Source organism: Trachemys scripta, chromosome 8, assembly GCF_013100865.1.
Source record: "Trachemys scripta elegans isolate TJP31775 chromosome 8, CAS_Tse_1.0, whole genome shotgun sequence".
Lineage (NCBI taxonomy): Eukaryota > Metazoa > Chordata > Testudines > Emydidae > Trachemys > Trachemys scripta.
In genome coordinates this window covers 86,047,698-86,119,766 of record NC_048305.1, presented here as the reverse complement: position 1 = coordinate 86,119,766, position 72,069 = coordinate 86,047,698, and the positions used below count along the sequence as shown (strand labels likewise).

General features: G+C 40.2%; 2 protein-coding genes across 4 annotated transcripts; one reads left to right on the top strand and one right to left on the bottom strand.

The window, feature by feature from the left end:
• Window positions 1-13,716: 13,716 nt before the first annotated feature.
• CRYZ (crystallin zeta) lies at window positions 13,717-31,731 on the bottom strand. 3 transcript variants are annotated; one of them, XM_034778785.1, is made up of 10 exons: window positions 31,659-31,679; window positions 29,197-29,434; window positions 24,264-24,380; window positions 23,777-23,929; window positions 21,870-22,033; window positions 20,709-20,760; window positions 18,307-18,456; window positions 15,678-15,779; window positions 15,475-15,570; window positions 13,717-15,167 (listed from the first exon to the last, which is right to left on the bottom strand). In XM_034778785.1, exons 3-10 carry the CDS (start codon window positions 24,372-24,374, stop codon window positions 15,006-15,008), a joined length of 990 nt encoding a protein of 329 aa, XP_034634676.1. In that variant the 5' UTR covers window positions 24,375-24,380; window positions 29,197-29,434; window positions 31,659-31,679; the 3' UTR covers window positions 13,717-15,005. The 3 variants fall into 3 exon arrangements, with proteins under 3 accessions (XP_034634676.1, XP_034634675.1, XP_034634677.1); XM_034778784.1 differs by lacking the exon at window positions 29,197-29,434 and having other exon boundaries at window positions 31,659-31,731; XM_034778786.1 differs by lacking the exons at window positions 29,197-29,434; window positions 31,659-31,679 and adding an exon at window positions 25,159-25,286.
• Window positions 31,732-31,817: 86 nt separating this feature from the next.
• Window positions 31,818-42,779, top strand: TYW3 (tRNA-yW synthesizing protein 3 homolog). The gene is made up of 6 exons (XM_034779998.1): window positions 31,818-32,126; window positions 34,004-34,084; window positions 39,645-39,743; window positions 40,607-40,678; window positions 40,927-41,060; window positions 42,180-42,779. The coding sequence occupies exons 1-6, from the start codon at window positions 31,953-31,955 to the stop codon at window positions 42,385-42,387; spliced, it is 768 nt and encodes a 255-aa protein (XP_034635889.1). The 5' UTR covers window positions 31,818-31,952; the 3' UTR covers window positions 42,388-42,779.
• Window positions 42,780-72,069: the final 29,290 nt, after the last annotated feature.

Below are 72,069 nucleotides of genomic sequence, written 5' to 3'. Positions count from 1 at the left end.
ACTGCACTCTCAGCAAGTTTGCAGATGACACTAAACTAGGAGGCGTGGTAGATACACTAGAGGATAGGGATCGGATACAGAGGGACCTAGACAAATTAGAGGATTGGGCAGAAAAAAACCTGATGAGGTTCAACAAGGACAAGTGCAGAGTCCTGCACTTAGGACGGAAGAATCCCATGCACTGCTACAGACTAGGGACCGAATGGCTAGGTAGCAGTTCTGCTGAAAAGGACCTAGGGGTCACAGTGGATGAGAAGCTGGATATGAGTCAACAGTGTGCTCTTGTTGCCAAGAAGGCTAACGGCATTTTGGGCTGTATAAGTAGGGGCATTGCCAGCAGATCGAGGAACGTGATCGTTCCCCTTTATTCGACATTGGTGAGGCCTCATCTGGAATACTGTGTCCAGTTTTGGGCCCCACACTACAAGAAGGATGTGGAAAAATTGGAAAGAGTCCAGCGGAGGGCAACAAAAATGATTAGGGGTCTGGAGCACATGACTTATGAGGAGAGGCTGAGAGAACTGGGATTGTTTAGTCTCCAGAAGAGAAGAATGAGGGGGGATTTGATAGCAGCCTTCAACTACCTGAAGGGGGGTTCCAAAGAGGATGGAGCTCGGCTGTTCTCAGTGGTGGCAGATGACAGAACAAGGAGCAATGGTCTCAAGTTGCAGTGGGGGAGGTCCAGGTTGGATATCAGGAAAAACTATTTCACTAGGAGGGTGGTGAAACACTGGAATGCGTTACCTAGGGAGGTGGTGGAGTCTCCTTCCTTGGAGGTTTTTAAGGCCCGGCTTGACAAAGCCCTGGCTGGGATGATTTAGCTGGGAATTGGTCCTGCTTTGAGCAGGGGGTTGGACTAGATGACCTCTTGAGGTCCCTTCCAACTCTGATATTCTATGATTCTATGAAAAATAAAGTGAAAGGCTAACTTTTCTCAGGGGAGTCTTGTACACTGCAACCAAGCGCATGAGAAGCATACACTATGCAGCCACGGCCAGATCCCGCGGCATGCTGAATGGGAGTTGAAGGCCCATAGGGTACAGCTAACACAGCATTTTGGAGTGAACAGACTGGGGCTAACAGGGCTCACACTAGCACTCTAACAATAGCTGTATAGACAGCACTTCGAAGTTGCACTCAGGCTCTGAAGCCTACAGCGTGGGGGAGGTGGACTTCAGAGCTGGCACTCCAGCCCGAGCCACAACTTCAGAGCACTGTCTATATAGCTATTTTTAGAGCACTGTTGCAAACCCCACTAGCCCACCTCTGTCAGCCTGGGTTGGAGGCTTGCTGTGCAGACATACCCTCAGTTACTTGCAGGATTAGGCCCCATACGAGCAGGTTTTTAAAACCCCAGTGGTTTCCCCATCGTGTCCACAGCTTGTGTCTGTTCAGTAATCTGTAGGAAAAACTTTACATGCTCAAACCACACCTTGGAGTAAAAGTGAAAATGTCCAGTAACGGAACCAACTTTGTAGGAGGAAAATTCTTTTGGGTTTGTTCTTCCCATCTGGCATGTATTAAAACTCTGTAGTCTTGGGAAGAAACCAAAGTCAGGAGCATATGGTTTGTTTCTTCCATCTCACTAAACCTACCATGCATCTCTCCCCCCTCCCCCTGCCCCCCAATGTAAACTGCCTGCTGGCACCCTTTCTACTGGCAGTTCCGCACTCTAGAAATACAAGATCTTATTGACTCAGACCCCTTGATTTCGGCTCTAGTAAAACACAGTAACGGAGACCACACCCTAGAGAAATAAGCCAAGATTTGGAAAGTACAGCTAACAGCTGTTACTACACAGAAAGGCTATTTTACCATCAGAAGAAAGAAATCAAGAAGAATATAGTCTTGCACAAATTGCTACAGAGGGAAGAGTTTTAATAGCCAGGAAGTGACGTGCAAAGTCAGCATTGCTTCCTGGCATAGTAAAAGCAACGAGTATTACCTTCCAGCACAGCTCCCTCTTTTCGCTTCAGTAACACGTGGCCTCACCTGAGCAAACTACCCCAACCACAAACTGTGCTGAAAGGACTATTCTGCCTCATTCAGAGGGCTCTTTAATAAGGTGCTGTGAGCTGGATCCTCAGATCTCATTCTATCCTCTTTGCTCTGCTCTACAAAAAGGACAGAAAGCTGCGCTAAAGGAACAGCTGGGGACTCCCCAACATAAAGGACTCTCTGGGTGGTGCCGCCAGCATAACCCAGATACATCTGAGAATCTGACTCAAGGAGTCTCATTTTCTGCTTCAGAATAAACCAAGAAAACTTTAAGGCTTGAGGATGATATAACAGTGTCCAAAAGCAGTTGTACTTGCAGTTATCAGTCCTTAAAGCATTGATCATAATTGTTCTGGAACAGCACATATACAATGTCTTTATGGTATAATGCTCAATTTCTTTTTATGTATAGGATTTGATAGTCACCATAATATCCAAGTCCCACATAGACATTAATAGATTTATCTTCGCAATAACCTGGTGACCTAGGGAATTAGATTTATTCTCCTCAGTTTACAGCTGAAGTAGTGAAGCAGCTTGCCCAAGGACAAGCAGGAGTGTGTGACAGAGCCAGGATTAGAACCCAGATCTCCTGAGCCTCAGTCCCCATCCTATGAGAACATTCTTCCTTTCTGTTGCAGGCTGGCTCCCACTCCCTCTCTCTCTCCCCCCCTCTCTCTCCCTCCTTTATTTTCAGTTCTATGTTGAGCTCTTTTTTGTTCATCATACTCAATTTGCTTTTAACATTAAAACTTTCCCTCTTATTTGTGTGGTTCATTAAGCAATGGGCAAAATAATTAAAGGTTATGTTTCTTCAAACTCTGTCTAATTTATTGTTATTATTCCCTTTCAAACAAAGGCAAGTGTGAAGCATGAACTATATCAAGAGTGGTAGAACTAGTATGACACCTGCTGGCGAGAAACCCTGAAATAAACTGTTAACAGCAGCCACAACTGATGGACAGGAACGTTACCTCAGTACATTGATCTTATAAGACTCAAAGTTAGCTCAATACAGTGGAGTCACGAAGCAAATGAGATAGCAAGAGCAATTAATGCACCTTTTGTCCATGTAATCCATCTTGTCTGATTAGGATGGCATTGGTGAGGGTAGAATGGGGGAAAAACTAGTATAGGGAATATTTAAAAATAGGAAACAAAACTATAGTAAGGGGTCAGAAAAGATCAAAGCTAATACAACACTTTCAGAATCAAGGCAAAATCAAAAAGTCTTATGATAGCCAGAAGGGCCTGATTACACTGCTGTACAGCCAAAATGCTTCTGAAATAAATGTAGTCAAACTTTACTAATTCTGGGTCACTGAGAACGAAAATGATGCTTAAGATTGTTGATTGGCTCTAGTTTTCAAGATATGCTATTGGGTCAGTATATATGACCCTTGACTTGGGAATGGCAGAGGATAAGTGAGTTATAAAGGGAAGGGATCTCAATTTAAACCAGAAATTACTAAAATACATCTTTGACTGGATCTATGAATAAATCTATGACTGGGTTTGAACAGTACTTGCTTTTTAGGTAAAACAATTAATGATGCAAACTGAAGCTGGTATTGCGTCATACATGATATGAATTGCATCATGTTATTCCTAGAAGTCATGGATGATGCAATCAGAACGAAGCTTACATCAGTCTGCTGAACAAATTGCCCTATATCAGCTCTAGAAATCATACAGTGTCGTGCTCTCTTATTTGTCAGTGTTTGATTTTGCAAAGGGACACATTTCTGTTTAGCCAAAGTGAGCAGAGATGCCTCGTACTTGTGTGAACAGTGCAGATAACTTCTGCTATGTTTGTGGTGAAGTGACTTTTGCATCACAAAAGCGCAGTATAACCACTATGGTTAAGAAAGCCTATCACCTTTATTTTGGCTGCAAAATTGGAGAGCAGGACAAGAGGTGGGCCCCACACATATGCTGCAACACTTGTGCAACAAATCTTCACCAGTGGTTGAACAGGAAAAGGAAATCTATGCCTTTTGCAGCACCAATGATTTGGAGAGAGCCAACAGATCATACCAGCAATTGTTATTTCTGTATGGTGCCTCCAGTTGGGAAAGGTGTGTCAAAGAAGAAAAAGTGGACTGTGCATTATCCAAACATTCCATCAGCTATACGCCCAGTACCCCACGGAGAAGGACTGCCGGTTCCTGATGCACCAGAATCATTCTCACTTGAGTCAGACGAGGAAGAGGAAGAGGCTGAAACTTCTGGTCCTGAACCATCAATGTCACAGGACCCACATTTTCTCCCATCCTCCTCCTCTGAACCACACCTCATAACACAAGGTGAACTGAATGACCTTGTCAGGGATTTGGAACTACCCAAGAGTAAGGCAGAGCTGTTGGGCTCCAGACTACAGCAGTGGAATCACCTGGCAGGTTATGTTAGGATTTTCATGTTCCGTGACCGTCAAAAGGATCTTGTCCCATTCTTCTTCATGGAAGGTGATCTTGTAGCCTGCAACAACATCAATGGTGTGATGGCAGCCCTCAACATCGTTCACTATCCAGATGAGTGGAGACTGTTCATTGATTCATCGAAGATGAGTCTTAAAGCTGTTTTACTGCATAATGGCAATGTTTTGCCAGCAATTCCAGTTGGTCATGCAGTCCATATGAAGAAAACCTATGACAACATGAAACAACTTTTGAGGTGCATAAACTATGACCAACATCAGAGGCAGCTTTGTGGCGATTTGAAGGTTGTTGCTCTCTTGCTTGGTCTGCAGACTGGATACACAAAATACTGCTGTTTTCTCTGCGAATGGGATAGTCATGCAAGAGAGTCCCACTACATCAAGAAAGATTGGCCACTCCGACAGTCATTGGAGCCTAGGAGGAAAAGTGTTCAGCATCCACCACTTGTTGAATCAAGGAAGATTTTGTTACCACCCTTACACATCAAGCTGGGTCTGATGAAGAACTTTGTCAAGGCCATTGACAAAACACAAGCAGCTTTCAAGTACCTCTGTGGAAAATTTCCAAGGTTAAGTGAAGCTAAGATAAAGGAAGGTGTCTTTGTTGGTCCTCAGATTCGTGAACTTCTTCGAGATGATGCATTTGACCATGTTTCATAATAAATTTTATTTATATAACCCTTTTGCTGATTTTTAAAGTGTTACATAAACAGGACAGGTGAAGTATTATCATGTAAAGCAACCATAAACACATGAAAAGACCTAGGTTTACAATTTATGACTAAAACTCTACTATCTACACAATATACATAGACATAAAATGTAAAAACTTAAATATCTTAGAAACAGTAGCCAGTTGTTTTAATTGTCATATTTGAATTCAGCACATCAAAATACATAATAAATAGCACATTTTATCTCTGAAGCAGACGACTTCTCAAAAATTGTAGACCAGTGTTATAACAGACAAACTGGGTCTAATGGGAACCAGGAACTCCTGTGCTCTAATCTCTTACTGGATTCCCTCATCCAAACAAGGACTAAATGTTACCAACTGAAGTGCATTTACGCAATGGCACCATTTCCTAAGCGCCATTTTCAGTGCTCTGTCCAATCTAAAGTAAACAGTTTCCCTACCAAAGCTGCAGAAAGAGCTCTTATAATTAGGATCCCAATAAGCAGATCTTCCATACTAAACTCCTTTGTTCTCACAGCTTATAATCGCTGTGCACCTCACTTATTACAGCTGGGTATTTTCATTCATCTCACTGTGCTACTGCTTCCTTGTCCTCTTGCCAGAGGCAAGTTTGCAAATTAACAGAAGCTGTCAAAAATAAGTGTCACTGATATATGGGGAACCTATAGGTTGAAAGACTCATTTGTGCTCTTGCTATCTATGTACACCGCTGCTACCATTTTTCTCACTTATGCTTGATGTTTCATTTATTACATACTCCATCCTGCCAATGATAATAGACAATGCCTCTTTCAAGAGTAAAATGTGAATTGAATACGTTCAAAGTTGTACAGTGTAATAAAAATCCAATATGACTGAATGTAACAAACTGATGCAGTCAAGAACATCAGAGAACAAATAGGCAATTGGAACAGTTACAATGAACTCTTTTAAAGGAGTAGCGGTAGCAGGTGGGAAGAGTCATATACATCCTGAACATAAATCTGATCCTAAAATGTAAGAGAACCTCAGTTTGATTTGGAATCTCATTAATGTTTGAGAGTCATTTGACTGGTATAGATTTTCACCAAAGAATAACCACCATACTAAGCAGCTGTCAACTGCAATGAGAAGATAACATTTAATAGTCTGTAATACCCCTTTCACAAATGACTCCAGTCATGTTACTGACTCCAAGAATGCGCAAACATGTAGACACACCCACTTACAATATATCAGCAAGGGTCCTCAAAACCACATCCATTTATATTTTAAAATGTTTTATAATTTATATTTTCTAGTTTTTCATAAAAGCCAGAAAACCCCATTTCTAATCCCAATTCTAACGACGTCTGTTTACTCATATTTACCTGCTTCATAGTGATAGTGAGAGGGTTAACTCCTTTTTGTACCATACTTCAATATTTATTCTTGAGAGAAACACTTGCTGACATATTTGTGAGTGCTTATTTACAAATAAATTTGTGAGAATTCTTGAAGTGACTAACACATTACAAGTCTCCTAAAATTATTTGGGGAAGGACCATCAGAAACAAGATTGATTGCCTTCCCCCTTCCTGCTGTACTTGAAAGCTGTTTAGTTGAATGGTAATTCTTTGGTGCAAAAGCAAGCTGGAGTGTTGATATATGAATTTTATAAGATCCACGTCTAGCTACCACATAATATACCCAGAGGACCATATTTTGAAAAGACACTTGTAAATTTGCATTCAGAATGGCTTGCATAGACAACCCACATTTAGCTATTCTGTTTGCACACATAAATCCAGGTTGCACATGCAAACAACTCTGCATGTGAATCTTGCTGGCACAGATTTAAAGGCTGGGGTGAATCCTCTTTGAAAATTTGGCCCCAAATGCTAACTTGTTAATAGGCCTCAACTCAGCCTCTATTTTGCACCCACAATTATTTGCAAGTGAAAATGAGAGCATTCTTAATCTTATCTGATCTGTAGGTCTAATCAGATAGATATTAAAATACCATCACATGTTGTCTTTTGTGATCCTGAAGTATGAACAGAAAAACAGAGGCCATTTTAAAAAAGTAGCCCCAAATGTTCAAAGGCCTTAACACTGTGTAAGGAAATTGAATTTCCTGCTATAAGGCCAAAGACTCAAAATTGTGTGCAACCAGTGTCACCTGCAGCAATGGCCTTCACCGCTGTCACATGTATCAACTGCTGCTCTTATTTGCATCATGTTAATCAGACCAGAAGTATTTCCTTACCCAGGGGTTTTTAAGATGTGGAATTACAGACTCCAACTGCAAAACTACATTCGGACTAAATGAATGGGAACAATAATCAGCAACTTTTAGCACTAGCCAATTACTCATCCACATCACTTATGTGGCTATAAATATGTAAGAAAAATTACCACTTACACCTTCCAATTCAGACTGAGTAGAGCAGAAGCTCCCCATTGCAGTGGAAAGCAAAGCGGAATGAGCTGCCCTCTGTTCCTTTGGGCATCTGCACAACATTCTAGAACAACACATAGGGTGCAAAATGGGGGAAGTGACATACTATACCTTTGAGGAATGTGAACTGGAACCTCCAGCTATTCTCCTCTCAAGCATTTCCAAAAGGAAGCATTGAAATATTATTCTGAAATCATTAACTCTAAGAAGACCCTTTATCCTTTTCCCAGGCATTAGAACTATTGCACAATGGATGCAGTTAACTCAACTAATTGCTTTAACGACCCAATAGTGCCCAACATATTGAATAGTGCATGTTGTAAAAGAAATTGCTTAAAATGCATTAAATCTACCATAGTTGTAAGAGATTTAAGCCCTTTATACTTATGTTTTTTAAGAGCAGGACATGACCACACAAACTTAATCCAAATAAAATCTAAATTTATTAACCTATAACATGACTTTTCACAAGGTTAATAATTATATTAAATGATTATGCAAATTGAATATAGATAAATTATCTATGATAAGGTGAAACTTACGCTTGCACATAAAAATACAAGCTATAATCAAAACAGAAAGTCACTTCAATGTGAAATATCTTAATCGCACAACACAAGTGGCATAAAAGGGATACAAAAATAAAATTAGCTGATTAAAATCTAGTTTAGGTGATATTGCCAGACAAGACATGATTGCATATGAACCACATTTCCCATTTATCACATGTCCTGAAACAAGTCGTTTCTCATGAAAGTTTTAGCATAAGAGAAGTTCTGTGCTAGTATCAATAAGTTATTGCTCATTTTCTTTCTACAAATTGAAAATACTCACAAACTAGTGTAATCCAGAGAAAACAGCAGGGCTGGGAATGAAGAGGTCTCGGGTTCTAATCCCAGACCTGCTGCTGACTCGCTGCATAGCCTTGGACAAGTCACTTCACCTTTCTGCATCAGTTTCCCCCTGTGTAAAATGGGGATAATACATATTTGCATTTACAGGGGTGTTGTGAGGACTACTCAGTTAATGTATGAATCTTGCTTTGAACCTGTAAAGCACTGTAACTATAAGTATTATTACAGAAATAAATCAGGCAGCAAAACTCACTACCAAACATCCATTCAATATACTGCGTTACAAAGGAATCACAGTGCATTTCTTAAAGATCATGTCACCAGCATAAACCACAAATCAACATTTCCAAGTAAATTAGGACACAGGGTTGCCTAGCCTATTATTAGTATATGCCCATAAAATTACATAGGCATAGCAAAATGTGCATAAAGATTTAAAATTAATCAAGCACTTCAAACGCTGAACTTTTGTACTGGACCTTCCTTATAGGTGAAACAGGTAATTCAAGCTGTTGCTCTATTGCTGAATTCATTACTTCAGGTAAAGTTATTTCACACTTTGTTTACTGTAAGCATTCCAGCTGAGAGCAGCAAAATTCCCAGGTAACTAGAACTGGGCCAGTATTTCTGCCCCTGCTTCAGCCACATCCAGCATTTCCTCTGTCTGACTTTGCCCCCCCAAACATACAGGGCTCAGTTCTGGGGCAGGGGAAGCGAGGAACTATGAAGCCAGCTTTACAACCCCTTATAATAGAACTTCCGAAGTCCTGGAGCTGGGTGCCGTCCCATGCCAACACCACCAGCTGTGTTTCCGACAAGCTCCCATCCTCTCCATCTTTTCAGATCTGTTCTCCACAAAATGGCAAACACATACACATGTCAGTGATCCAAATCCCACAAACCCTCAAATGTAAGTCTTCTGTATTACACCTCCTCAAAATCTAAAGGTTTGGTTCCCTCTCCAGGATGGCTGTGTGTCAATCTATCATAAAGAAACCAAGAGCACAATGATTTTAAGTAAATGAGGTTTGTTAGGAAAAAAGAGAAATTTAGATGAACATAGAATCAACCATATGAAAACATTTCTAGCCCAAAGTTGGGGAAAGTTAATCTACACAAGTATGAACTGTCTTTCCTGACTGATGTCCTTTTGGATGTCAATTTGCTTTCCATTGAGTTGATTTTGGACTGTGCCTGAAGTAATGTATTCCATCCTCTCTGGACCCAAAATTTAATGAGACATGACCCAGGCTTCCCAATAATTCTATTTTGCCAATAATTTCTATCCTGTATCAAATATGAAATCTTGACAGATGACATTCCATCTGTTACAAGGAAACCCACTATTAGTTAGTTTTACTGGTTCAGAGGGCTTATTGTACTTTAACTTATGTTTTGACTAAATTAGCTAGCACTGTCTAGCTCAGTCTGTTACAAGCACTGGGCCAAATTCAGTTCTGGTGTAAATGGGAGCAATGATTAAATCAATGGGGTCATACTCACTTGCACAGATTCTGAACTTGGGCCTCTGTCTACAAGGAAAAAATCAGATCATCTCATGTTTAAAAAAATGTTTTTTTTAAAATACTCTTATGGCTAGCAAGGTATTGCTGTGCTCTCCCACAATATTTATTGTTAGAGCCACGGGAACCAATTGTGTGTTGCCCTTCCCATACTGCAGTCATTAATACCACTGCAGAAAGGGCACAAAAAATGCTGTCATTCTGATTCAGCAGCACTTTATATTGGTGTAAATGACTATACAAGGTGCAATGCAACAGATAATCAGGCCTACTAATAAATAGACTTCACCACTACAATAAGGCCCCTCTCTACACTTGGAAAATGAGTAGGCAGCCAGACTCCACAGGAGTCTAGTATACTTTCTGAAATGGAGGTTTAAAATACGGTAAATAGTTAGCCCCCCCCAAAAGCCCTGTGATGCTGTATGATTGATGATGACCATTTATATCATTGTTGCTACCAGTTTTATACAATTGCAAAAAATCTTATATAAAAAGTAGGTCATGTAAGATATCAATGGAAAAGCTGTAATCTGCTAAGTTAATCCTACTTATATGCATGTTTCATCTTTGTATCTGAAGTAATGACTATTTGCTATTTGTATCTCAAACATGTGTTTTGTTCTGGGGTGACACCCACAAGGTAGTTTTATATCCTCTCTAGCCAGCCCAATGTCGATGAACCATTCAGGGAGATCAGCTCTTCAATGAGTCTTCCTACAGCTGCCTCAGCCAGCAAGGAGCCAAGGGCCACCCGTGATTCAGCAAAAGAGGTAAGATCATGTGATGTGGACATGTGACCTCAGACTCAATCTTCGTCAGTAATTTTCCATACAAAGGGGCTGTGGGCTTTGTTTGGGACAGTGAATTTCCATGTACATGGCAGAGGATATAAAAGACACCTGAGACATCTCCATTTTTTGCCTCATTCCTGTACCAATTCTCTGGACTGTGGATTTACACCTAAAATGAGTATTTTGAACAATGGACTGAGGACCATCCAATCTTTTGGAAGTTACCAAAGAGACTTTTGCAAGCCAGCAGTCTATTCCATCACTGCTACAAACATGATAAGGACTTTGCAATCATTTTTATGTATATTATCTATTAACCATTTATAACTATACTTTTCTTAATAAATCTTCAGTTAGTTTACTAAGGATTGTCTGACAGTGTGATATTTGGGTAAGATCTGAGATACATATTGACATGGCAGGTAAGCATCTGATCCTTTCAGATGAGTAGACCCTCACATATGGTGAATTCGGTTTTCAGTAACCTCTCACTACATTAGACCTGTTTGTCTGGATAGGAGCCCAGGACCAGAATACATAAAAGGGACTGTATTAGGCTTCTTGTTAACCAGTGTGCTGCTACAGAAGCTCTTTTGCTACCGGTTTGGTGAATCTAATTATAGAATAAACCACCAGTTTGTGGGGATTTTCTGCCCTGTTTCTTGCAATCTTCCCTGAAGTGGCACTCTCAGTGTAGTCCATCCCAATGACCAAGCTGTTTCAAATTTCATTTGAGTAGAGGATAGGGCAGAGGAGTCTGATGATTGACATTTGTTATCATTCATATCACTCTTCTTGATTACACAAGGGCCAAGTGCTCAAATAACTTGTGTGCTTACATATTCTGTATTCTTCTGAACCACTGCTTCCGCTGCAGCTTAGCAAATAAAACTTGATTCCAATTACTTATAGCACGACTGCAAAAACATCTGGTGAGCACAGATTTTTTTTTTTTTTTTTAAAAAAAACAGGTGTCTACAGCAGTTCAATGAGAGATATTAAAAAGTGAAACAGCTCAATACTAATAATGCCTGACTTTCTGAAATGAGGGCAACTGTTCCTTCATGACACATAGGTAAGACAGCTAAATAATTCCATGCCCAGGAGACTTAATGAGTCAGTGGGTTATTTTTCCCCAATTGCATACCCTGAGATAACTGTGGTGCATTAATATAAGCACTACAGATCAAGATGTTGAAAAGGAACATGAATTATAGGTTTATAAAACATATGGTATTTTAGTGAGCTGCGAGGACAAGCCAACAAAACAATTTAATGAGTACTCCCAAAAGCAGGAGAGATTTACAAGTTTTAGAAGATTCAGTTTCACTGGTTTTTCTATATTACTTTAGAATAAGATAAACGTCAGTAGGAATAAGTGGCTATTCAAAGAAAGCAAAGAGTAGAAAACAGAAGTGTAATGGAACCACTATCCTTTAAGGCTTTCAGAGAAAATTGTGCATCTGTTTGAAGGATATAGGGGGATTTTAAGTCAAGATGGGCTGAACCAGACAAATTCAGGCTATATCTTTAACATAACAGATGAATTTTTTATAGTGGAATTGCTACAAATTCCTTTCTATTGGAGACCTTTCAATACTCACCACTGTACAGACTAGCAGACTGCAATTATGAGAACTCTTCCTTAACCTGGGTAGAAATGTTCTGATATAGGTCAAATTGTATCTGATGTTCATTGGGAAATCATCTCATTAAGGGAAGCTCCTGTAATATCAAACAGTACTTTAAAGTCTAAGCTGTGAACGTCCATGTATCACAAACACATTGTGTTTTATATTACTTGGATTATATCTTGAACACCCTTAATTATATTAGTAGTGTAATCTACTCTGTATTTAGCAGAGATTAATAAAAAGGCCAGAAAGTTGTATGGAACACTGTGAAAGGGTGCAGAGGCACTTTGTCCATGGCAAATGTATTAACCAGGCTTACGAACAGGACTAGGTGGGAGAGGCTACTTAGAAGGCAGTACGATTAATTCGGGGCCACAATCCTGAGTTCCATGACCTGGGAAACACAGTTACAATCTGATGTTTTAAATGGTTGTGTATTGCCCAAAACATGAAATTTGCCCAGACACACACAAGTTATCAAATGATTAACCCAGTAGGTTTTTGCTGAATGACTTCACCAGCCTATAAACAGTTAAAAGGATAGTGAGAACAAAGGAAGTGATGTGGAGTACTTTGTTATTTGCTTGTGTCTTCAATAAAACTGTTCGATGAACAATGTTTTAATAATCACAGGCCCTTTCATTGATTCAAAGTTACAAATATAAATGGTAGCTTTTGGATATGAAATTTATTTGTTTCACAGTAGGATGCCTGGGGAGCCTATACAGATACACTGGCAGGGAATCCATTTAAAAAAGGAAGAGCACTGAACCAAACAACAGGTATAAACGATTGATGTCAGCTAACTGTACTTACTGTAGGCGCCTCAGAACTAAGAAAGGCCTTTGGTGAGCCATGATAACATCTCTGACAGCTTTCAACTGGCAATGTTCCAGTTTAATACACTGTAACAAATGTTTTTCCTGTCTCTTGAATGATAATTGTATTACATAAATAAAACAATTGTTGCTACATTTACCCCTATGGAATTCAAAACAGATTACATACCAAATGTTAGAAAATAGTGCAGATTTTTAGAGTAAGACTCTTGTGGCATATCAAGAATTAGATAATACAGTTTGAATCTATGTCAAGATTTGTTGTTATTTAGAACCAATGACCAAAATATTTCATATTTGCATGTGAATATGGTACTACCAACTTCATTAGTGGACTAGCCCCAGGATAGGAGTATATTGATCCAAAACATGTGCTCGTATCATGATTAAATTATCGTTGGCATGTCCTGGAGGAATGGGGAGGACCGCTCTTTGCTCTGTTCACTAGTTTAATAAAATACAGAATGTGGTAACAGAAAACAACAAAAATGTAAGCGAGCAAAAACAAATCCACACTTGAATAACAGTTTGTTTACTGTTTATTGATATTGCCAACCAAGAACACTGACTAGCAGTTAAACCAAAATAGCCATATTTGATTATTAGTACTTGTCCTGGGCCACAAGGTAGAGAAATTAAATTCATTCATGAAATGACCTTCAATAGGAATATAAAATGCAGGCAAGCTAGACCTGGATTCTGCTGCAAGATCCACTGGTTTCTATAGCATTCTGGTATGGCAAATGCAAATTTCTGCTGCAGATTAACAAATTGAAAAACTGAGATTTCTATTGTATTAGATATGAAGAGTAATACAATCAGTACAGAGGTCCTCATTTCATAGAACATTCATTTGTTTTATAGAGTGGTCACATTTTCAATATGCTGCATATTTTCTTATCCATGAAGGGGACTGATGATTAGCAAAAGACAGTTTGAATTCTTGGCACCCAGGAGGGAGGCGGGTCCTCTTTCCCTCCCATTATGAGGGAACTGACTTTAAATTCAAAAGAAAGAGGGAGGGGATTGAACTCCTCATTGCCCTCCCTTTCAATAGCAAGGAATCAGCACATTATCTGGCTATTTCTGCTAAAATGAGATCAGTAGTAAAATAATGAATGATGCCACTGGGCTTCAGAGTCATCCTCCCATTGGGATAATTTGGGCAATTACACCTCTCAGGATATTGTTTGAGGCAGATTCAGGAAAACAACGCTGCACCTGTTTACATTCAATTTACATCAGGGAGGCTCTTAGCAACCATAAGGGCCAGAAAGTTAATGATTTTAAAATCAAAAGTTTGAATTCTAAAGCACACTTCTGTGGCAGATGGTGAATAGCAACATATTTTGTGGCTACAGAACACACAGAGCCCTACTTACACGTATATGTCACTCCACTTTAAAAGACAGGCTGAAAGCCACATTCTGCACTAGCTAAAGCTTCCCTGTAGTATTCAAGGGAAGCAGTAAGTACAGCATTGTACAATATTCCAACGTGGAAAGGACAGAACAGAGATCAGTGACAAGACCAACGCAGAAAGGAAAAAGATGCAATTTCCAGGTCAGCCAAATGGGGGGGGGGGAGGGAAAAGAGTACTTAGAAGCTTAAATCTGACTCTCTGCTTTCCATTACATAATAAAGCATTTTCATTTAAGGCATCCTCCCTATCTAAATTAGACTTGCTATTACTATAGAATATCTGTGATCAACTCTATGTTTTGTAAAACATACTAAATGAACCATATAAGCAAGGGTGTAATTAGAACAGCCACAATATAAATGGAAAGAAATTTTATTACATGGCTTATTATATAAGGAGTACCATCTTTCCCAAAGCACCACTGCTGTTAATGAGGTGTTCATGAGCCTTAGCAACTTTTTCCAATGGATATTCAGGGCCAACTACAGGTTTAAGCCAGCCAGCTTCTATACCAGCAAGAAGCGCGGTTTCACATTCATGCATCCACTTCTGTATAGTGAAGATAGTATTTACTGTAAGTCATGTGCACTTTTAAAGTATATTAGATGTTTATACAAAGTTTTAATCCAAATTTCACAATTAAAATGCATTTTATTACATTTCTGAGATTTATCATAATTCTTCTACGTGTTCATTTAGAAAAATAAAATATATAATCTAATAAAATTGTACCCTTACACCTCAAATCAAACCCAACTATGCTATTTTGCTAAACATTTAATTTGCTTATTCTAATAACTTATAAACTTTTAGTTTATCTCCTCTAAGTAAATTCTTTGAACTAAAAATGCCTTACCTTAGTTGCACAAAATAGACTAACTCCTATTATGCTGGATTCTTTCATCATAGTGTCCCTGGGGTTTATTTCAATTGGACCTCTACTCCCCACGATCTGATACAAAAAAGTTTTAAAAGAAAAAAAAAAAGAGACACTTAATCCAAACATTTTTCAACGAATTATAAACTTAATTTGAAGGCAATGACAGAGAAAATACTTACCATCACCCTTCCTCCAGGTGACAGTAGTTGTAAATCAGTGGCAAGATTAACATTAGCTAGCATTTCTATTATCACATCAACTCCCCGCACATCACTGAATTCCTACACAGAATATAAAAAGAGATAACCAACTGAGAAAAATTCACATTTGGGTGTCTGTATATTTCACAGGCTGTAGGTAACCTGGAGTTTCTACATGTTAAGTCTGACATATCTAATGCAATTCTGAAAGTCTATCTTCATCATATTGTGACTTGCTGGGATCTCAGTTTCTAAATGCTCCCTCCCTTCATGAGATAGTAAAGCAAATAGGAAACACAGCTAATACAAGTACTATAGTACAAACTCTTTATCATGAAAGTTGAACTTATAAATGTAGAATTATGTACCAAAAAAAGAGCTGCTTTCAAAAATTAAACAATGTAAAATTTTAGAACCTGCAAGTCCACTCAATCCTACTTCAGCCAATCGCTCAGACAAACAAGTTTGGTTATAATGTGCAGGAGATAATGCTGCCCACTTCTAGTTTACGTCACCCGAAAGTGAGAACAGGCATTCACATGGCACTGTTGTAGCCAGCGCCGCAAGATATTTACATGCCAGATGCGCTAAAGATTCTTATGTCCCTTCATGCTTTAACCACCATTTCAGAGGACATGCGTCCATGCTGATGATGGGTTCTGCTCAATAATGATCCAAAGCAGAGCGGACCAACGCATGTTCATTTTCATCATCTGAGTCAGATGCCACCAGTAGAAGGTTGATTTTCTTTTTTGGTGGTTCGGGTTCTGTAGTTTCTGTATCTGAGTGCTGCTCTTTTAAGTCTTCTGAAAGCATGCTCCACATCTCATCCCCCTCAGATTTTAGAAGGCACTTCAGATTCTTAAACCTTTGGGTTGAGTGTTGTAGCTATTTTTAGAAATCTTACATTGGTACCTTCTTTGCACTTTGTCAAATCTGCTATGAAAGTGTTCTTAAAACAAACATGTGCTGGGTCATCATCCGAGACTGCTATGATGTGAAATATATGGCAGAATGCACGTAAAACAACAGGAGACATACAATTCTCCCTCAAGGAGTTCAGTCACAAATGTAATTAATACTCTTTTTTTTTTTTTTTAAACAGATCAGCAGCAGCATGGAAGCATGTCCTCTGGAATGGTAGCGGAAGAATGAAGGGGCATACGAATGTTTAGCATATCTGACAGAACTACAAAAGTGCCACGTGACGCCTGTTCTCACTTTCAGGTGACATTGTAAACAAGAAGCGGGCAGCATTATCTCCTGCAAATTTTAACCAAACTTGTTTGTCTGAACAAGTAGGAGGATTGAGTGGACTTGTAGGCTCTAAAGTTTTACATTGTTTTATTTCTGAATGCAGGTCTTTTTGGTACATAATTCTACATTTGTAAGTTCAACTTTCATGATAAAGAAATTGCAATACAGTACTTAGGTGAATTGAAAAATACTATTTCTTTTGATTCTATTTCAGTGCAAATATTTGTAATCAAAAATAAATATAAAGTGAGTACTATACACTTTGTATTCTGTGTTGTCATTGAAATCAATATATTTGAAAATGTAGAAAACACCCAAAAATATTTAATAAATTTCAATTGGTATTCTATTGTTTAACAGTGTGGTTAATCACGATTCATTTTTTTTTGAGTTAATTGCATGAGCTAACTGCAGTTAATTGACAGCCTTAGTGATGATTAAAGCTAAGATTTAGTCATGGGTATTTTTGGTAAAAGTCATGGACAGGTCACGAGCAATAAATAAAAATTCAGTCCATGACTTTTACCAAAAATACCCCTGACTAAAACTCTACTTCTGGGGCCCCACTGTCTGGGAGCCCCTGCTGGGGGGGAGAGAAGGGGCAGCCTGATCCAGTGCTGGGGGTTGACTGCCACCCCGGGACTGCTGCTCGGGCAGTCCCCAGGGCACCCCCAGGACCACTACTTGGGCAGTCCCTGGAGCCAACCACACCGGCTGTTTTTCCGGCGGTCCCCAGAGTCAGCTGTCTGGGGCCGCCCGAGCAGAGGCCAGTGTGGCTGGCTTCGGGGCGACCCCCAGGATCACTGCTCGGTCGCTCTCTGGGGCCTCCCTCAGGACTGCTGCTCGGGCGGTCCGCAGGACCGCCGGAGAGCTGGCCCCAGGTCGCTCCAGCAGCAGCTGGTGTGGCTGGACACTGGGCGCCCGAGCAGTGGGAAGTCACGGAGGTTGCAGAAAGTCACAGAATCCATGACCTCCGTGAAAGAATCGCAGTCTTAGTTATGATTTAATATTCTTGGTATCCATATCTTTAAAATTAACAATTCTCCTTTGAGCAGAAATTAAAAGGTTGTGTAGATTTTGCTCAAATGGCAGACCCCTACGGAACCCTAATCTTGGTTCAAAAGAAAAATATAAAGAGCTGTTTACCGAATGTTTCATTTCATAAAAGTTACCAATAGAAAATATCTATCTAGTTCATCTGGCTGCCATCACAGGATTGCCATCTATAGTACATTTTCTAGTCAATTAAAAGGAAGACAATTAATAGAAACCAAAATGGATTTTGAATATTTTAATGGAAGGAGAAAGAGGGTGAAAGATCTATGAAACTTTCAATCTGGTAGTAAATTACCTTAATCTTATCAACGTAATCAGCTTCTCTGTGATTAAACATTTTGTGGGCTCCATTTCTCAAAACTATGTTCATTCCTTCTTCAGTTCCAGCTGTGCCTAAAACCTTTAAACCATAAGCTCTGGCAATCTGGCATGCTGCTATTCCAACCTGGAAAAATGAATTACATTTCCCTTTACCATTTATTTTCCCACTCTTAATATAAATATCTCCTATCAGTGACTCAGTACTTTACATGTCAAATTAACTTAAAATATGTTTTTATGCATAACAAATCACTAGCATAACTGAAACAGTATTTTGATTTACATTCACACACACACACACCACATTGTGTACTAGTAAAGGTGCTGCACACACAACACACCTGACACAAAACCAAGGAAGTGAAAAGTTAAGCCATGTAACAGTATATATGATCTTTTCTTCCCACCGACAGACACTACTAACATGATCACCATATACCACACATGGTGTATCACAACCTTGACTCTTAACTGCAGAATAGGTCCATTTAGGATCTCATTCCCCAGACTCCCAACATTACCACAAACAGACGAGACTCCCTAGTCTCACTGCCCCTTCTGCTGAATCCTGAGAAACCACACTCTAGTTTCAGAAAGCCAAAGGAAGCCCTGCAAAGTGTAGTTGCCAGATATTGTGAGGACCCAGAGAAAACTCCCAAGCAGGGAAGCCTCAGAGAGTAGCAGATTTTGGAGGGGGAAGTAAGCACACGAGCCTCCATTTTTAGGCAGCAAGTAAAACCACTGGAAGCCTGGTCAGACACTGATGCTGCCAAATAAACATCTGCATTCCCTACCACCACATCCTCTCATCCCTGCTTTATATTTCAGTTGGTGGTGAGAGGTGTTTTATTAGTGCCAAGCAGATGTAAAGTCTTTTTAGTGCCGGAGGACAAGCAGGCTTCAAGTCCATGAGGCACATCACAGTCTCAGCCGGCTCACACTGACTGCTTACATGGTGTGCAGAACACAAAAGAGAAACGAAGAACAGTATGCACAAAACTCTTCCTCTCTTTTGGGGTTACTCTCAACCTGGTTCCTCCTAAAAAGGCAGGTTCTGCAACCTATCCTGACCAGTCCTGGAGACAGACACTTCCTCAGCTATTGGTAGCAAACTGCCTCATTCCATTTCTGTTACCAACAGAATTCCATCTGCTGCCATTTATGGCTCTGCTAATGAAACTTGCACCCAGGAGTGTTATGTAAAGTAAACGAACTGCCTTCCCCATAAGAAATCCTCATGACCATCACTCTTGCCAGGGGCTTATCAACTGACCTATTTGAAAAACCGAAGTCACCTTTGACATTTACATTTCAAACTAACACACGGCATGACTAGATTATCTCAACATCCAAAAGTTGTTCAATGAACAACCTGAAAAGAATGCAAGATTTAAGGATCATTGTAGAAGCGTATGTCAGTGAAAGACCTACCACAAACATCCACACTTATCACTATAGTATGTGTCTCTTTGCCTACTCTCTTCTCACTGCACTTGCAAATGTTTTTGTAACCGTCTGCAAATCTATAGAGGATAATCTTATTTGTGGACCATGTCATTGTAAAGCAAAAACATGTGTGTGTTCCCAGAAGCATATAAAAGAAGTGGAAACAGAAAATCAAAACTCAATTTATGAAAATAAAGAAAAAACATATTGCTGAACATCCTTCTAGTCTAGTATATTACAAGAGATCCGAGTTTTCTCTCATGTGAGACTTTCATAATCAGCCTTTTGCAGCCAACCGAGTAACTCAACAAAACTTGGCCAGCTCGCAACAGTTTTTCCAGCCACTGGAAAGGGGAAATAGAGGCCACTTAAAGTTTAACTATTCCCTCTTACTCTACCTCAGCCTTCTTGTTTATTCAGCAGAGCCAAAGGTTAGCCTTTTGTAAATAGAGAAGCTAGTTGGGAAAACTTAAAGTCCATTCAGGTATGAGATTATCTCCTCCAATATCTCCCATTTTCTAGCTAGGTTACAGTTAATGGGTGAGAAACAGCACAGAAAGTCCCCTTCCAGCCAGTGAGCATTTCTTGCACAACTAAGGACAGTTTGCCTAATTTTTCAAAACACAACTTTTCCTTTAACTTTTCTCTGAGGCAGACTAGCTGTATGGCTCCTGACCCAGCTTCTGACCATTCTCCACTTTGTGATTACACCATGGGATACCCTACATATGATCTAGTTGAGTTCATATGACATCAGCACTTGGGGCCATATGTGGTAATTTGTGCAGTTTCAGGCTGCTATATTTTGGATGATAGGATTTAACTTTAAGTGTAAAGAGCCTTCATGGCAGAGAACCATTTGCCTTAGAACCAATCACAAAAATAGATACACAAAATACTTGCTAACTTAAGTTTTTTCAAAATACTTACTCCTCCACTTGCCCCATGGACTAGCACAGTTTCCCCTGGTTTGGCATGCCCTCTAGAAGAGGAAATGACAGATATTGAACTATTTAATACATTATAACTTGAGCAGATCCTATGCATTGTCTAGCCATAAGATGTAGATGGGTTATATGAATTAAATATAAATCTTCTTAGATCACATTCAATGCGCCTAATTTTCCTCTCTTTAGTTTTACACTGAGTTAGTCCTGATTCCTTCTGGGATTAGAGAAGAGAATCGGTTCTTATCTCTTAATTCTAAAAGCGCTCATTCCTGAATGTAAATATAGATATAAGCTACAACAATGGGAGTACCAGTTTCATGGTTGGTATAGGTGTGTATTAACACCAGCCTAATATTCAAAACAACATTTTCTTCAACTTTAGTCTTCCAGGTTTTAAAATAATCTATCCATACTTTTTCAAAGGATAAACTAGATTGCCCAATGCTTTGTTCTACGCATTTATCTAGACTGGATTCCCAGTCCTGATCTCTTATCCCCTAGCTGACAAGGCACTCTTGTCTATCACTATAGTACAGATTTATGAATCAATACCATGGTGATTGGCAGGGTTAAATACTTAGATGAGCTAGTAGGAGTTCTGCCAACATCTCCTGAAGACAGAGGTGATGGAAAGATAGGTTACGCAACTGCAACCCCTCGGTTCAATCAAGAAGCAGAAATTATGTCTGAAACAAGTCCTATCTAGTCCTTCTTAGAGATAGTGGTGAAGTAAAGAGGGGTAGAAGGAGGAAAACAACTAACTCATTTCTTTCAGTGTATATACTTTTTTATTATATAGAGTGCCCATCCCAGTTCTGGGTGCCCCACATGCACTCTTAAAAATACATTCTTAAAAAGAAAAAGACGGTCAATTACCTCCAGATCACAACCCTCTGACAATAATGTAGGCAACACATTTAATTTAACCCTCCAACGGAATCCCCACCAAAGTCCTCCTCCCATCACTACCCTACCTAAGAAGTCTCCCATCTCTTTATGAAAGAGAGAGATAAAATAGGCCTTGCAGTGTGCCCTGAAAAGGTAAGCCATGTAACTGGCTATTATGGAAGGTGTGTCTACTCTATAGTTTGTATTTTAAGTCTTCAAAAGCAGAAGATACAAACAGAGCGTGGCATCTTACTTTTGGAAGAGTGCACGGTAAGCAGTGAAATAGGGGATTCCAATGGCAGCACCTTGCTTGAAGTCTAATTTATCTGACAAGGGGAAGACTGTGTCAGCTGCAGCAACTGTATAATCTGCATAGCCACCAGAGATGGTACCATTAGTAAAAACCCTGTCACCTTTCTGGCAGGAAAAAATAAAAAAGGTTTAGACACAAGTTCCAAGTACTTTAGTCAAAGTTTGTTATGTAACACTTCTGTAAAAGTTTTATATATAATTATCTTCCCGAAAGGATTTTATAAAAGTCAAGGAAGTGAAATCTCTGCAACACAATTTTGTATATCCAGATTTCAAAAGGTGTGTGTGCAGATTACATCCTGGGTTCTATATCGTCACACACAAAGCTACTGCATGATTAAGGTGATCATTAATGAACCTGAATTCATCCAGCTGGACTCCACAAGGAATATGTTAGAAACATTTTACAAGCTTATGAAAAGCACTTAAGCAGTTTTTGAAGCCTGAGAAGTATACATTCTTAACAGGAATAGTTATTGGTAATAGTTATTGTTGGGAGTCCTTCAACAGGATAAAATCACAACCTCCACACCAAGTGGGCTGTGTGAGAAACAGGGAATAATACACATCCCAACACACAGGGTGTTTTAACACTTATTTCCAGCCCTGCCAGCTACCGAGTATCAACTACTTTGGCACCGGTTGTGAGCTGCATATAGCACATCCCAGTTCTTAGAACATGGTAATTTCATGTTTTGTACAATTTTTCCTCAGTTCTGTACAGTCAGACTTGTGGGTGTCTGACTTTCAAAATCACTGTATGATTATCTTAGTACCTGCATAGCATGTAAATCCCTGCACTTTGATTTGCTGACACCTAATATTAGCCAGAGAGCCAAGATCTGCATAATTGCTATGTGGCTATTTCTTACATACCATCAATATGCAAATCTCTCTATTCTGATTGGCTCCTCTATTAAGCCCTTTCAAGCTGTTTGTCTGCAACTATTGCTCTCATCTTCTTTCCCATCAGTTTAAGCAGAAAATGACAAAATTTACATGAAAAACTAAAAGCAAAGAAAATGGAGCTGTCAATCTGCTGAAACAAAAAGTGTTTTGTTTATTTTTAAAGTTAACACCTCTGCCTTATTTTCCATCTCCAGGCCAGCAAGGCTCTTGTCTCCTCAATAACTGTCATATATGACTTCAGAATAGGAGAATCCCAACTCTCTACCCAATACAGTTTTTAAACAATACATATTCTGCTGTTAGTCTTTGGTCAAGAATCTTACTCACCTGTAAGGAAATAAAAGAGAAGGCCAATTAAAAAACCCCCCACACATTTATCTTTTAACAGCCAAGATATGGTTTAACCAAAGGGCAGCAGGTGAAATATAACCATGAGACAGCAGCTGAGTATATAAACATTGTTATCAGTAGATACACCTTTCATTTTTTTCCCCTTCATTTTAAGTCTGAATATTAAAAATATCAGCAAAATAATCTCAGGGTCCTTCCTGTCAGTCCAGGACGATGATGACAATAATTACAGCAATCTTGACATTTATAATACACCTACAATGCTTCAAAAATGTTTTTGGATTAAGACTGCGTAAACAAAACCCAATCCTGCAAGCAGCACCATGCAGTCAGGCTCCTGCACCGATGCTGAACTCCACAGATCTCTATGGGGCTCTGTATGGGTGTAAGAGACAGCCCTGCAGAGCTGCTTGTAGGAATAGGGCCACTAATTTGACCCGGATGCATGCATTTCATGGCCAATTAGAGGTCTCCAAAACCCAGAGGAAATTCTGACAGGCCATAAATTATAGAGGTAGCAGTAAGTACTGCAACAATAATGTAGGGAAAGCATAAGCAATCAATTAAAAAAGGAACAGAATATAATACCTTGAATACAGTTACATGCTCCCCAACAGCTTCAATTACTCCAGCAACATCTGTGCCAGGAGTGTAAGGTAAAGCTGGTTTTCTAGCATGAGTACCAGAACGAATATATGTCTCCACTGGGTTTACACCACATGCATGGACTTTGATTAAGACCTGAAGAGAAAATGTTATTTGTTACATATCATTACAATCACCATAATTTTGCATCAACAGCTTAGTATTATTAAAGCAATTGACTTGACTATTAAAGAGCCCTTAGTATGGATGTGAAACAATTTTGGAAAGTCTTTTGTATTCAATATGTAGACTGCATTAGAATAACAAAACTAATTAGTTAAATCTGATGCCTGTGGTTTTATTTATGTATATGCTGCTCAACCTACTCATATTCAGAATTAAGATGGTTCTGCTTTGGACACTCACTCAATTCATACTCAAGTCATTACCATTCAGTGCAATTATCTTAGTTTACATCTATCATTTCCACCTGATTTTCTTTCGGATTCGGCAATAAGACATCTGACAGGAGCTTAAGCACTTCAGGTCCACCAAATTCAGAAACTCTGACAGCTCTCATCACATTTCTTCCAGTTGCCATAGTGAACTGAATATCAGAAGATGAGAAAATATTGCATTAACTTCACAATCCAGTTTTCACTTCAGAGGGAAGGGATCAAACTCCCTACATTTAGACAACAGTTTAAATCAGGGGCTCACTACTGATTTCTTTTCATAGAAAAGATGGTCTTTCATCTTACAAACCTTGCAAACGAAGAGTGTTACCACCATCTCCCATGGGAATGTGTGGGCTTTAAAGTGAATCACACATGTAAATAACTACATTAAAAACATGAGTTGTCAAGACTCCTTCCCCACTCTGAACTTTAGGGTACAGATGTGGGGGCCTGCATGAAAACTTCTAAGCTTAACTACCAGCTTAAATCTGGTCTGCTGCCACCACTCCCAATGTGCTAATTCCCCTCCCTGGTTAGCCTTGAGAGACTCTTCACCAATTCCCTGGTGAATACAGATCCAAACCCCTTGGATCTTAAAACAAGGAGAAATTAACCATCCCCCCTCCTCTCTCCCACCAACTCCTGGTGGATCAAGATCCAACCTCCTTGGATCTAAAAAACAGGGAAAATCAATCAGGTTCTTAAAAAGAAGGCTTTTAATTAAAGAAAAAGGTAAAAATCATCTCTGTAAAATCAGTATGGAAAATAACTTTACAGGGTAATCAAACTTAAAGAGCCCAGAGGACCCCTCTCTAGCCTTAGGTTCAAAGTTACAGCAACCAGAGGTAAACACCCTAGTAAAAGGTACCTTTACAAGTTGAGAAAACAAAGATAAAACTAACACGCCTTGCCTGGCTGTTTACTTACAAGTTTGAAATATGAGAGACTTGTTCAGAAAGATTTGGAGAGCATGAATTGATGTCTGATCCCTCTTAGTCCCAACAAAACAAAGAGCACAAACAAAAGCCTTCCCCCCACCAAGATTTGAAAGTATCCTGTCCCCTTATTGGTCCTTTGGGTCAGGTGTCAGCCAGGTTATCTGAGCTTCTTAACCCTTTACAGTTAAAAGGATTTTGGAGTCTCTGGCCAGGAGGGATTTTATAGTATTGTACACAGGAGGGCTGTTACCCTTCCCTTTATAGTTATGACATGAGTGCAGTGGTTCCCATATTAGATATCATGCAATAACATCTTGAGCAGGGTTTCTCAAAAAGGGGTCGCCGCTTGTGTAGGGAAAGCCCCTGGCGGGCCAGGCCAGTTTGTTTACCTGCCCCGTCTGATCGCGGCTCCCACTGGCCACGGTTCACTTCTCTGGGCCAATGGGAGCTGCTGGAAGTGGTGTGGGCCGAGGGACTTACTGGCCGCCACTTTCAGCAGCTCCCATTGGCCCGGAATAGCGATCTGCGGCCAGTGGGAGCCGCGATCGGATGGATCTGCAGACAGGGCAGGTAAACAAACCGGCCCGGTTCGCCCAGGGCTTTCCCTACACAAGTGGTGACCCGTTTGAGAAACCCTGATCTTGAGGGAAATGCATTGTACTTTGGGGCTCCTTGTTGCATTTTACAAAATGAATTTCCAACTTCACTGATTTAAAAAAAAAAAAAAAAAAGGTCATACAGTGAGTATTCAGCCAGGGTCTAAAAAGTAGATTTCCAGCTTCTCTTCCTGCTTGTTATTTAAGACAACAAAAAGCTCCTTGCTCATCAGCCCTCAAAAATAAAAGGTACAATGGGGAATTAAAATATATTGGAGGAAACCAGAAAAATTGAATACATATGTATCCTGAGGAGTACAGTTAATGTATCTAAAAGCTAGCTTGACTATGCATGTTTGTGAAGTATTTTAAGAACATCAAGAAAGGCATACACTGACAGGAATGTGGGAAAAACAGGGCAAAGGTACATTAGTCAGACAGATAAGGAGCTAAGACAATTCTTCCTTTGGATCATGACAAAGGTCCAAGTCTTAGAGGGCTATTCAATCTTACACTTTCCCATGCCCTCCTCCTCAACATATAAATTACATCAATTTACCAAAGGGTAATTTACACAACCATATATTTGGCTTTCTATACAAATGTATAAAATACAGCCATGCCTAAATGCCCTGTTTCTAACACTAATCAGAAAGGACAAGTTAAGCCACAAAACATAAGAACTAAGGCCCCAATTTTGTAACTGGAGCTACAGTGGCAAACTCTTACAGGCCCACCATCCATCTGCTGGAATCCGATTGCAGAATCAGGGCCTAAGCTAGAAGTGCTAGCTCAGTACTCAGCCCAGCCCAGTAGACAGGCATGGTTTAGAGCTGGCTGCAAATGGCAATTTCTGTTCTGTGGGAAATGCCAAAATAAAAAAAAATTGGTTCATACAGTCAACTTTTTTTTAGCTTGTATTGAAGATACATAAATATTATGTAATGTTTATATTAATGTTTTAAAATAATGAAGACTATACAAAACATTTCAACATTATAGAAGTGAAACTGATATTTTCCACATCACAAGTTGACAAATATTTCTCTCTGAAACCATGTCTCATCATATTGGTTAACATTTAAATTTCCACTATAATAAAGACGCAACTGCTTTAATATATACTGCACCATGATATTCTCAAAGCACAGGTACTTTTGAAGTTATGAGTACGGGAACAGAAAAAAAATTGTATAAAAAAATAATCTTAAAAAAAAAGTACAGGAGTACTTGTGGCACCTTAGGCCTTGGCTACACTTACCCGCTAGTTCGACAGCTGGAAATCGAACTTCTGGGTTCGACTTATCGCGTCTAGTCTGGACGCGATAAGTCGAACCCGGAAGTGCTCGCCGTCGACTGCGGTACTCCAGCTCGCCGAGAGGAGTACCGCGGAGTCGACGGGGGAGCCTGCCTGCCGCGTGTGGACCAAGGTAAGTTCGAACTAATTCGAACTAAGGTACTTCGAACTTCAGCTACGTTATTCACGTAGCTGAAGTTGCGTACCTTAGTTCGAATTAGGGGGGTAGTGTAGACCTGGCCTTAGAGACTAACAAATTTATTTGAGCATAAGCTTTCATGGGCTACAGCCCACTTCATCAGATGCACAGAATGGAATATATAGTAAGAAAATATATATACATACAGTAACTCCTCACTTAACATCCTCCCGCTTAACGTTGTTTCGAAGTTATGTCGCTGCTCCACTGGGAATATGCTTGTTTAAAGTTGTGCAATGCTCCCTTATAACGTCGTTTGGCTGACTTTACAAGGGAGCATTGCACAAGTTCCTCTTCTCTCCCTCCTCCCCTCCCTTCCTCCCTCTCAGCACTTCCCCTGCCGCCAAACAACTGTTTGGCAGCACTTAGGACTTTCTGGGAGGGAGGGAGCAAGTGGGGTAGCTGCCACCCCCCCACTCCCCAGCAGGCAGGGCCACCCAGAACACAGGGGCTTTAGAGGCTACAGGGCCCTGGGCTAAGGGGGCCCCGGCCTGCAGCTCTAAAGCCCCTTTTGGAATGCGGCCCTACAAGCACGGGCCAGAGGACTCAGGAGGGGCAGGGGCAGCAGCGCAGCCTGCGATCAGAGAGAAGCGGCACTTTCCCCTTCAAAGCAGGCCAGAGAGAAGCAGGAGGAAGGGGGAGGAGCGGGGACGCAGCATGTTCCGGGGAGGAAGTGGCGTGGGGGTGGGAAGAGCCGGGCCTGGAGTGGAGCGGGGATGGAAAGAGGCAGGCCTGGAGCATCCCCCAGCAAAGTCAGCACCTGTTCTTCTGGTGGGAAGCTGCTGCTGCGCAAGGTTCTTCCTAGCATCCTTGCCTGCCTCATTGTCTGCAGTGGGCTGTGCCTATGTGGTGGGCACCTCCCCACCACGGTACAGTACTGTACACTATATAATGCCTTTTGTCTGCCCAAAAAGAGTGTCCTTGGAATGTAATCCCCCCCCCCCGCATTTACATTAAATCTTATGGGAAAATTGGATTAGTTTAACATCATTTCACTTAAAGTTGCATTTTTCAGGAACATAACTACAACGTTAAGTGAGATGTAGTGTATTAAATTGCTCCCCGTAGGAATGTGCTACTTACAGTGTACTACTTACGGCTGCCAGTCCTGGTGCTCTGAGCGGCAATGGTAAGGGGGTGGACAGCGGAGTTGAATAAGGGGCAGGAGGTTCTGGGGGGCAGTCAGGGGACAGGGATCAGTTGGATAGGCGGAGTTGGAGACAGAGGGCTGTCAAAGGGCAGGGCGTGGCTAGGGCTTGGGGCAGTCAGGGGACAGGGGGGAGTTGGATAGGGGATGGGATCCCAGGGGTAGGGGGTGGTTAGGGCAGGGAGTCACACACACAAACTCTGGTGATAAAACAGCTAAATGTAGTAGTTCAAGACAGATACACTAGAACAGGGATCGGCAACCTTTAGCCCATGGCCCACCAGAGTAAGCCCCCTGGCGGGCTGGGCCAGTTTGTTTACCTGCCACGTCCACAGGTTCAGCTGATCGCAGCTCCCACTGGCCACAGTTCGCCTCTCCAGGCCAATGGGGGCTGCAGGAAGCCTTGTGGGCCCAGGGAAGTGCTGGCCGCTGCTTCCCGCAGCCCCCATTGGCCTGGAGCAGCAAACCATGGCTAGTGGGAGCTGCGATCGGCCGAACCTGCAGACACGGCAGGTAAACAAACCGGCCAAGCCGGCCAGGGGGCTTACCCTGGCAGGCAGTGTGCCAAACGTTGCCAATCCCTGCACTAGAACCTCAGTTACAAACACCTCGGGAATGAAGGTTGTTCATAACTCTGAACAAAACATTATGGTTTTTCTTTCAAAATAACTTTACAACTGAACATTGACTTAATACAGCATTGCAACTTTACAGTGCATAAGAAAAATGCTGCTTTTAACTACTGTATCTTAATTTAAATGAAATAAGCACAGAAACAGTTTCCTTACCTTGTCAAACTTTTTTTTTTAATTTTCCCTTTTTTTAGAATATTATGTTTAACATAGTACTATACTGTACAAGTATTTGTTTGTTTTGTCTCTGCTGCCTGACTGGGTACTTCCAGTTCCACATGAGGTATGTACATGATTGACCTGTCAGCTCGTAACTCTGGTGTTCATAACTCTGAAGTTCTACTATATTTTCTTGAATCACAAGCTCCTCTTTATGCCTTTTAATCCTTTAATCCTAAAAGTATGAACATGAATAAAATACATTTGCAAGTTATTTCATTTTTTATTTGAAAGCATAGTCCAGGACATTGGAGACCCTGTTTTGCTTCCATAGGCACTGCAAAATGCATTTATCAGTTTGGGAGTCTGAGAACATCTAAAAAGCAACAAAGAGTCCTGTGGCACCTTAAAGACTAACAGATGTATCGGAGCATAAGCTTTCGTGGGTGACATGCGACTGACGAAGTGAGCATTCACCCACAAAAGCTTATGCTCCAATACATCTGTTTGTCTTTAAGGTGCCACAGGACTCTTTGTTGCTTTTTACAGATCCAGACTAACACAGCTACCCCTCTGAGAACTTCTAATTCTCATTAGCGCTCTCTCGTCTCAGGGTTTATCTATACATGCAGTAGTTATTCCAGAATAAGAATGCCTTTTCCAAATTAGCTTAATCCTCTTTGGAACTGGATTAAGCCACACCAAAACATAATGTTATTCAGGAATAGTTATTGGGCTTTAAATTCACAGCCTACCTTAATCTGGAATAATTTTCATATGTAGACAAACCCAAATTTAAGGATTTTCTATAGTGCCTATTTACACTTTTCCCAGATAAATTAAATCTGCAGCGAGTTCCCTAGCAGACGTCACAGAGTTCTTAAAACATTACCTGTGTGCTCATTAAATGTCTCTTCCGCACACTGTGAGAACACTACACACTTTATATTTTCTATGTAGAAATTTTACACATATACTCTTAACTATAACCGCAATTTCACTTGCAGCCTAGAGCCTAAAAGTTCCAATTGAATAACAGGGGTCTCCACATAAGGGAGCTAGAAATATAGGGCTCCAAGACTGTACACACATTTATTTATACCCTGCTGAAAGTGTATTTGTTATACTTTCAAACCAAAGTTCATTTCCAGGTGCAAGGTTCAGAATTACTCCTGTCTAATTTTCAGTCCTACATTGGAAACTAGGTTTGGCTTCAGAAACACCACACTCAAACAACTAAATGGTGCCCCTGTATATTATTAAGCATCATTCCAAACTGGCTTATTGTTACAGATCCAAACATCCCAATTCCAAAATCATGGGCATTTCATATTCCATAAAATATTTGTAGGTTTTCTAACTCTGCTAAAGTACTGTCTCCCAATTAAAAGAATCAAGACTGTCTCCAGTAACACCTAATAACATATAAGCTGTTGTCCCTAAAACCACCTGTAGGGTTTTCAGAAGGATTGGATCCTCGTATTAAGATATTAAGTCCTTCTAGAAAATTGGTTGTCAAATTGTACAGTTGGCCTCCCTGAGGCAGGTCCAGCAAAATAGATTTTAAATGATAGTCATTTTAAAGATTATAAAAGTAAGGAGTTACAGTGAATTTAAATGCCACTCCTTCAGGCAGCAAAGTAAGTGCTCACATTAGAAGTTTCTGACCCTAACACCTTTGTGCCTCAGTTTCTCCAGCTGTAAAATGGAATCAATTCCTATCTCATATTGGAGTGGTGGGTTAGTTTCAAAGCCTTTTCATAATTTCATTTTGGTGTCTAAACCCACATTCCAGTGTCTAATTTTAAGCACTCAAATTCTATCTAAGGGATTTGCCCATGGAGCCGATACTAAAGCCCAAGGCGCTAGATCCGATGACTTGGTCTGCTCAACCCCCCGGCCCACGTTACACAGCTGGTTCCCCGCAAGGTTTCCTGCCATTGCCCCAGGCAGGGCTCAGGAGGCTGTCGCCGTTTCGAACACCAGCCCGAACACGGGAATGGCCGTCCCGGGGATCCCGGCTCTGAGCTCCGCGTCGGGCCGCCGCCCCCGACAGCCAGGGGTGTGCGCGGACAGGACGCGCCCAGGGAGGAGAGAGCTAGGGGAACCCCCCCCGTGCCTGAGCCGTGGTCCCAGAGCCCAGCCCGCTGGCCCGTGCCCCGGGCTGGTGGCAGCGCCATGAGGCGCTGCCCGGTATCTGCCCGCTACCGAGGAGCGGGTTAGCCCGTTTCCAGCCAAGCGGCCTCGGCCCGGACACGGGACACAGGGAGCGAGAGCCCGGGGGCGCAGGAGCAGGGGTCTCCCTGGGGCTCCCCAGAGACGGCGGGTCTCCGCGCCCTCCCGCTCGGAACCGGCCCTGCCCTCAGGCCCCCCTCAGTTCCGGGCCCTCTAGCCGCCCTGCGACCACCCCCTGCCCCCGCGGCTAACGGCGTAACCCCGCGGGCGCGAGGCCGCCTCACCTCCCGCCGCCCGACCTCCTCAGGTAGCCGCAGCTCCGCCCGCTCGGCACCAGCGCCCCGCCCCGCCCATCCCCAGGCCGTTAGACCCTCCCCCATCCAGCCCCGCCTCTTCCGGCTTCTACTCGCCGATACGGCCCACAGAGCCCCTCCCCCAGCCCGGAAGTGCCCAGCGCGCTTCGCAGCCGGGCCGGCAGGTTTGGCCTAACCCGGCCACCATCAGCCAATAGGGCGGCTGTGTAGCCTGGAGCTCGCCCGCTTGCCGGTCCCGGCCCGGCTCTCCGTCCCCGCGAGCCCATGGCCGCCTTCCGGCGCTGGAAGGAGCAGCGCCTGGCCCGGGCGGACGAGAGCAGGAAGGGCAGTGTGGACGAGGCCATCGCGGAGCTAGTGCAGCTCCTCAACGGGCAGGAGCGATTCTGCACCACCAGCTCCTGCGCCGGGCGCCTTCTGCTCGCGCAGGCCCCCGCCCGAGTGAGTCCTGCTGCCCGCCCCCCGGCCCCCTCCCTCGGGCCAGGGGCCGCACCACAGACCCCACCACGCCCCCGGGGCCCCCTCCCCCGGGGCCGCCTCCAGCCCGCGTGGGCGAGTGGCTGCCCGGCAGCGCTGGCAGTGGTTTGAGGAAAGGGGGGTGTCATGGTGGGGAGACAGCGCCGAGCGCGGCTCCGCTCCGGAGACACCCCCACACAAACACCCCCTTTGAAGCGCCCGCGCTGTCAGCGCTGCCCAGCAGGCTCCGCGCTGCTCCTCCTGGGGACCCTCCGTCAGCTGTGCAGCGCTGGGATTCCCTTCTGGCGCCCACTGTTCTCGAGCTGGGGTTTCCGTGAGGTCACCGGGCCAGAAACACACCCCATAATAACACACGCACACACCCCAAGCTCAACTGCCCCCGTGCAGAAGGCATGGCTCTTACAACCCACAAGTGGCACGAGGCTTGTAGCCGTCCTGGCCCAGGTTATCCCTAGTTACGTGCATGCTGTAGGCTTTTCTGTTCTGCAGATACATGGAGATGTTATATCCTGTCCCACCCCACCTTTGTCTCTTATCCAGCTTATGAATAGTTTTTGGAATATTACAGTTAAAGTTTTTGGTGTTTATAGCAAATTCACCATGCTGTTTATAGCAGCACTAGAGTAGAAGAGAAGTTTTCTGAAAGCATGTGGTTCATTTCTCCCTCCACCTTATGCTGTAGGAAGACTTGGCATCAGTCCTTGCTCAGTTTCATACGATGATCTCATTTTCATTGTTGTTGTCTATGTGATGTAAACTAAGAGCACAGAACACTAAAGTATACCAAAATAAAAGTAGAATTGACACAGCACCAGCATCTGACATTTGAATCACATGATCTGTCTAGGGTTTTAATCTGGCAACCAACTATCATTTTGGGATCTGAGCAACACCAAAAAATATAGTATAGTCAGAGTGTTTCTCCCAGAGGACAAAGTTTTAAATTGGCAGTTCTATCCAGATCCTAATATTCTTTAGCCATTCCCAAGCAACTGATTGTTAAGTCTTGACACACTGATTTGTAGTAATGATAATTAAAACCAATCTCCTTTAACAAATTATACTACATGATTTTTCATGGACTTAATTTTCATCATGCACTCTCCACAAATTTATCAAAACCACAAGTTTTATATACAAAGTGCAGATTAGATTACACAGAAGAACATGCTAGTTAATTCCTTATTTAAATGTTAGAGATGTAGAATTTTAAGATCCCATAATACACCAGTGTAGCACATCTGCAGATTTGCAGTGGTGTAGGTACATCAGTACAAATATCCCCACTGTAAACAGGTCCTTAGATTAGTTATGTGCATAACTCAAACTCCAAAATGTACGGTAAATAAATTTTAATAGAGAACATTCCCAGTGTAAGGTGGTATGGGGAAAGCATATATGATTGTATTTTGTTGCTTCCCATCATGAGGTTCATGTTTAGATACATCTAACTGAATTTTTCATATTAATCAGTGCGACACCACAAAAGTTCTTTCAAAGATTTTGAATTAGCATCTTTGTGATTTTTTTCTGCAAATACTAGATCACATTGCTACAGCTGAATGTGGGTGAAATCAGAACACTTTTCCATTAATATTCAGGATTAAATTAAACTACCTGCTTAGCTACTGTTATCTAGGTGGTGTAAATACCTACCTAGATTTGATAGTTTAAAAAAAAATCACATGAAATTTATATAAATAAATAACATTAAGATTGTTGATATAGTTATGGTTATTGATCAGAGAATATTTCTGTACATCCTTGTGTCCCAAGCCAAGAATGCAAAGGACATTTGTTTTTATAACTGTAGTGCTATTTTAATAATTTTTTTTCATTAGGGTTTCAATGGCTATGAGGTACAGAAGAAAAACTGTTCTTGGCTCATGGTAACGCATCAACTCTGTGCAAAAGAGGATGTGGTAAGATGTGAATAATGTACAATGTTTATGCATAAGTACTTACCCTCTCCTCATCCCAACCATCCAAAAAACACAATTTCAAATAGAAACTAGAAAAGAATTTATATTTTTTCTTCATATTAGTAGAATGATTAGGTTCATTTAAGAGCACAGTTTTGTTATTAGGATAAAATTCTGCCTACGTTAGCTGGCAACACTGTTAGCACCTTTCTAGCAAGAGCATGGTTTAGGTCGGTAATATGGCTCCCTTGGTCAATATAAACAGGACTAGTGTCAAAATTTTGTCTCCTTCTTAAAATAATGAACTAGAGTACAATGTCAGCAGGTTATAAAATCCACCACTTTCAGTGGTTTTTAGTTAGACGTTTTGCATGGTTTGCACAAGACCAGCATTTTGTGCTGATTCTGCATCAGCTTTTTTCCTCCTAAAAATATTAATTTAGTGCTTGTGAAGCCCTTTCCTTATCCATAGCATAAGTACAGTCAAATTTCTGGCAAGTGTGCCTCAATTCTGTATTGAAGGATCACTTCTGTGGTAAGAATGTATTTGCATCCATGACCATTCATTTAATTCTGGCTGTCTCCACTGAGGCAAGCAACATAGATGTCAGCTGTAGAGTGACTGATGTAGACACCTCCAGTAGGAACCTGTCTGACACCATAAACTCACTTTCCATAGACCAGACAGTCTTCAGATGGTAATGACTTTGTCACTAGCAGTTTAAATTGAATTAATGGTAGCAATGAAACAAAACTTCCCTCTAATAGGAACAGAGGAATTGCCAGACTGAATCATAACTAAGGTATGTCTAGTCAGTATCCTATCTCAGATAGTGGCCAGCATCAGATGTGACAGAGGAAGGTATGCAGATGCAGGATAATCTGCCTCCTGCATTAGGTTTTATCCTACTTTCTAATAGTCAGAGATTGTCTGAAGCATGAAGTTTAATGTCCCTTACAATTTATCTTTATTTATGATAACTAGATATTCATGTTATCCATATAATAATCTTGTTACCCTTGCTAATCCTTGCAAGAGTTAAATATTCAGAATTCTGTGGATATTCTGTCATGCATGATTAATTATCCGGGGAAGCAGATAAGGAAGCAAACACAAATGGACCTCTGTCCTCTTCATTAAAAGGCAGACATGCTTTCCAAAAAAGCATATTTGTTATTTTGTATGCAGCAGAAACTCCATTATGATTTAATTTTAACAACTTTCATTTTAAGATTGAAACAGCCATAGCTTACAACTACAAATCTGAACAAATGCAAAAAGACAATGGCTTTCTTATGCAGTTTTTTAAATTAAAATTATATCCTAAAAAATGCTTTGAAACCTAAAATCAAATCAGTTTAAGAAACTGTTGAACAGTTTGAATATTTACAAACTACTTTGTGCTTCCAAACTGCCTTTTGCTCTCTAAATGCTCCTCTTTACATTGTACCCCATAAAATGAAACTAGTTATTCTGTTAAAAAAAAAAAACTGTAAAGACTGCATAACAATAATATACATACATTTAAACTTTAAAAAGCCCCTCTGTCTTATTTTTTCTTAGTTTACTTGATATCACCTTCATATAAATCTCAGCAACCTCTGATTTGCCATCTACTAGGAGTGGGGTCTGAGCTTACTAGGGTATTGCCATTGGCTCTTGCTAATGGGAACCGTCTCAATTTTTGTATTGACTTCTAGTTGGTAGATACGGTAAAAATGTTTATGCATCCATTAAAGGTGTGAGAAATCTTTACCAGACTACTTTTAAAATTGTTATATTTTCATAGAATACAAACATAAAGTGTGGAAAATTGGACTGGAAGTCAGAACTCCTGAATTTTGTGTTGAGTTTTCAGCAGGCAAGCTACTTAACCCCATTGTGCCTCGATGTGTATCTACCACTTTAAAATGGGAATAGGAAATTTGAGGAGTAATTAATTTTTATAGCTATCTTTAAGATCCTTTGAGGAAAGGTGTAGGGTTTTTTTGGTTTATAAAACATCCCTTCACAAAAGATTTCTGGGTCTTATTCAACAAGAAGAAAACCATTAAAAAGTAATATTTTAAAATTGCGCAACATATTATAACAATGTCAAAGTGGTGTACAGTTTTTCCTAATGGACTGTGAAAGTCAACCTGCATTGATTTGTCAACCCTATTCTTTGAAGAATATACAGAGGAATATTAGTAGTTATATTATAGGACTGCTGTTTGACTACTGTAAAATCTTCATAGGAAGATTCTTGCACTCTCACAGATTCACGTTAGAGTCCATGGATATCTGTGCACACAAAAGGATCCTCCCACAAGCATCTGTAGGTTCAGAGCCTTAGAATGCAAGTTTCTTGTAGCAGGGACTGCGTAGTGTTCCATGAGACAGTGAGCATGCTGTCCATGGTCATTAAATCAACATATGGCAAAACTTTTCTATATAATTCTTTATTAAACATTAGTGTATTTGAAATAAGGGAACTTCTTTCTTTGTCACTCACATAACTTATCAGTGATAGTCATTTTTTATTAATTAGTTACAGCAGTTATGCTTTCGCTGTTTACTGACTAAGGGTCTGATCCAGCTCCCACTGGGGGTTTTGCCATTGACTCCATTGGGGACAGGGCTGGGCCTCAGACTTTGTAGGCTTAATAGGAAATTACTTTCAGTATTTTCTTATTAAATTCTGAGCCTTTTACAGGAAATTGGTGGTCTAGAAGCAATAAGGTAAAATCCTTTGGTCACAATTATTTCATTTAGTAAGCATTTCAGTGCAACAGGCAATGTAAGTCACTGCGGCCTTGGGGCATACTAACATACACAGACCATTTCAGTTAGTATGACTTTCTTGCCCGTTTACTGTCACTGAAAAAACTGTCCCTAGAGTGTCTGCTAAATTACTTAGCTTTGTCAGTGAAACAGAATCCCTTTAAAAAAGTACACCCACCAACATCACTTAGTCTGATCACAGTCAATATTAAATTCTGTTATAATACTTAAAATTTTTCAGACACCGAAAAATCCATACGTAAGCATGGGCAGACTGCTGTGCCCATTTGAAGCCCTGTAGAAGCCAGTGGGGCTCATGCAGGCACAGCAGGTAACCTGTATGCTGCATAATGCAGGATCAGGGCCTATGGCATCTGGTTTTTAAGAATTGTTGAGTGTCTCCTGTTCCCATTGGCTCCACTAGTAGCAGTGGGTGCTTAGCACATCTAAAAAGGAGGCCATTTATTTAGGGGCCTAACTTTAAGCACCTACATTTGTAAGATTGATACCTTAATAACAAGGATAGTTACAGAAAGAAAATGCTACACAAGAACATCTAAATCTTGTACAATAGTCTACAGGGGAAGATAGGCTCCTCAGCAGTTTTATTTTACACCACTATTAAAATAATAATAATATATGGAGATATACCTATCTCATAGAACTGGAAGAGACCTTGAAAGGTCATCAAGTCCAGTCCCCTGCCTTCACTAGCAGGACTAATTTTTTTTGCCCCAGATCCCTAAATGGCCCCCTCAAGGATTGAACTCACAACCCTGTGTTTAGCAAGCCCATGCTCAAACCACTGAGCTATCCCTCCCCCAGATTACTGGTATCTTAAACTAATAAGAACATAAGAATGGCCCTGCTGGGTCAGACCAAAGGTCCATCTAGCCCAGTATCCTGTCTTCCGACAGTGGCCAGTGCCAGGTGCCCCAGAGGGAATGAACAGAACAGGTAATCATCAAGTGATCCATCCCCTGTCGCTCATTCCCAGCTTCTGGCAAACAGAGGCTAGGGACACCATTCCTGCCCATCCTGGCAAATAGCCATTGATGGACCTATCTTCCATGAATTTATCTAGTTCTCTTTTGAACCCTGTTATGGTCTTGGCCTTCACAACATCCTCTGGCAAGTAGTTCCACAGGTTGACTGTGTGCTGTGTGAAGAAATATTTCCTTTTATTTGTTTTAAACCTGCTGCCTATTGATTTCATTTGGTGACCCCCTAGTTCTTGTGTTATGAGAAGTAGTAAACAACACTTCCTTATCTACTTTTTCTACACCAGTCATGATTTTATAGCCCTCAGTCATATCTCCCCTTAGCCGTCTCTTTTCCAAGCTGCAAAGTCCCAGTCTTATTAATCTCTCATATGGAAGCCGTTCCATACCCCTAATCATTTTTGATGCCCTTTTCTGAACCCTTTCCAATTCCAATATATCTTTTTTGAAATGGGGTGACCACATCTGCACACAGTATTCAAGATGTGGGCGTACCATGGATTTATATAGTGGCATCATGATATTTTCTGTCCTATTATCTATCCCTTTCTTAATTATTCCCAGCATTCTGTTCGCTTTTTTGACCGCCGCTGCACATTGAGTGGATGTTTTCAGAAAATAGTTGAATTTTTCACAGTTCTCAATTTTAAAAAAGGATTAAAGAAATATTTTCAATTTAAAGGAAGCATGGGGAAGGATGCTAGCCAAAAAAGAATTAAGCATGGTGCAGCAATTCCATTTTTTTTCCTAAATATAAGTATAGCAAATTGGTAGCTACTAGTATTTTCTTTAAAGATGCTCACGGGATGTGGGGAAGGCAAGTCAATTAGATATAAGAACACTAGATAAGAACAAAAGAGTTAGAACATTATATAGTAGTAGACTGTGGTGTAAACTGGAATGAATAATGTAACTGTTTCAATGCAGCCTTTATAAACTAAAACCAATAATCTCAATCCTTAAATTTATTTTACATAAACATAGCATACAATAATAAATTATAACTGTATATTATGCAGCATTCTCTTTAATTGCTCTGTGTTCATATTTGTCTAAGTGCAAGTGATCTATATGAAAAATGTTGCAGGAAGATTTTCCAATTAGAGCCCTAAGTCAAAATTGGGACCTTAGGGTGAAATTCATCCTTTAGAGTATTAAAGCTATGTAACTGTTTGTTAGCTATTTTTTCCCCTTGGTCTGCCTTATGAGTTTAATTTCAGTTTACAAGTCCTTTTATTTTATCTTATTTTAACATTATCATAGAAGTAGTATAATGAGTCATTTTTGAAACCTAGATTAAAATAAGGTCAAGTAGTTCAGGCCACAAGTTTAACCTATTGTACCTTTTTAAGAGGATCAACATGTCAATGATCATTTCCAATAATGTAAGAAATCAAAAACAAACTATAACTGAGTAGTAGTAATATTTTGTGCTCTCAAGGTTCCTCTGCTGACTGTAGTAAAACAATACTCTCTATGCTGTGCTGACATCATTGGTTTTTCTTATGTCCAAAATAATCAAACAGGGAAGCAAATAATTTTTTTTTTAAAGTCGAGGTCTAGTAAAAATTCATGGCAAGAGAATCAGTTTAATACTTAAAAATCAGCAGAGATCCTCAGCATTATGAGCAATGGGAAGTTAAAAGCAGTTAAATAATAACAAACATGATTGTTGGAGCCAAATCATTCCTGGTGTTTTTAAACATTTCACAAACTAGCTATTTTATTATGAAATGTTAATAGTAACAGTTCACCCTTGTAGTATTAATATATTAATGTTCATTGCATTTTCCAGATGACAGCATTGCAGAAAGCCACTGGTGACACTGTATTCAAATTTGAACCATTCATTCTTCATGTGCAGTGTCAAGAGTTGCAGGATGCACAGCTTCTGGTAAAATTAGATCAACAATGTTGTATTGTTTTGTTTACATTTGTTGCTGCATAAGTAAAAACGTTGGCACCTCAATATTTTAACACTTAGAAATAGTCTCAGGAGCAGTGTATGTTTAATAACTGGGGTAGTAAAAGTATGTTGATGGAGAAAATAAGGATTAAGATTCTTTCTGCAGATTTTGCTGTGCTTTCTAGAAAATAAAACCACTTAAATGCACTTCAGTCTTCTAGCTGAGGCAGACTGGCTAGAGAGAGCCTGAATTATCTGTGTTGCTTTCCCTGGCCCATGGCAGTGTTCTTTAGAAATTAGTTCACTACTGACTGGGACCATTTGCTCCCAGACCTCAGCTAAGTGGATAATGCTGGGCCTTCTGCCTTTCAAATGGGGATTGGTAGGCCTGCACAGGATCATTTTGTTCCTCACCTTCACCCTGTCCTTGGTTAATATAGGGAAGAAAATCTTTACTTAGATTCTTTCTACAAACTTTGCTGAGTTCTGCAGAATCTACATCTAAGAACATATCCATCCCACAATTGGCTTCGACTAGCTGCTATTTAAACTGGAACAATGTAGTGCCAAAAGAGGAATGAACTTCCCCCTTTGTCTTGATGGAATGGGTCAAGAATGAAACTACCATCTGTCTTTGTCACTGAAATTTAATTTAAAAGTATTTTGTTACAGTATTAGCATCTGATCCTGTAAACACTTACTAGTGATTGTGGCTCTTAATGCAGTCAGTTGGGACTATGCCCTTTAAGCTTTTGCAAAATTGGGACCTTAACTTGCAATATAATCCACAGTAAGCTTTCAGTCTGACAAAATAGGTATGAACTGCTGTTTAAAATGTTTTTGTTTCACAGCACTCGGTGGCTATAGATTCTGGATTCAGGAACTCTGGTATTACTGTTGGCAGAAGAGGTAAAATTATGATGGTATGCACTATTTTTCTACTTCGCTATAGAAGTTAGCAATTATTTATTAACATGAGCACATTTTTAAGTATGTGGGAGATTTGAATAATAATTTAAAAATGACACTTTCCTGACATGGCATATCACTCTCCTCACAAAGAAATACCACCAGATCTTTTCAGGTGGTTTTCCTGTAATGAATGCACCTACTTTTTAGAGCTATTATCTCCTAATGTAATTCAAATGAATACATCTATGTGTGCCTCTAGGCTGTCCGGAGTACTCATTGCTTAGAAGTTCCATTAAGTCACATGGGGAAATTGATGGTCACTGAAGAATATATTGACTTTCTGGTACAGATAGCTAATCGGAAGATGGAAGAAAACATGAAGAGAATTGACAGGTTTGTTAGATTATGTGCATCCTGTGTCACTACATCTAAATCCAGAGACGTGTAACATTTGTCTGCTAACCGGTAGACCAGGAAGATTAGCCACAAAAATAATAGTAAAACAGATTGAAAATCTGATCTCAGAGGATTTTGGTATTTTTAAATTATAGATGACCCTAGAGGATCGTTTAATCATATATAAGCAACAGTATCAGGTAGTGGAGAGAAGATTTGTTACAGAGCTTTTTAAAAAGTCCATACAGGACTTCCCATTGTTGCTCCAGATATATGGCATGAATAGCACATTGAGTTCTAGTCTCAGAGTATTAACTTCCACAGCTGCATCTTCATGTGGAGTTTGTGTTTGATTAGATTTTTACAGTGTTTAAGGACAGGAGATTCACCTTTTGATGAAGCCAGGAATATCTCATTTTAATCTACAGGAATTTACACATAATTTCCTAAGTATTCAGATTAGAATGCACCCATTAACGTTGCTGTACAAATTTTAGTCTAAGGTTCCCAAACTGTGGTCTGTGGAACACTTGCTGGTGACTAGTTACACAGTACTGGCTTTTCTACTCATTTCCAGTTGTGAAAAACAAAAGAGGGTGGGCAGAAGAAATACAGAGCAAAAGGATACAGGACAAAACACTTAATTGCACCAAGGACAGTTAAACATATTTAGATATTTTTAAAATATTTTTCTGAATTAATTGCTGTAGTTGCCACAGGGATGTTAAAGTAATTGCAAATGGGAGTGATGATGGTGCATCTGATTATGAATAGGATTGACCATTAGACGCTATTAAGATGTGATGCAAACCATAAAAGTGTTTGAGATCATCTGTTGTGTAATTTTCAGCAATATGAATGGGACTTTCATTATACATAGGGCATAACTGTCAATTAGATTCCTAGAAGGTCAGAGATTAGAGAACTGACAGAGCATGCACAGAATGTATGTGCTGGTATCCCTGAGTCCCCCTCACAATACTGATCAGGTCTGCCTTTGGATTTTAGTTAGAATTATATGAAACATTATACACGACATTTTGTGTTGCCAAAGTGTTAATGTTCTGTTTGCAGAACATAAGCAAACATAATAAATACGTTCTTGTTCCTTTCCAGATTTTACAACTGCCTACAGTTAGCTTTGAAAACTGAACTCAGCATGCGTAACTCACCTCGTGAGATGATACAGAAGACTCATTCTGTGTACACTCACAGAAGAAAAAGAAAACCAGATAAAGAGCCTGGCGTGTGCACCTCTTCAGAGAATAAGGAAGAGTCAGAAACCGAAGATGACCCAGAAGCCAATCTCAATATTTTTTTCTGAAATCTATTGATTCAGGGTGCCTATTTTCTAATATAGGCGTAGTTATGTTAACACAGATTGCTAGCTTTAATGATACTTCTTTTGTACTGCTCTTTATAAGAGCTTTTATACTGCTGTGCTCTAGGAAGTTATACTGTCATGAAAGTTTATGCTGAAGACAGTGTTCACTTAACCAAGCAATTCAGTGTAACAGAATTATGAAATGCCCTTTGATTTGCATAAAAACACCACAGAGGCATGGAGAACAGACGTACATGGACTTCTTAAAAATTATGAAATATTTATTAACAGTGAACAGAACAGCTAACAGCTTTAATGTGTACGTAGGTATACCTCAAACCGTGTTTGATACATCTCTATAATAAAAGATTGATTTACTGTATGTATTTTCCTTATTTAAAATATCAAACACAAGACTAAGTCTGTGCATATGAAAACACTACCTCTACTAAAGTGTTCGTTTTTTGTATTTCCATCTTCACTTCCTATTGATACAAGTACTCTCCCGAAGCCTTCTTCTTGGAGCAAAAGCTTTTGTATATTATTGAAATCAATCCAGTAGCACCAGAGATTAATTTAATTCATTGGAGCAGATTTAGTGCTGGATGCAGCAAAGCAGGATGCTATTAGGGAATCTTGCAGTTCCTGATCTGCCTTTGCCTTGACACAAGTTAAAGCAACCTGGAGGGTGCTGTAATAGACAATAATGAACTTTCTGAGTTATATTTAGGCTATTAATATATACTTAATGTTTAAATAAAAAAATAGAGATTCTTGGGCTACTACAATTCACATGCTCATACTTTTGACCATGGGGGGAAAAGTGGTGGTTTGTTTTTCATGAAGCTATAGTGAATTAGTTGATAACTCAGAATTCATTGTTTCTTCAATTATCACTTCTGTTATGAAACTTATTCAATGGTTTCTAACCACCATGTCAGGAGAGCTGTGCTAAGGAAATGGTTTATTTGAGGGATAGTAGTGCTCTGAGGTCATTGTAGTTAAGGAGCTCTCATTGTTTCCGTTACATAACCCTGGGTCTTCAGCGGATTTTAATTCCACTGGAAAAGTGTGCTTCTAGCTGAAATATGTCATATAAGGATTCAGTCTAGGGGGGAAATGTGGGCGATCTTTTAATAGATTTAAAAATAAGTGTTGGGGCGTGTTTCCAGTATCGGGAATGCCAAGAAAAATAGATATGGGCCTGTGTATGTTTGTGCTCCTCTAAACTTTACTCAGCTCCACAGCTGTGCATTATATAAACCCAATGCCCAGTCACTAAAAATAATGCTGGCCCACCACCTGCTTCTGGAGTGGGGAAAAGAGGAACCAGCCTTCTTGTAAGAGGACTGTAAGTGGATAGAAAGCTGGCTAGATCATCGGGCTCAACGGGTAGTGATCAATGGCTCCATGTCTAGTTGGCAGCCGGTATCAAGCGGAGTGCCCCATGGGTTGGTACTGAGGCCAGTTTTGTTCAATATCTTCATTAATGATCTGGTGGATGGCGTAGATTGCATCCTTAGAAAGTTTGCCGTTGACACTAAACTGGGAGTAGTGGTAGATACGCTGGAGGATAGAGATAGAATACAGAGGGACCTAGACAAATTAGAGGATTGGGGCCAAAAGAAATCTGATGAGGTTCAACAAGGACAAGTGCAGAGTCCTGCACTTAGGACGGAAGAATCCCATGCACTGCTACAGACTAGGGACTGAGTGGCTAGGCAGCAGTTCTGCAGAAAAGGACCTAGGGGTTACAGTGGACAAGAAGCTGGATATGAGTCAACAGTGTGCCTTTGTTGCCAAGAAGGCTAACAGCATTTTGGGCTGTATAAGTAGGAGCATTGCCAGCAGATGGAGGGACATGATCATTCCCCTCTATTCGGCATTGGTGAGGCCTCATCTGGAGTAGTGTGTCCAGTTTTGGGCCCCACCCTACAAGAAGGATGTGGAAAAATTGGAAAGTCCAGCGGAGGGCAACAAAAATGATTAGTGGGCTGGAGCACATGACTTATGAGGAGAGGCTGAGGGAACTGGGATTATTTAGTCTGCAGACGAGAAGAATGAGGGGGCGATTTGATAGCTGCTTTCAGCTACCTGAAAGGGGGTTCCAAAGAGGATGGATCTAGGCTGTTCTCAGTGGTAGCAGATGACAGAACAAGGAGTAATGGTCTCAAGTTGCAGTGGGGGAAGCTTAGGTTGGATATTAGGAAAAACTTTTTCACTAGGAGGTTGGTGAAGCACTGGAATGGGTTACCTAGGGAGGTGGTGGAATCTCCTTCCTTAGAGGTTTTTAAGGTCAGGCTTGACAAAGCCCTGGCTGGGATAATTTAGTTGGAGATTGGTCCTGCTTTGAGCAGGGGGTTGGACTAGATGGTCCCTTCCAACCTTGATATTCTATGTCTGCCATTAATTATTCTTTGGCGTTACCAGATGAGATGTCAATTGGCTTAGTGCTGTCCTTAGAAGTTCATTGCATGATGAAATAGCACCTCCTTTTTGGCAAGGTCCATAGCTTTTTTTGCTGTTTTCATCCCCTTTGGGGGGAAAACTTGGTGGGTAGGATTTGATATCTCAGATTTGACAGGACCCGGAGCATCGCTTTTATTATTTCTTTACTTTAAGGCAGTGCTTGTCAAACTTTTTAGGCTGCGTACCCCTTGCCAAATAATGTAGTCTACCGCATACCTCCATCTGAGCTAGGATCATAATATACATATGAGTAGATTTCCAGGTCTTACTAAATAAAATGAGTTGTCTACCATTACAGGATTTTTCTTGCCTACCTCCTAACAAGAGCTCACGTACCCCAGTTTGAAAACTACTGCTTTAAGGCATTGCATAATTATGTATGTTCCTAGGACAATAGCACCAGAGACTGACATTCACAGAAGTATACCCAGACTGATATTCATTCATCAGTAGCTGTAAAATCGGGGCATCTGGTCACCCTAAGCTGTACAGACTTCAGCAAGCAGCTCCAGTTCACCTCAGACTTTACCTGGATGGGAATGGATGTGTGTACTAGCAGCTCCATGAGCCAATTGTGGCAGGGGGGTGGGGCAGTGTATGTCTTAAGCTAGGTCTACAATACAGGGGAGGAGGGGGTAGACCTAAGATACACAACTTCAGCTACATGAATAGCGTAGCTGAAGTTGCGTATTTTAGGTTGACTTACCTGGCTGTGAGGACGGTGGCGAGTCGACCGCTGCCGTGCCGCCGTTGACTCCATTTCCGCCTCTTGCCGCGGTGGATTTCCGGAGTCGACGGCAGAGCCATCGGGGATCGATTTTATCGCGTCTTCACTAGACGCGATAAGTCGATCCCCAATAGATCGATTGCTACCCGCCGATCGGGCGGGTAGTGAAGACGTGCCCCCAGAAAGCTAGAGGAACTGGGGATGGAGAGCTGCCCTACCAGGCTGCTCGTGAGGTAGGGGCAGTGGCATCCACAGTGCATCGGGAAGGGGTGTGGAGAAGACTGGCAGCCCCACGAATCCCACTGCACTGAAAAAGAGCAGCAGGAGCCCCACACTGGATATTGTGTGTGAGTGGACATGGTGGCAAAAGCCCAAGAGATCACTGCAGCTGGGGGGTTGACAGCTCCGCAGAGAAAGGGTAGGACAGCACCCCTCCAGCCGCCTCTGTGCTGGGGACAGCGCACTCTTTTGCTAGATATGCCACTTCCATCAATATAGTAGTTATGCATCAATTGTCTTCTGCCTCAGCCATTCAACATGCTAATAGTTATACAAATCTTTGTTTCCATGCTGCAGCACAACTGCATTTCTTTTTTGAAGTGAGGTAAATGCTGTCCAGCATGTTCTAGTAACTAGCAGAAACAGCTGCTTCAACAAGATGGGATATGTTCATGAATTCACATAGCTGGTGACTGAAGAGAAATCTGCAGTAGAGAGATTAGGTAAACTGCATACCATTACATGTTTAGATTTATACAACAGGCCACTAGGTGGTAGGGTGCTACACACAGTCAACACAGTGAACAGTGTTTCAGCTTTAGGACTTAGATGAAGTTTTATTTGCTTATGTGGCTAGTTTGTGCCTAAACATGTTTTTTTTTTTTTCCTTTTTTTTTTTTAAAGGTCTTTGGAAAATGGCCTTGCACTCGGTTTATCAGAATGTTGTGAAAACCATGACCACTTTCTGAATTAAATGCAGTTTCTAAAATGAAAAACCTAAAATGCCATCTAGTCAGTTTGGGTATGTATTCAGTCAGTGAACACGCAGAGTTTCCACATGCTTTAAAACAGACATTTTGAACAAATATCACATTCTTGCAGTACTATTTCAAAGACAAAATTAAGAACTGCAAAAGATGAGATACAACTAATCTATATCAGAGTTTAATCTCTAGTCCAAAGATTTTTATACACCTGAGAATCCTGGGGAGGCTATCTTGTGAATTACAAGTGTTTGCTCATAATTGCACAGTCATGTAGTGTGTTTGTATTAGAAAAATACACTTGAAAGGGTTTTCATGTTACATATTGTACATTAAAAGTACTTCAGCATGTGTATATATATTGAGATGAGGAAGGTAAATGCTTTTAGAGTAATGGAGTATTCCACACAATTATTTTATTGCTGAGAAAAATACTGTTTTCATTACTTTCATTTTTAAATAGTATAGGCACTACAGTAACAGCCCAAACCTCTACACTTTAGTGTAGTTAGTACGGTGTTTTGAACGCTTTTACAATATGCTATTGGTGTTCAGAAATCACTGTGGTACGATCTCTGTTCCTCTCAAATAAGCTATACTAAAAAATCTATTCTATATCACTGCCCGGAGCTTGGTGAAGTGTAGCCATATTTTACACTCCCAAGTGTACACTCCTGGAACCCAATTATTCAAGTCTGTTGGAAACATCCTATAAGAAGACTCAAGAGAGACTAATAGTTTAAAGCAGGGTGCAGGGTTGTGAATAGGAGCAGGATTTGTGTTGGTATGTTAGCCATTGTCCAAAATCTTGCACTATTTTTACAAAGCTCTTTTGTCATTACAAATTCTCTTGAGGTGACATTTACCCTATGTTACAGGCCCTGTAAAAACCCCTCCAAATGATGTATAGTCCAGATAAGGTTATGCATATGGAGCATCTAGTCAGGGGGTTTGTGCAACCCCCACCACCAACACAGAAGACTTGAATGGAGGCAAGCTATAGGAGGGATTATTGGGAGCTCTGCCTTCACAGATTCAAAGCCATCACGTAGGGGACATAGAGGGGCGGAGGTCACTATTTGGGGGGCTGCACTATAGGCCTATAGTTTGCCTGTATATTGGGGAATGGATTCTGTTACCCCAAACCTCAGTGGAGTGCTACTAATATTCAGATTGAGGTTTAATGAGCTGTATTTTATTTACAACTTGTATAGTAATTTCTGCTGTATTTAGACTGCACAGTTTGTCCAGCTTTTGAGTATACACACCTGTGAACAGACTTACAAGAAGTTTGAGGCAATGGTATAGATTATGGAGGAAAATCCTCTGAGGTTCCCTGGGGAGGAAGGGAAGTCCTTATGTGCAACTAGAGAGTCCTAAACATTGGTACATTTTTATAATTTTTTAAAACATACAGCTAGTTTTTAGTCAAAGGACAATTTCAGCTTAATATCTTGTACTTTCCAGTTTGCATATTTGATTAGTTAAAATAAATAAATGTTTTCTATGAGTGTTGCATTTACTTTATGACTTACATATGTTTTAGGGGAGTTGACATATTAATCCCCTCCTCTAGTTTATTTTCTGCCTGTTGCCTGCAACTTTTTAGCCTACATGCCAAAAGTCACATCATGCCATCAACCTTCAGTCAGAACCAAAGTACTTGCAAGTTCTGCCTGAAAATACATTGCCTGGTATGAGCCCAACCCCTCAAATACTTATGTATGCGAGTAACTTCATTAATGTTATAAACCCTAAAGGAACTTTTCATGTGAATAAACATGTGCAAATGTTTGCCTTACATAAGTAAGCCACTTTCCCCTCCCCTCTACTACTTTAGTCTTAATAATAAAAATAAATCAGTTTACTGAAATTGAAAAGGTAATTGCAATTAATTTAAAGTGAAATCAATATTTTAAAAGAGGTTAAAATACTAATAATTACAGGATATCTTAGCAGTTCTCAATTTTCACTCCTAATAAAGCATTAAGCATTTTGGGCTTGGGTTTCTGTTAGGATTTATGTATTTCTTAACACCGTGACATTCATTTAAAATTTAGTCTTGATTATAAAAATTATTTGCTACTATTAAATATATCAGATATATTTTTGGAAGGTCTTCAGCAGGGTTTGCTGCTGGAAATATACAATCAGTGATGTAATGCAAAATTTAGTTTTATATAACATGATATTAAAGAAGATGAGTCTAACTTTTGTTTTGTCTTCCAAGAGCTGAAAATAATTCCAGGGCAGCTTCTTGTACACTTTTAAAGGGTATTGACTGAGAGGGTATTCGATTACAAAAATAAAAAGTCAGACTCGGGCAGGAAAGTGAACAATTTTTGGCTTGCAGAATGGTGAAAAATTCTCCCAGATATCCATTCCATCTGTTTAAATACATTTTTTTTAAATAAACCTATAGGAATTACTGTCTCAACTGCACTAACTGTAGTGGGATATCAACACACAAATTCCTGTAAGTCAACGTGATATTATATTCTGTTTTCAAAGCAGAGCGAAGAAAAGCAAATCCCAACATGCAGAATAAAATCAGATGCATAATTTCATTCTGGTGCAGTTTACTTACTGTAACTGATTGGGACAGAAATACAAAATATGCTACTTCTGACACTATTTTATACTGTAAATACTTGCTTTGCTGTTAGTTTCTGCGTCATCCAATGGGGGAAAAAAGTGTATTTTCCTGACAGCTGATTGAGTTTCTTCTGACATGAACATAGATCTTTTCATCAAAAAGTGACAGTAATTATATTTTTATAACTGTTATAATTATGCTTTTTTTTACTAAGAGTCCTGAAAACTAAAAATTAGGACAGTTTAACTGTTAATATCACTTTGTATCATTGGCAGACATTCCAGTTCCAGCACTTCATCATACGATCATGCAAATGTGCCAATTGAAGAATGGAAAAATATCTGAAAGATTTAAATGAAAGAAGCTGTGATCCAATACTGGTATAAGATCATCAATACATAATGTACTTTTCCACTACAGATCCTTCGATTGAAATCAATGGAGCTGTGACAATTTACACCAATGAGGATTCATCCCTATAAGCATATAATGAGAATAGGCTTTTTTATTCTTTACATACATGGCATTCAAATAGAAATCCAAAGTCTACTTTTTAATAAGTTATATAGGAGCTGCAGTGACCAGTATAAGGAAAGCTGGATTACTGGTTTTATTCTAATTTATTTTAGTCACTCACAACTTTACAAAATTTCACCTTTCAAGTGGAAATTCAGGATTATTCATGGGTATAAAGTTAAAAAAGTGCATAAGGGCCTTTGTCTCGCTTCAAAGGGAAATTTTTGGAAACTTTGACCAAAAATGGTTCCGCTCTATTTTGAGTAGGAGGTGAATGACAAAAATACACTTTCCCCATTTTATAAAATTATGACCTTTCAGTACTGAAATGGCTTTGGATAGTGTTGAAAATTTGTCCTGGAAATAACTCTCCATTGAAAAGTGCCTTTGAGCGAAAATGGGTTTTTTTATTTGACTGAGTTATGACCCACTAAAAATTACACCCTTTACACCTGCAATACAACAGTGAGGGGATGAAAGGTGCACAGAGACAACCTAAAATGGTCCTCTAAGCACATAAGGATGGAAGAAAAGACTAAAAGGTTTTGTCCTTTTCCTATCTCTACCCACAGGAGCCTGTCCACAGAAACTAACTGGTCAGGGCTCCATAGGCTTTGGGACGGTGTCAGGCTAGGGACTGAAATTGAAAGACTGCCATTCTATGCAGCAGCATCTCCAAAAGGAAACAAAAAATATGCTACAAATACATATGTGACTTAATGTTCACTCTCTGTACCCTATGTACCCCAATACTGTAAGCAGACTCCTTCTCTGTTCTACACCTGTGTGAGGTCAATAGACTCACAGTCATTCCCTTCTCCCCACACCCTCTCCCTTAAGAAAAAATCCTTTAGAATTTCAATCCTATAGTGTTATATAGAAATTTCTTTAAAAAGTCTTATATCCTTTCCAAGGGCCCAATTCATGGCTACCTTGTGGCAACTTTGTGGCAGCTATGCCAGTACAAAGTGACCACAAAACAACCACAAGACACAGGGTATTGTTGGGCATTCTGGAGTAGAAGGATGTGTGGCTGAGGTGGTCCTGTCTCCTTGGGGTTCACAAACTAGGGCAAGTCCCACAGGACCATAGGTAGCTGGGCATGCAGTAAGGAACCCAGAAGACTACTCTAATCAGTACTGAGAGGGACTCAACTGTCCTATTTATTTCAGTCTTTCCACTATTGATATCTAGAAAAAAACTTATTTTAATAGTCAAATACCTATAGAAAGGTTATTGTTTGCTATTAAATTTCATGGGACTTTTCCCACAAGAAAGTGGTTTCCTTGGGAATGTTCTACACTTTTGTTATGTATTCAATAATTTCTTTAGGTCAAGACCACTGCTCCCTGATGTCTCACTGGCACAATTCCTCAGAAACTTGAAGTGTGAGCTCTGAGGTTTTGAAGTAGTTTTATCCACTCTATGGGTTATTCTGCTGAAGGATGTGTTCTAGCCTGCAGTTTGCACATTACAATCTAGGCCATTCATTTTATTTCACTATGAACTGTTTCTCCATCTCAGAGTTCTTTGGGTAAAATACACAAATACATGTCCAGTTAAGAAAACTAAAAAGATATTTATTTTCCATGTAATTTTAATACAAAAAATATAAAACCCAAATCTCATACATAATTATTTCATTCCATAAACTTTAAATTGAGCCTTTTAGAATTTGCAGCTCACCAACAGGAATTTTTACTCATTTGGTACCTTATACTAGAATTACTTTCATTGTCTAAGCGGGTTTACCATGAGATAGTTTTCAATTTCCTACTATCCCTTACAGAGCTCCCAACCTTCGCAATTCTGATAATATGATATCCCTTGTCTCATCTTGCTGCAAAATGTATGTGTACCATATGGATTTGTGAAGCAATTATATATTTAAGATAATTTAGAGAAAGGGCACCTTTTACCCAGAGGTGGTTGTGATGTCTCAAGAAAGACAAATGGATGACTGTTTTCTTTCATTATTATAACCAAAGAGAGGTTTTTTTCTCTTTCCATTTTTTCCTTAAAAAAAACCCGGTGAAGCAGTTAGCAGGTTACTCTTATTCCTGACTGTTAATGTGGTTCAGAGTAATTTTTACTCACACAACTATGTTCAAAAGAGAAAAACAGTTCTTGTGATTTGTCTTAAGCATGCTGTTTTCTGACACTAGGGGTCATTTAAGCTTGTAGTCATGCTGTGAAATACTAAACATTAAGAGAATACAACATTTCCTAGAAAACAGCTGTACTGGAAAAACTGACCTGACCACTAATTTTCCACTAATAGAGCTGTAAATGGATCCCATTACTTTATACAAAGTTTTTCTGTCTTTTATAACACTCAGATATTGAATTGATCACAGAGTATTACTTGTATTTTAATCTGCTAATTTTTAAATATTTCTTGCATAATGGCACTGACAAAAATCAAGGGATACCTACAAATGAAGTGATGCCAGAGTTTTGTATATCTGATTATTACCCTCTGTAGCACAAAGTCTCTCAGTTGCATATTTTGGACCAAATTTTCTTCGCTTTCATAGAGATTGAAATGTATTTTGCTCTTCACTACTGCAAAAATTCTAATCTTATAGAAGGGTGTTACATGCTAGCACTGGTGAGACAAATAATGTGACGTATAATTTCTTGTACAATGATAGTTTTTGCACATGTTTCCTGTACTCATATTAGCCAAGTTAGTGACAGGAATAGTAGACCAGAATTTGAGAGCGTATTAACACTTCTGCAATGTATGTTCATACATGTTATGGTTAGCGGCATATGGAATCATAGTGTGGCCCAACCTAATACATTCACAGTTATACATGGCTATTTTCATTTCATTATTCCTTGTTATCTGGATATGAATGTTCAAATTCAAGAATGTGCTTTCAAAACCCATAGTTCTCTATGGTAATATTAGATTAACTCTTTATTTAATAAAACACAATCCAAGTAGTTATTTTGATTTAAGTGTTATTTTTCTGTCTTGCATAAGCTAATTCATATATTCAATCACCCAATGAAATATAATGGGAAGCTCTTTCCAAATTGTATTTATTGTTTGCAGATAAATAGTCAGGTTTACATCCTATGTCTCTGGTTTGTGTTGTAAAGGTAAGTTATTTAAGGTCATATTAAAGCTTCCATGTTTATCTCATGAGTCACTGGAATTTTGCCATCCTCAAATATGTACTTTTTGTTTTTTTGTTTTTTTTGTGAAGCATATTCCATCATTGTTTTATCGTGGAATTCTTATTTATCCATGGGAAATTATGTACTCTCATTTTGTCCTCAGATCACTAAAATAAGTGGTGTTTTGAGCAGAAATGCCTGCTATTACCAAAACACTGACATGTTTTGTACATTACTATCTAGCTCAGGTAGATTTGCCACAAGTCACAACTGATCTTTGTTCAGTGACCAACTGCATGAGTTTTAAAATATTTTCACCTGGGAGTCAGAATTCTAAATTGCAAAAATCTTACACTGATATTCTGAGAGACTGTGATACTCCCTGAAGCACTCGGATCAATGATTGGATGACATTCTTTTTCATAGTCTTGAGCCCGTTTTCTACACACACAAAAATCCAGAAAGTGTCTCTGCAAATCACAATGGAAATGATTTTCAGAGAATTTTTGAATATCTACTGAGTATGTTGTATGGCTTGAGTATATTTATTTGTGACCCAAACAGGTATCATTAGGATATTAGAAACACAGACAAATACATAATGTATTTCCTATAGGGACACATTATCAGTAAAATAGTCAATATCATTCCAGGTAAAGTAATTACCAGGCAGCCTAAGTCATAAAGTCAAAACACAATCATATTTAAGCAGGCTAGGCAGATATCTGACTACAGAAACCCTACCCACAGCCAGAACTAACTATATCAATTTTCAGAATATAGAGGATGTATAAAAACTTTCACTCAAAGGAGCAGAATTTATCCCAAAATTAAATACTTTATAGGATATTTACACAAAAGAAAGAACTGTTCTTGCACAAGCTTCTTGGAGCACAGACCATACTTCTTATTTGGAAAGTTCCTAGCACACTATAGGTGCTACCAGAAACCAAATAATCATGCAAGATCTGTTGTAGAAACTCTGTTTTCCTATATCTTTGCAAAGTGAGGCCCTCATCTTGATCTGGGGTCTTTGGGTGCTGCTACAGTATAAACAAACACTAATAATTAATATGTAACAGTATGAATGTTCAGTTCTTGCAACAAATCTCTTTCTGGGACGTCCTAGAAACTTTTAACATGCTAAAGCTCATTGTCTTTTTATATATTTTCATCAAACATTACTTTTCCTTCTAGTATGACATCAATGGTAATCAATCTGGTGGAAAGGGTACAGCACCAGGGAAAAAATATCTGACAAACAGCAACTGCTTCACAACCACCCCCTTAAAATAATAACAATTTGCCAAATTGTTGGGAAGTTGTTATAATTCCTTTTCCAAATTATTACTCGCCCTTTAGATTAGAAATGAGGCCAGGGTTAGCAATCAACCATAAATGGTAGGATTTCTGAAGTAGAAGCACTTGTCTGATTGTGAAGTGGAGGCCATTATTGCCTTGATTGAGTCTTTTTTTTTTTTAAGCTTTCTTGATTTGTGGTTGAGAGCGCATATTCACTACTGTACTAGGAGCAATCAGAGCTTTCCCCACTCATTTTTGCTCTGCGATTTAAGGTCCACTACTTTTGCACAGCTGCCACCTTTTAGCCTCCATCAAGCAGAATATATTTTTAAGAGAACAGCTTTTTGTGTTTGCTTTTTTAAAAAAAAACCATGAAAATATTTAATGTGGACTTTAATTCCAAGTGTAAAGTTTAAATAAGGTTGGGTTATAGACTTTGTAAAATATAATGCTGACATTCCAGCTCTAAACTTACATTGCTGTGGATAAATGGCCTGCAACACCAGGAGTAGGGACAAAGGGCCTTAGTCTGCAAACACTTTACACATGTGAGTAGTCCAGTTGAGTTGAATAGGACTTCTCATGTGTGTGAAGTTACCCATGCACATAAGTGTTTGTGGGATCGAGATCTCAAGAGCTTTGCTTGATTAAGAATGGCAGAATCAGACCCAAAGCGTATGCAGGCACTCACTCTTCAGTGATCTGGAAGCTTTCATATTGTAAGTGTAAACCCATATTACAAATGCTCCCATACCTGACCCAACCAATGACATTATAATCTATTCTTGTTAGGGCCCATATGAACTCTGAAGCCAATTTAGCTAAACCCACAACCGCTTTTGAGTTATATAAGCGTATAAATGCATTGGAAGCCACAAATACCTACTTTTTTCTTCTATCCCTGTTGCTTAGAAATGGTGAATGCATTTTGCTTCAAATTTGATTTAAAAAAAATTAATTTACAGGCAGAGACTTGGAGTCAAGGAGCAACCTGAAATGAATTTTCATGGCCTATTCATAACCCCTAAAGCTAGCAGTTTAGAATTGAAATGCTACCAAAACCTTGATTATAATGGTGTGACAGGCGCCACTCTAATACACAAGCCAAGTTGTGCCATGTAGTGTAATGCGATATTAGAACGGTAATATTTAATACTGTAAGTTAAATATGAACTAAAACAGGAATAAGGATCTTTTAGTTTTCCAGCTTGTAGTTCGTTTTCCCTTTGGCTTACATTTACTGTCCAAAGCTGTCATTTCTGAGAGTCCATTCGGGGGGGGGGGGGGTTGGAGGGAGCTAACCTCACAACCGGGTCATATTTCTGCCCAGTTAGGCAGCTTATTCGAATGAGGTAATGGGAGACTTATGAAAAGAAATTGCTTTAAAGGAGTGAAGAATCTGTTTCAGCATTATCCAGGGACAAGCTTGTAAAAGTTGTTACTATGCAGACACACAGGGCAAGCACAGCAAAGCCAAAAATGTGGTGAATGATAAGCAAGATTCACTCTCTTAACAGCTACAACACAGAGAGACATTTTCTTTCAGAGCACCTGCGTGCGCTACTGACAGCAATCCTGGGGTAGCAGTAGAGGGAGGTGGGCAGGAAGTATTATTCTGTTGATACACTTACAATATACAGTCTGTTGAGCCAAATGCAGGTCACCTTACTCACATGAGTAGTCCTGCTGGGTGTCATGCTCACATGAGTAAGGCAAGTAGGACTTGGCCTATGGAGTAAAAGACTCAATTGTGTTTTGCATAAGAAGCAAGGAAAGATATTGCATGTTCATACACTTCTACTGCAAAGGAAAGTGATTGCGGCATCGTCAAATAAAAGTAAGGAGGAAGGCAGTACTGCCATCCATCTAACAAGGGATAAATGGAGCTCAGTACTAGGATGGGACATGGTTTGTCACAGTAGGGATGAGAGAGAAAGGTGTTCAAGTTATTCACGCTCACTTTCAAGGCTCTTCCAGCTCTAGTCTCACCTAAATCTTTCCCAGTCTCCTACACTCCCATTTGCTCCATACATTCTGCCCTTGTCTCTTGCTGTCTCCCTTTTTCTCCTTTGATCACTCCTGACTTCCGACCCTGTTTCATGTTGCGGCTTATGTTTGGAACAGTCTTCCAATTCGTGTTCACCAGCTACCCTTCCTTCTCCTCCAAAATAATCTTGAAAATCCAGCCGTTCTGAGAAGCACTCAAGGGGAAGAAGCTGCACCACTTCCTGTGTTTTACTGTTTTGCATTGTTCTGTATTGTATCAGCATGTCCCTTTAGGCTGTAACGTCTTCAGGGCAGCTGCTCTGCTATTTCTTTGGCACATTTTACATGTCATACAGTGCCAAACACATCTGGGGTGCAACAGGAATCATTTTATAAGTGCAATACTGTTTTTGCCTCATTTTCAAGAGGTGAGCAAGGACATCTGATGGACTACAAAAGTGTCAGCCTTATACCCTAGCGGTCAGGAACAACTTCACCTGGAATGGTCCCTTGAAATAGGCGTTAACTCCTGAGGCTAAACAATCTGTTCCACATGGTATTTAGCTGTGACACTCTAAGTTTCCCAGACCTGAAGAAGAGCTCTGTATAAGCTCAAAAGCTTGTCTCTCTGACCAACAGAAGTTGATCCAATAAAAGATATTACCTCACCCATCTTGTCTTGGGAACAACTGAGACAGCTGGTCTATCAAAACACTGCTGGCACAGAAGTCACCAGCGATAAAAAGAAACACTTCGGATCAGGACTCTCTCAAGTAGTCTACTAACAAACTACTAGTGTGTGTTTTTAAATAGTAATCAGAACATACATGTGTGTTAAACTCAATACATTACATGTTTGTTTAAAGTTCAAATTGGAGCACTCGGAACTAACATTTCCTAACATTTAAGGTTGCCTGTGGAATCTCTCCCTCACACAGGTGGGGAAAGGTGATTTTTCAAAGGCTTACAGTTCAGCCAAATTTGAGTGGATTTGCATGGGGACAGCAAAAGACACATCGGAGACAAAGGCCACCGATCTGTCAAATTTCAAGTCCCTGCTCCAAAGCATGAGGGAACTAGAGCTGTTCGAAGAAAAGGTCAGAATTTTTTTTAACAGGGACAAATCAGTGTGTTTTCCCCTAGCCTTGTTCTCACAAACAGCTGACCCATTTGGGCTAAAAATTGCCAAAGAAAAATTCACCCTGAGACAGACACTCAGTATGGAAAATTTCAACCTGAACAGTTAAATTTGGCAAAGTTATAAGCAACTAAAGCCATAATGCTATAATGGGAAGTGTCGGCAATTTTATTAATAGGCAACAGTACCAGCTCTGCCTATAATACATGGTATATATGTTTATACCACACTATACCAACAGACATTACATTCATACCCCGGAATATACTATAGTATGTGTTATAGGTTTTATCAGAATGAGGTTGGGTTACTCACAAATTTTTAGACCGTGAGTAAACTATGCCAGTCATTCCAAACAAGTATGTTAAAACCTTTATGCTGAACCACATAGTCATGTACTCTATAGGTCACATGTTACAGAAAACCATCTTTAGGAATGTGTTAGAGTTTTCAGACGTTGTATTGGGAGTAGCTGTATCCCCATGTTGTCTCAGTTAGCATTAGATTAATTGAAGAGGCAAATTAAAAAAAAAATTAGAAACTTCTAAAAATTATCTACAATAACTTTGTGGTAGATAGAAGTTTCAATATCTGTTATTTCAGGCCCATCCACAGTGACAAGGAAATGCTGGATCGTACTGGGAAACAAGAAATCTCCTTCTCCAATTCAAGGCGAGGAGGGGCATGGGAAAATAGACTTTAAAGCCATGACATTTTTATACAAAGAATATAGAAAATATTTCATTGACACAGAGCTGAACCTTTCCGCTCAAGGACTTCATGCAGGTGCAATTTTAGGAAAAAATTCCATGTTTTGGGAGGAAAGTGGAAGAAATATTTCCCTTGAAGATTTTTATTTTTAATAGTATCTCTTTGAAGCTATTGAATTGGAGAGGAAAGTCAGAATGTTAGACTAAACCCTGGGAGAGATATTTTGATGGATCAAAGACAGGTGGGGTGGTCAAATTTTCATGCTAAATAAATATATATATAAATTGGTTTGCCTTTATCACATAGACCTCCAGAGGGGGTAATTTATTCATATTTTAGAGATGGTAGGGGAAAGGAAAAAATTCTCCATTTATATTATATATTACTTTTGGATCAGTTCTATAGCTGGTCATAAAACTGAAAAAAAAAATTAAAAGTTGACATTTTTTCTGGCGGGGGAGGGTTGGTCAAAATTCAGTTCTGAAGAAATTACATCAAAAATTTAAATTCAAATAATTTCAACCAGTTATTAACTGTATGTAGCACAAGCACAAGCAAGTTTAAATTAAATTGTACATTTAATTAGAAATTAATCATTAAGAACAATAAAAGCACATTCACCTTTTAAGTAGCTAGAACAGCTTTAGCTACACATTAAAATATACAACTGTGCATGGATTATAGAAAGGAATGAGAGCAATGCAATATTATATGTGCTTAGCCATTTTTCACAAATGGAAAAATCTAATTTTCAATAAAGTTTCTGCAGATCTCATTACCATAGCAAGCTGGCGGTAAGAGAATGGGATAAGCTTTCTCAGTCTACCCCGCATCCTGTAAAGTTAAGTCTACCACTTTATGGAGGAATATGTGTTTTGTTGACTCCTTTGAGTCAAAGGTCAAACCCACTTGGGTATTACAGTTCTGAGCTGTCATTTAACATTATCAGCTACATCTACTGTATTTTTAAGCAAAGTGAAATAAAGAGATGGACCAAGTGTATGTTTCCCAGTGCTGCAGGGAGGTAGCATGTCACATGTCTGGTAACAGAAAGGGATAACCATCTTTGTACAAACTTGACATCTATAAATTGATGACATAAGTGGGCAGTGGTGGTCCTTTCAAGTATGCTCCTTTTGTTTCAGCTTTACAGTAAAATTACCAGCAGCAGTTTACAATTAAGGGGAATAATAATAACTGCATACGCTTTCATCTGTACATACAATTACAATGAACTGCATGCTTTAATAGGATTGTGAAAAATCTGTGTTTGACCCATACAAAAAAGTAAACATTCTTGTTCTGGATACTATATCATTATCACAACAAAGAGAAACTCCTGAAATCTGATGATTTAAACATCTGGAGAATGTTAATCACTTCAAAATGACGGATGTTTTTTATTTTAGCTTTTGACAGACACACTCCTTTCATAGATAGATGATTATTTACATAAATTACATCATCAATGTGAAAAAAAATCAGAAATAACTTCAAAGGATAAAAAGCTTAATTAAAAAGAGACTTGGACTTTTTTGTGGGGTTTTGGTTTTGTTTTTGTTTTTCTAGAAGGCAGAAAAAATACCTTTTTCCCTTGGCAAATCCTTATAATCCCTACATGATTTTATAAATATGGAGCAGTTGTTCATTTGTGTTAGTTCATATATGGGATATTGGGGTGCCATTTAGAATATAATGCATTGTTTATTTCTATACTTTCAAAACCAGAAGTGGATAAGTCACTGTTTATTTAACAGGATTAAAATATTTCCAAATAGGCACAGCATTTTGTTTTAGCTTAGTTCTGCTAATACTAATTTATTTAGTGCTAGAAACATAGAAACCATGTGAAAATTTATAAAATACACATGGCCTTTTACTGTTCACACTGAAATCGACCATCCTGATTGTCTTCTCTTAACCCAAGTTTTATACTACTGACTTCAACAGCATTACTTGATTGACCTAATAACTGGAGAATCAAGCCCATATATTTATTGTCATTGACTTCCACAGGAGCAGTGCCCGTCCCATAGAAAGATAAAGGACAGTGGACTTCAGATCATGCCCTTGGTTTTTCTCCTATCCTGGATATATGTTAGGAGAAACTCCACTGAAGTCACTGCAGTTCCACTAACTTGGATCCGAATCAGGCCCAAGATCTCTGCTTCCAGTCTGATCCACAAGACAACAGTTCCCACAAAAAAACAGCAGAGGTGATGGGAGAGAAGATGCAGAGAAAATTGCACTGTGTAACATCTTCAGAGGAATCTAACTGCTTCAAATATAGGCAAGTAATTGCTATGTTTTATATGAGAAATCTAGAAAAAATGCACACTTCGCTATTAGGCTGGTGTGACACCTTGGTGATATAATTTCTCTGTCACTGTGCTAGCTTAGTTCATCAGATTCAAGGACAGCCTGAACTGGGAAAACTAAAGTACTAATCCATTTCAAAGTGTAATTCAAGAGCTCTTCATATGCTTAGCTGCATGTTAGGCCATCCTGGAAGGGAGGCTGTATTCCTTCAATGCGCCTCTGACTAGTGGCGTGCTGCCTAATGCTGGTTGGTAGACCTGGTGCAATTTAACTGATCCCCTACAATTTCCTCCTACACTCTGAGCTGATCTGCAGGTTGACCTTAGACAATTTGTCTTCTCTCTGGGAGAAATGTCACCCAAAAGGAAGCTATTAAGTCAAGAAGGTAATTCTGGAAGAACCGTCCACTGTATAAACAAAACTTGACCTAAGATAATTTATTTCTGTCTCTTTATAAAGAGACTTAAGCGATATGACTGATAAATGTTGGGATCTAAACCTGTCAATACAAATGGGAAAGAACCTTACTGTTATTTCTGAGTGATTGTCTTTGATATTAGGACCTGAGAACTGAAGAGTATTGTTAAAAAAGGGAATACTGGAGTATTTAGACTAGAAGGGATTGTGTGCTCATAGTTTCACAGTGTATGCGGATATATAGCTTAATTCAAACTAAGATTTTGTTGATAAATATTTGGCCTTTCATTTCCCACCTCTGCCCCCCCAATAACTGCCTTTAGAATACACTGATCAAGTGAACATCTAATACTGTGGTAAAGGCAAACATTTTACCGCTCTGATTCTTTACTGGGGAAAGGGCATAATGTTAAGAGGCTGTTAAGAACTGGAAGCCATTTAAAAAGGGAGAGAACTGAAACACTGAAGGAGAAAAAACAACTCCTGACTTACTGCTTCGAAATCAATGGGTGTTTGCAGTCTGCTTAATAATATTCCAGTTCTTTTTATTTGTTAAGATCTAACCAAGATCACTTCCCCATCAGTGACAGGCACTGAACGTAGAATAGAGTGAATATTATCCATCCTTTCATTTAAAAGGGAGCAGAAAGGCTGCTCCATTTTAAGGGTCCTCATAATTCAGAAAATAACTAGATTACTGCTGAGAAAAAATAGGTAACAAGGCAGCTGCCCTTCCTTCTCTACAAGAGAACTGAATGTTGTTATTAATAATCTTCCCTCTTCCCCACCATCTCAGGCCTGTCCCTTCTTTAAATCCTATTGCCTGTCAGTCAGTAGAGTGGGTCCCCCTTCCCACCTTACTTTATACCCCTCCTGTGTGCCCAGGATTTAGAAACATGGGAAATAAAATGGACCAAATTCATCCCTGGTGCGGCTCCACTGATTGGAGGGAAGAATTTGCCTCAATGTATATAACCTCCTCTTGCTTCACTGCTCCCTAGCACTGAATTCAGATGTCAGCTTCTAGCTCAGAGACCACCCATAGCATCTGTGACCGCTGCAAACCAGAACAGTGCTGAAAACCTGTCAGCCAAAACTGACAAGAAGGTTGGCAGGTTAAATGTAATGTATTTAACATTTTTCTAAATCGGTTCTGAAAAGAAAGCTCAGAGATCAAGGTACGGAGATTGAAGAGGGCAGAGAGAGAAAGAGAGAGAAGAGAAGACTGGCTCCCCCAAGGAGGCATTGGTGTTTCACAAGGGAATGGATAATCTTACTTTTATCAGAGTAGAAGGTTTGGGTTTAAAGTAGTAAATGGGGGAAGAAAGAAAGAGAAGGTGCCAGTTTTGGTGATGTCACAAGAGAGCAGTAGCAGCACAGTCTTCGTTAGCAGCAGATTCTAGAGAAATAATCTGACAAATTCTGCACTCTTTGGCTGATTAAAATTCATCATTTGTATGACAAGTGGATGAAATGGCAATGAACGGGTTAATGTGCATGCATGCCATTGCCTTTGTGTGGGACGGAATCAGCATTACTCACACAGATTCTCCTTTAGCTTATGTGGCGGGAGCCTATGCTTAGAAAGATCCAGATCTATCCATGTGACATTGTGATAGTCTGAGAGGGACCCTGCTGTGCCGGAGAGAAACAATGAGAGTAGGAGTGGGCCACAGACAGACATACTGGAACCTTTACATGTTCAAGCACGTTGTTAGGAATATATGAGACCTCCAGAAGCTATAAAAACAGCTCCCTTCCATTCCTGGTATTTATATTTTCCTTAACTAAAACATTTTCAATAGTACCAAAATTCAAAGTTCAAGGAACTTTTGAGCAATATCAAATGTTTCCTTAATGACTGCACCTGGACCCACATGATCTCATTGTATACACCTACAACCACGTTCAAAAAGCAGCCTAGCAGTCCTGTTTGTTTTCACCAGTGAAATATGAATATATGGTGGTTGACAGAAACTCAGACTCTGCTTTTTGTTTTGCTGTAGTCATGCAAAAGGATTTTGCAACATACTGCAGGCTGTCCAAGATCTGTTTGAAAACCCTGTTGACCGGAACAGGCAGGCAACTCCATTTATTGAAATTTTGACCACCCCCACCACATTGTTTCTATGTCCCCTATCATCAGTTGAGAAGGCTTCCTTACTCTTTGTGCCAAAAAGAGTGAGTCTGTTTTCTGGCATTATTTGTACATCCCTCCCTCCACTCATCCCACTTGAAATTGCAAATTCTTCTCACAAGGGGTTCACTTCAGATGCTTAAAGCCAAGGATTCTGTTTCCTGTCCAATTTTTATTCCTAACACAGTACAATGAGCTTTTGGTAGTTTGAGGTCTATTTCTAGAGGAATGACTCACATCACGCAGATACTTGTACAGTTTGGCACATAACACAGACCCTCCCGTAATGAATGAGGTATTGCAGAGACACTCCAAGCACAGTGCGGCCTGGTCCCATTGACGTTTACAATAGTTCTATCTCAGCAGGACTCCAATGAGTCAACAGAATGACTCTAAGTTTACCTCACTGTAACAGAGCAGAATCAGACTTCCCCCACCACAAAGTGGCAAATTTACATCTCAGACCCTAGGTCATTAGGGTATGTCTACAGTACAGCTAGGGGACAGGTGGGCTTGAGAGCCTGTGTCGCAGTCCAAGCCTCAACATCCACACTGCTACTTTTAGCACACCGGATTTGAGACCTCCTAGCACGAGTCAGTCTACCCAGGCTGGGAGGCTCACTATTAGTGCAGTGTAGACATACCTTTATGTGACCAGAGCATTTAGGTAATGGGAGTTAGTGCAGAATGTTTCAGCATTGACTGTCTTTACCCTTCGTCTGGGGGCTTATTTAGGACAACACTTTTCTTTGTCTAACCCAATTAAAAAGAGTTCTTATTGAACTACCTTTTACCCTTTTAATTAAGTACATTCATAAAACAATCCTGTTTGCCAAATCCACCATCATCCTCTCTTTCTATCTTTTCCCTGACAAAGGTCAATAGAGCTAGCTGACAAAATTGTAGACAGAATAGTTTTTCCACAGAAAAATGCAGTTTTTTCAAACAAGTGTTTCGAAGGAACATGTCTACTTACATGTCAAAACATTTTGATTTAGAGCAAAAACAAAATTGGAACTGTTGGAATTTCCCATGGAATTGAAGTTCTGGTCCCTGACCATTTTTAATACAAAGCATTGAAATGCCTGGTAGGAGAGAAAAACCTAGGCCATGATCCTGCAGCAGGCACACATGTAAAAATCCCATTGAGTAGCTAAAGGCTCAGTCCTGAAATTAGGCTCAGTCCTGTACACACACACACACACACACACACGGTATCAGGGTCAGGGAGGCGAGATTATCTATTCTATTTGATCTATAAATAAACAAGGGCTTCATTTCTGGGGGTCTCCCATTCCCTTAAACTTTAGGGCTTCAAATAGTCACTCAAACTACCTCTATAAAATCCTAGCAATCTGCCATAGCCTTGGAGTTGCTCCCAAGCTTATTAGAAGCAGACAGTGGAGCTTCATGAGTTTGCACTTTGCTCACCATTTCTCAGCACAGATTTAATAGCGGAGTACTGCACAGGGGACCCGAAGACTTTCTTATTTTATAGAATATACCAAGGAACATGGTGCAGCACTGTCAAAGGTTCCCTCCATCGCTACCCAATGAACCTTGCTGCCTGGTCTAGTTCAGGTAGCTTCACAGTCACAAACACACACCAGGCTGTTTATCTTTTACCAATTTATTCCTCTCTCACACAGTAATACCCTGCAATGCAGACTTTCAACAGGGTTAGGCTTCCCTGCAGTCCTCACTTCCACCCGGCTCCCCCTCTCAGCTTCCTTCCAAGCAAGCCCATCATGTCCTGTTTTCTCCCCTTATATTTTTCCCCAACTACCTTGTTAGCACAATGATTGTCACCCAGGTGCTCACAATCCCCTAACACTGGGTTCTCAAGCTGGGGGTCGGGACCCCTCAGGGGGTCATGAGGTTATTATGTGGGGGGTTGCGAGCTGTCAGCCCCCACTCCAAACCCTGCTTTGCCTCCAGTATTTATAATGGTGTTAAATATATAAACAAGTGTTTTTAATTTATAAGGGGGGGGGTCGCACTCAGAGGCTTGCTGTGTGAAAGGGGTCACCAGTACAAAAGCTTGAAAATCATTGCCCTAACAGAAAGTGTACAGTTGCCCTCAGCTGGGCCTGCAGCCTTTTCCAGGCTGTAGCAATGTCAATGATCAGGGTACTGCTGATGGCACCCTGTCACAAGCATGAATATCAAATAATAAAATCAGCCACACTTGCTAAGTATGTGAGCAGAGTACTATAGTGACCCATTAGCCTTGGTTTGTTCCTTGTGTTTATTGCTAATTACTCTCTAATACTTGTCTTAATTATCTTTGAGGAATTGATGGGAAAGGCACTTACCACAAATATTTACAGTGAGTCTCCCAATTGTTAGTGTGAACTCTGAAGGTTCTATTGTACTGGAGACTGTTAACTTTGAAAAATGTTTACCCATAAATAATTTGTAACAATGTGATTAATGTGCCATGGAACAATGAGAATATTAAACAATGGCAGAGCTTTCCAGAATTTGAAACCCACATGGAAAAAATATCTAATATAGTCCATACATACTTGATAATTGTAACTTTATGGAAGATGAGAGTTACCAAAAACTTAGAATTCTGGATCTGGAAATGATACACAGTAATAAAATTCAAACCAGACACTGGAGATTCATAACACTGAAAAGAAATTGTACAGCAGAGATATCCATATGCCCACCCAGTATGTAAGAGAACTGCAAGAGATGCAGGTATGTATATATTCTATGAGATGGACAGATTGGCTTATTCTCATTTACTGAGGTCAGAGAACATTTGTTTCCTGTACTCTCTACCCGGGAAGTCTTCCAATAGGACTGCAGGATTTGAGTTTAAAGCCTAATATCAGCAAACTTCTCCCAGTGATGTCAGCAGACATATTGACTGAGCACAGTTGTCAACATTGCAAAAAGTTTTGCCATGGTCAGCTTTCCAAGAAAGCCATAGCTCCCCCAATTGCCACAGGGTTATGCATGTATATCCTGGTGATTTTTTAAGATATTGTCTTCATAATGTGTAAAAGAAAAAAACCCACCATTCACCCAACCACACAGAGAACATATCAGCAATCCCCAACCCCTCCCTTCAAGCTTATTTGAAATGTTAAAAAATGTTTTCCTTTTAAAAATGTGGCATTCCCCCTCTCCCCCGACACATGGCTCAGCCTTTGCTTCTTTCCCCAAAAGCTGCCCCCACTCCTTTCTATGCCATATGATCGCTTTCCCCCTTCCTGCCCGTGTCCTACCCCAATGGCTTCTCCATTCCGCATCCTGGCCAGCAGAGATTTGTCCCTTCTACCTTGCTGCCACCTTCCAGTATCTTCAAAGGAGCTCAGCAGATCTGTTTCCTACTCTGGCATCTCCTGTTTTCTCTCTCATTTGGGGAAAGAGGTATCTCCATCAGGCCGGCCTCCAGGCTTCTCCCTAATGGAAGATGGGGAGGTTTGGGATTTCTTCTGGTCCTTTGGGTTCTCCCTGCTCCCGCTCTGTGTTTACCAGCCCTATTTCTCTACCCTAGTGAGTCTCACCACCCTGGCCCAGTGTCAAGGCACCTTAAACATGACAAAGGGGCTGATGAAGATTCCTCTGAAGTAGGTAACTCAAGTGGGTGCTCCTAGCATCTCTCTACCCTTAGCACAGGGGACATGTCAGCAACATCTGAGAGCAAAGTGGGGGTGTTACAGGGCAGGGAGGAAGCATGGGAGGGGCAGGCTTGACTGGAGTCTACTCACCTGATCTCCAGCGGGTGACATTGCCCTTAGGGGACCATTCTAGTCACCACAGGTTAGAGAAGCTCTGTGGCTGCTCTAACTTGAGCCAGGGCCCAGTTTTCCCCTCAACCAGCCCAGAATCAGTAGGCATAAAGGTGGTCTACAGTCATTTTTTACTTTCATCCCCTCCGCCCCCCAGTTGAACACTGTCCCTCTAGAGTGTAACTGGGATTGTACCTGGCCCCTTCCCTGGAGCGCAGTTGTGTGTGTAATGTCCAGCACATACTCCTTACATAGCCAGGCAGGAATGGGGACACTGATGATCGCACCAAAAGGCAAAGGAAAACTGTAGACCTTTGAGCACCCAATTTAAAAGCCTGGGGCAGAGGTGGTGCTCAATCACATGCTGATTGGGAATGCGAGAGAGCACTCAGGCAGCAACGATCGACTCCATGACAAGAGGTCCAGTCCTGCTAAACGATCGAACTCTTATCCATTTCTATGGCACAGGATTGGACCCACAAAGCAAGTATGGTCACAAGTTTTAGGGACATGATTATTGCAATTTATTCAATAGAGAGTTTAGTTCCGATAGCATCCGTCAAACTATGTGCTATTTTAAACAAGCTGTAAGGTAGATTATATTCGCCCTTTAACATGTGGGGCTTTGGCTATGTAGTATACATTCGCATAATGAGTCAGAGCCCCAAGGACTTGGTTTTGGATTAACCTAAAGCAGAACATATATAACTGCAGCAGATTACAATGTGCAGTACAGATTTTAAGAGAATAATTGTTTTAATAACTAGGCATACTAGACCCATGCTTTATGTCTTTGTTTGTAGTGGGCAGTTGTAACTTTAGATCTTTTCATATTTAATATATTATTGGTTATTAAAGTATCTTTCTTCTCTGTGTTTATTTTTTTTAAAGGTTGTACCAATATGGGGTTTATTCTGGCAATGCACAGAGCTGGTCAAATGTAGACCAGCAAGTCAGTGCAAAGGGTCTCTCTTTTTGGCATCCTCTGTCCCTGACAAACAAGATACACAATCTCTGCTGATACAAAGTTTGCAACATAGCTAACAAAATGGGACTCTGGATAAGAGAGGACTTCAATATACTCTTGGAGGAGGGGCCTGGGTACCCTATATATCTTACAGAGCCATGCAAACTTTTGGAGCGATGTGTAGTAAGGTTCGGTAATACCGGATGGGGACAATGCTAGCTTGAAAAATAACCCAAGAACTTGCAAGTCTAAGTTAAAGGGAAAGAATGATTCAATGAGAAGGTTCAGAATATCAGATATATGAAAAGTATACCAAGTATAACAATCAACCAGGCTACTATGCAGGAAAAATGGAACTGAATATTTGCGTTAACCTTTGAGGCTTGCTTCTAGATAGTCATTCTCTAACCTCAGTTATTGACTTCTACAGCGTATGATGGATGAATTTGCAGATCTGTGCTAGCTTCTGTTCTTCCGAAGATAAAGAGTAGAGTAAGCAATTGTAGGGCTTAGCGTTCTTTGATACAGTTTTGGCAATCTAGCGTCATTCTGAAGATTCTACCTTTACAGCATCAGCTGGAATGTTTATATCACACATCCTGCCTGGACATGTTTGTACAATTGTATATGTGGACCTGAGAAATAATGTAAGGGCTGAACCTACAAGCCTTAGCTGCACACAGCCTCACTGAAAATCAACAGGCCTTCTTATGTGATGAGAGGGTGGAGATTGAACAAGTTACAGGAAGTATGCCCTCCCAAGTGTGTTCAATAGACTTCTTGCAGGTATCAAGGGAAATCACTGGTGTATCATAGAAATCAATTGCTGAAGTTTCACCGCTTTGTGCTCCCTAAGCAGCTGACATGCAAAGGCTTCCCAATAGGTTGATGACCTCATGTTTCACTATAATCCTATTGTATTTCAAATTAAGTTGCAAAAGCACACAACAATTGTTTGGTGGTGGGTCACAATTGATCAGTCAGCATTTGCTATGGTGTACATAATTTAAATAAATACAAATCCTAGTTACCGGTATCTTATCTTGCAAACTTAAAACAAATGTATGGACTAAAACCTGACAGAAAACTAGATTTGCTAATGCTGCCCAATTAATTCATTAACTAATGAATGTCACTCATACTCTTCTAACACGCTGAAGATCTGCTATGGATGATTCCCTTGGTGTGTGATCCTCCTTTGCAAGTGACGGACCAAAGCCTGCAAGTCCTCATTCAGGCAGAACTCTAAGAATTCAAATCCCCTCCAGCCAGTGATTTCTGTGACAAACCATTTTCAATAGCTGGCTTCAATGGGAGCTTTGTCTCACTGGCAACTACATGATTTGACCGAAAATCTGAGCAAACATTTTCCTGTGTAACACTGGTGCACTCCAGTGGAGCCAGTGGGATTGCCCCAGAGTAACTCAGCAGAGAATTTGGCCCAATCTTGTAATCAGCCTGCACTCAAAGCATGGATGGCAGCTGACACAGAGCAAGACTTCATTCTCTAATTTGTGCTTAATAAACTTAATTTCATTTTAACTTCTTGTTATAGCTTATTATCTTGTGATGTTAGGAATCTGTATTGCATTGGCTCTCTTTATCCAGGCTCTTTTAGACTAATTGTAAAGTGTCTGCAATAAATTACCACGGAGTCTTCACCCTTTTAGGAATGCTTTCGTCTTCATGGCTGCAATTTTCCCTCTCTCTTGTTGCAGGTTTGAATCCCAAGCTCTGGTGGGATGAACACGCTCTCATTTGATGTCAAAGGTACACTGATGTTTATGCACGTGAACTGGGAATGTGAAGCTATGGTAACTTTTGGGGACACCTTCCAAGAATGAGTATCAGAACATCTAATACTGGAGATCATCCTTCCTCATGACCCATCTCTATATATCTTAAGGAATCCTGCATCAATAAAACATCAAGAGTCAATTTTTCAAGAGTGTCTAGGGGCCAGTTTTTAAAGGCATTTGGGTGCCTAAGGGTGAAATAGGCCCCTACTGGGTTTTGCAAGAGTGCCTAGCTGCCTACATCCCATTGAGTAGCTTAATCATAAGTAATGAATGATTTAATGTAAACTAATATACTTCTTATTTTTCTTTGACTCCTTTTTAAGGAAAAGGTGTTTTCCCTTGAATAAAAGGGAGATTACAGAGCAGTGATCTGGGTGAGACACAGCACAATCACGACTGCACAAACAAGCACAAATTGCCAAAGAACTATCCACACGTTTGATGCACCTGTCCAAGTTATACATACAGAGTGAAAGAGGAAAAAGTAGAACTGTCCATTTGGTCGTTAATATTCTTCCAGCTGTAAATGGCGGGAGCCAGGAAATACAAACTCTGCAAAATAAGATCTCTCCTTGGCAAACAAGGAAGCTTCTATATAGGCAGTGCAACAGGTACTACATTAACAACCAGAAGAACCCAACTCATACAGAACTCTTCCTGCCATAGCTTCAGAATGCACTGACAGCTAGGGCCAAATCTAGCCAGCAGAACTTCCACTACCTTTAGTGTAAGGACTGAAAGCAAAGTTATATTCCCTCACCCCCTTCTCATTTGCTGGTGTAGAGGGGCCTAAATGCAGCTGAACAAGCAGGCCCTGAAGAGCCAGGGCAAAACCAGCATCATTGGCAACAGCGATGTCAGTGGGAGAGATGAAGTGCAAGGGGCACTGTCATGGTTACAGAGTTAGCTGTACCACTGTCTCTTCCCTGGGATTTGAATGCATCCTCTCAGGTCTCAGACTTTGTGCCTTTACCTGAAATCACACCATTGTCTCACTCAGACTGGGCTCTGGGCTATACTACCCTGTATATCCACCATTCTTAAGGAGCGGTCTGACAGCATTTGGATCCCTGGAGTTCCTGCCTTCGGGAGTCAGCCACCAGTGGTAAACAATGACAAAAAAAGCCTTCTTATAACAAAAGTACTGTTTAACAGTAGGAACAAAGCATTGGGGGGGAGGGGGAAGGATTTTAACACAACAAACATGCATGTCTATCTTACCTAAAAGCTTCCCTGATGGTAACATAGGCCAGCCCTAATTTCTTCAGACGTTCCCAGTGGGGTCCCTCTGACCCACTCTGGTTCCCCCAAACAACTACCCCCCTCTCAAGGGAGACAGCCTTTTGTAAACCCTACCATAGCCCTTTTGTTTTATCTGTGTTCCCAAGCTTTGGCCATCCTGGTCAAAGCCAGCCCTGTAGGCTCAGCAGGAACTGAGCCAGGATTCTCAGCGCCACTGGTTCTGGCATTGTCCCCAACAGCTCTCAGGTGTTTGCTGAGAAAGGGCTATCTTGAGATATTATTTTCTTGTCTGTTTTTCCAGATAGCCCCTTAGTGAGCTAATCCAAAATACTCATTCAGCAAATATCCCAATAACCGGGACAACATACTGTATTCATCAGTTATTACAGAGCAGGTCCAAATCTGTCACACACAATAAAGAGCTGTACTCTTGCTAGTTTCCTGGAGGGTGGAGGAGAAACCACAAGGAAGGGGGTAAATGGTGAGAGGGAAAAAACAGATAGAGTTCATGGGGAAGAGAGATGGAAGGGGCTAGAGCTCTGGATCTTTCTAGGTTCTTATGCAGTGTAGCCATAACTGTGACTAAGAACTTCTGTGCCATCCGATTGTTTATTGTCCAAAGATTTGAACATCCTGGTGGCAAGAAGTTCCTGACCCCCGACTCTGAAATTAAATCCTGCCATTGATCCATAGGAACCCAAGTCTGTTGACCTTCAGGGCACCAAGTAAGGCCCATCTACTATCTGAGGCTTTTCCCAAAGTGCAACAGTTGCAGGGAAGATATTGCAATTAAACGTGGGGGTGGGCTGGAATGGGTCTTTCATGAAGACGCTTAGTATGCTTGTTTTCCATATGCTCAGAAAGTAGCCTGAGGAGCACATTTATAAAATCTAAGAACAAATTAAGATAATTCAATCTAAAGGCACACAAGGAAGGATGAATGCTACCTGCAAATCAAAGCAAGAAAGCAAATGCCATAGTGATGTCCCAGGAGTGACATCAAACTACTAGTATCATCACTGAAAAATAATGAGGAATCTGCTCCAACCTGCAGATTCGTACTGTGACAGAACAAAATACCATGGTCAAAAGTGAAAAAGAAACCAAAGAGAAGCAGATGAATCAATGCAAGTAGTGGAAACAAGCAACAGCTGTCATTTGAGCTAATCTTTACAATAAATAAATAAATAAAGTATTATGATTGAACCACCACCATCACAGAATCATAATGACATCACCACCAAAGCCACTGTCAGTGCAGCTGCAGAAGACATTACAGAACCATATCTGTGGTAGCTTCAGAAATGGACTCAAGATAAACATGGGAAGAAGCAAAAGAACATGAACAAACAGGCAAGAAAGACTTCACTGGAGAAAACAGAACAAAGGCAGAAGCAGATAGAGTCATCTGGGTTCTGATAACTCTGCTTGCTAAACAAAACTAAAACAATGGAGTTGTTGACATTGTAATTCAGAGATCCAAGTCCCAGTGCAC

Coding starts and splice junctions, on each gene's coding strand:
- CRYZ (XM_034778784.1), bottom strand. CDS start 24,374: ATGGCAACTGGAAGAAATGTGATGAGAGCTGTCAGAGTTTCTGAATTT. Junction 23,930..24,263: donor CGAATCCGAAAGAAAATCAG/GTGGAAATGATA, acceptor TTTTCTCTTCAG/GTCTTAATCAAAGTCCATGC. Junction 18,457..20,708: donor TCCATGGGGCAAGTGGAGGA/GTAAGTATTTTG, acceptor TCATTTTTCCAG/GTTGGAATAGCAGCATGCCA.
- TYW3 (XM_034779998.1), top strand. CDS start 31,953: ATGGCCGCCTTCCGGCGCTGGAAGGAGCAGCGCCTGGCCCGGGCGGAC. Junction 32,127..34,003: donor TCGCGCAGGCCCCCGCCCGA/GTGAGTCCTGCT, acceptor TTTTTTCATTAG/GGTTTCAATGGCTATGAGGT. Junction 41,061..42,179: donor AACATGAAGAGAATTGACAG/GTTTGTTAGATT, acceptor GTTCCTTTCCAG/ATTTTACAACTGCCTACAGT.